Source organism: Oenanthe melanoleuca, chromosome 4 (assembly GCF_029582105.1).
Source record: "Oenanthe melanoleuca isolate GR-GAL-2019-014 chromosome 4, OMel1.0, whole genome shotgun sequence".
Lineage (NCBI taxonomy): Eukaryota > Metazoa > Chordata > Aves > Passeriformes > Muscicapidae > Oenanthe > Oenanthe melanoleuca.
In genome coordinates this window covers 64,880,569-64,952,657 of record NC_079337.1, presented here as the reverse complement: position 1 = coordinate 64,952,657, position 72,089 = coordinate 64,880,569, and the positions used below count along the sequence as shown (strand labels likewise).

Genomic DNA, 72,089 nt, shown 5'->3' with positions numbered 1-72,089 from the left:
TGTAGATTCAGCTGGAATTCAGCCAGGATGGATGCTATTAGAAAAACACTTACATCCATCTTTAAACCACTTGACATCAGCCCTAGTCACAGGACCCTCATCCCTTTGGGTCAGGCAGCTTGGATGAATTCTAGGGAGCATCTTGTGTTCCCCTGAATGAGGGAAACGTGGAAGAAAAACTGACTGTGGTGGGTGTAGAACTGACAAAACAAACAGGCAAAACAAACCAGCAGGAATAAGCCTCCCCACTCAAATTCTTGCTTCAGCCCACAGGTTGGAACCTTTCATGGAAGTAGTTCTCCATCTTAATTATTTTTCCACCATGATAAATTTTAGTCTTCCACTACTTTTCCAGTCTTCAATCTCTTTTTCTTGTGAAACCTTAAGGGATGAGGCTTTGAGCACCGCAGTCTTCCTCCTTAAAAAAAAAAAAATTAAAAAATGAAAAGTATATTGACTTAGTAGCTCTTTTTTCTTTCTTTTCTTTTTCCCACTAGGAATCTTGACAGGACAGATCAATTGAGTCTACTTAAAACCTTTTTATTTCTAACCATATTATTTTCTGTTCAACTTAGCAGAGACAGGTCTCTGGGCTGCAATCTAAAAGCATCAATATGCGTTTCTGACCTACACAGGTGAAAAAAGCACCATTTTTCTTAAATGAGACATATTCTCTGACACAGTGCCTAAAAAACTACATAGTTTTCAAACTGCCTCTTCTAAATTATTGAATAGACACCAAGCAGTAAAGTTGTACAATGTGGAAGAGTTTTCAGCTGTGTTTGTCAAGTAGTTCATTGAATTTTACATAAATGTAACTTCTGAAAAGGATATTGACAGGAAAATATAAAATAATTTTGAACAAAAACTTCCTCCATCTGGATGTATTGTGAAAAAACAGAGGTGGAAGACATTGAGGAAAATGTTTCCATGTGCATCTGATTAGAACTTTGGTTAAAGTTTACTAAATGCTGAATATGGAAAAGATTAATATACTCTAAAGGGAAAATTCATAAACATAAGTTTGTCTTATAAAACAAAAATATATACATAGAAAGCAAATATGTTCATATATTTATATACATATAAAAAAATAAAATGTATTTATTTCTTCTTGTAGACACTGACAAAATCTCTCTGGTTTTTTATTGGTCATAGTGTATGGGTTTTGGGTTTTTTTATGGGTTGGTGTTTTTTTGCTTACACTGGAAATTGCTTCCCATGCTTTCTAGGTGGAATTTGCAACAGCAAACAGAGAGAATAGGTGGCACAGAGTGTAAAGCCTCATGTTCCAGTGTCATTATGGGACAGGGGCCAAAACAGCTGCATTTTCTCATTTTTTATATGCAAAATGTTCTAAATATTTGCTATTTTCAGAATGGAACACAGAGAAGGAAGGTGAACAAAATAGCTGAGACTTGTTTCTAGATGTGTCAGTACACTCATCAAATAAGTCAATATACTTTTGAATAAGCAAAAGTCAAAACTTTTCACAGCTATTCTGAGGAGTTATGCATGTATCTGCATGGTAAAACACAAAATAAGCCTTTTCTTCCTAATTACTGTTACAATATTTGCATATACAATTCAAGTACTTCCACATTCAAATAAGCAGCTAAGCTTGAGCTTCAAGAACACATTTAATGATTCACAGGGCAATCTCCTGTGGGAATATATTTCTTACAAATCAACAAGTTTTTAAAAAACAAAAAAGGATCATTGAATATATTTGTGAAAAATGAGTGACCATTTCAGGCAAGCCTTTTCCATATACATGCAGTACTTCAAGAATTTAAATTAAGTGTACATTTTTTAATTAGGGAAACTATTTTCTTTTCTTCTTAGTGATAACAAAATTATCAAGTTACTAATTACTAGATCTACAATACAATCTTTGATTGACAGTCTAGTCCAATGATTTCCTTGAAAAGTGTTCTATGATGAGACTTTCCATAGGAAACTCTAATATATCCTGCAGCATTTCCCTACCTGCAGCATAAGCAGTAAATACAGTTACACCACTTCTGGAAATAAAATTATCTAGTCTAGTTTGGGAGGTAGTGAAGTTAGAAGAAGGAAATTTAAAATTCTGCTTAGATAAACAGAGAACCAGCAAGAAATACAGTAAATACTAGTGGTGATGGCAATTCCTGAAAAGCCTCAATTAAAAGTATTTTAATCACTTCTTCTTTTAATTTGCAGTTTTGTTTGACTTTTTTGTGTTGTTTTCAAGATGCTAATTGGGAGGCTCCACAAAAGGGGGAAGATTTGGAAGGATACTCTTGAGAAAAGGCCACTTGAATAAAGAGAAAAATAAATGCTTTCAAAATTAATCTGGTATATGAAAGACCAGACAAATGGGTACTGCTTTGTGTTTTTCCCACTCAGCCCTGTGCACTGGCTGGGTGTCTGTCAGCAGCCTTTGATGGACATGACATCCAGGAAAAAACGGCTCCTAATGTTATGAAAATAGGGGACCTTTCGTGTGCCTTAATGGTGACAATCAAAATCAGCAATGCTGGAAACCTTAAAAGCAAAGGATAGCTTGGATTTCTTTATCTAAAGGAAATTTTGGGTTCTCACATCTCTTTGAGACTCTTCTTTCTCACCTTTGGGTCCCAAAGACATCCCATATAATGGGAAAAATAACACACTTATCCCACAACTGCTTTCTGAGGATAATCCTATTGAAACATGAGGGTTGCTTGAAAACTGTGGTGATGGTTTACAGGCAGTGAAGGGTGGTGGGAGCTGATTTCCTTTTATTTTATTTTATTCTGTTTCATTTTATTTTATTTTGTTTTGGGATTGTTTCTCATTGCTATTGAAACCAGCAGCAGATTAAAGACAGAATGAGGACTGGTGCTCCTAAAACACAAAGCTGTACAAGGCACAGAGCATCTGCTTGAGTCCAAACCTGAAGCTGTGTAATTTTTCTCACAAGGCAGTAAGATGCCAAAGCCACTCATATCAAAGCTATATTTTGGTCAAACTGAACAAGCATTCACCATTTATCAGGAGTTGAGAGTAGTAAATTATTTGTCACTCTCTCCAGTGCTCCCTAAGCACTGTCAACTTTCTGTACTTTGCTGTAAAACCTTTCCTTTCTTAAATGACGTTTGAAAGGGTGGTAAAGGCAGCTTTTTCTTTTTGATATATAATTGCATATTTTTAATATTTGGTGCATCATCCCAAGCAGTTAAAAAAGTACAGAATCCCACTTGCTTGCAGGGCCAGTAAGGGGGAAAACAGAGGAAAAAAAAGAGCTGTTAAGTGCTGTTGTGAACAGATAATTTATATTCTACTTCAAGAATAGATGATAGTTGCATAAAGCAGACACACACCTAAGCTGCAAAGAGTGTGAAAGCTAACATACTTACTCAGTTTCACCATGGGAATTGAAGTTACATCATCCATATTCCAGAAAAGTACTTGGATTATTGAGTTATTTTTACATCACTCTATTTGATCTCATCCCAGCTTATGCTAGATCATTTCAGCCCAGTTTTGGTTAAATGAGTGCATTCAAAAACGTTTAGGCTTTTGTGACTGACATTTTCAGAGAAGAAAAAGTCCTTTCATCTAAAACCTCCTCAGCTGGAGAGCAAGAAGAGTGAGAAGAGCTGTTGCTTTCAAGGTTCCAAACTATATGATATAGAAAATCTCCTACTTCAATCAAGTAAAATCTGTACCAACTCCAGCTGCAGCACCTGCTATTAAAAGCCAGCCTCACTGAGGATGGAAATTCGATTTCTGGGGAGAGTACACAAAATACAGGGTTCTCTGAGGCCATTAAGGATGTTTCTCTGATGGCTGTTACTTGCAAGAGTTATAACTTGGGTTTCTTCAAACCATTGCTGCAATAGAGTTAACAGTGGATTTGGGGGAAATCTTCCAGCTATAGAACAATAAAGCATGCATTTAAAAACCAGGAGTGAATGGTCTCCCCTGTGATGGCAGTGAAGGATCATTTTTATTGGAAATCACAGCAGCAATTTAAAATTGATTACATTTCTTTTGAGAAGGGTGAATCACAGCAAATTTCACTGTTCCATCTACAACTCCTTGTGATTCATCCTGCCCAAATTTAAAAAGCTCTATATGTCTGTTTCTGAGGCAGTCAGTCAGCCTTCCTTTGTGATCAAAAGAGCAACATGCATCTTTTCAGAGCAGAGTTTGTCTGACCTATTTCAGATGTTCACTTCTGATTGAGGTGAATCAAACCCCAGCTTCCATTAACCACCCTTGCCTGTAACAGGAAACGAGTGAATTGCTCTGATGTTGATACTCACCTAGAAGATGAAGCTGAATAAATAACCAAAGTTTGGAGAAGAATCTCTGTGAAACCCAAGTGATCTGCAGAGCAGGTCCTAAGGAATGCTAGTCCAAAATGCTGCATCAATCTAACACAATGCCAGGAGTTCTCTCCAAGGATTTTGGGTTCTTGTACACTGAACTGTAAAGAACTACTCGCAAAACTATAATACTCTGATTGAATGAGAAAGGAAATAAGGATTTTTCACTCTCCTCAGTCTTCTTTATCTAATGTCATGAAGATCAGGGGAATTGACAAGACTTTTTGCTTTTCCTTTACTCCTTCTCCCTGCATCACAATTCACAGAGGAAGGAAAAGCCCAAAAGGGAGATGTGCTATGCTTTGATTAAGTTCACCATGCAAATAATTGAGGAATTAAATCTTTGTTTTGCCACTGAGTCATCCAGTGACCTCTTGCAGGGGCAAGTGCTGACCAAAGTTGGTTTGCTGACATCAGAACCTGCCATTTGAAGTTCTGTAAAGAATTGTGCTAATGAGCTTTAGTCAGATGTAACACAAGTTTCAACCACAATATGTTTTTGTCTGTGTTTATACTGAATGAAAAATTAATGCAATAACACAGTTTCTCTACACAAATACAAGCTACAATGTGCCTGGCTAAGTGAGAAAATTTAATCACATCTAAGGGTTAGGTCAATATTATTGAGAAAGTAAAAGATATTTTGTTGTCCATATTTAGAAGACTTCCATGTTGCAAGGTGTATACACACAGCTTGAAGGTGGCAGGAATATTGTCCTAAGAAATAATTAGAGCAGAAATCCAAGCAATCTCTAAGGGCCTGTCAGCAATTAACTAGGTGATCATATCACAGTGGCAACACACCACTAATTTGGGCTACTTGCATCCTAATAGGACAACCAAGGGATTTAAGTGCCAGATAAAAAATCTAACTAGAGAGTATGATCAAGAAGGTTATTAGTTTTTTGGGGTTTTTTTCCAAGACACATAGTACAATTAAAAGTGCTAAAAACATTAGCTCTGCACAGGACCTGCATCTTCAAAGGAAAATTAGAGGAGAATTAAAATGAAATTTCAATGAGGACAACTTCAGATATCAGGGCCCATAAGGGTGAGAAATAATGAGATGTTTATGAGGAGGAGAAAAGTACTAAAAAACACTTTTAGGCTTATGGGTAATCTAAAGACCTAAAGAATGCAAAGTGTGATGCAAAGTGTGAGCCAGAGGCATGACTGTGACTGCAGAAAGCACAAAAAAGACTGAATCAGACTGTAAACATTCTCAGAGCAATAGAAAATCTTTTAGTGAGGGAATCAAATGGATTATTTAGTTAAATACTGAAGTCCCTCATGCAGTGATGCTGTCCAATTTGAACCCATAATAGTCAAGAAATTAGAAAATTGTGGTAAATAAAGAGAAGAGCTGATCTGACTGGAGTGGAGGAGCTGTTTTGACAGCAGTTGGAGCAGTGACTGAGGTTAATACTCACAATGGAGGAGTTGCCTCTCAGCTGTGAATTTCTCCCCCAAAACAAGTTACTGGCTCATAGACAGAAACAAATTTCATGCAGAGTTACCAGTGCTCACTCCTTGAGTAATAAAAATCTCTTGTTCAACCAAAGTAAATGTTTTCAATACCAAAACTTAACCTACACAGGCTCGAGGGTTTGAGCCTACAGGAGGTGGGAATTGAGGCTTGATTTGTTTGTTCTGGACAGTTCTCCTTTCCATGGGAGGTCACAGGCTGCATCTGCAAGCACTGAACTGCTGCTGCTGCTGCAGGCAACATGAGGACACTGCTGGTTACCCCTGAAATCCCATCTCTACCTTGTGGGTATTCATCTTGCTCATCACCAGGCTTCTCTGTGTGGGGGGGTCACCCGAATTTCCCTTTGCAGTCAGGAGACAAAAATACACATCTCCAGGGTGCACTTCCCCTGAGAAAATCCCTGTGTCTGGTACTAGCAGGGTCTGTCTCCTTCTGCTGAGAAACTGTGGGCAAGCCACATGGAGATTCTTATTGTGTAAAAACTGACTTTTCTTGAGGGAGTGACCAGTGTCAGAAGGAACAGAGCAGTCCATGGGGCTCCCTGGAGTATTCCCAGCCACAGGGGCAGGGAGGACTTTCAGGCAGCCCAAACTCAGGGTGAAGAAATACTGCTCACAAAATATGCTGTGGATACCAGTTCTTCATAGGATATTCCATCAGCCCTGGGAGCAGGGGAAGAAAAGAGGTTGTTCTTTAGTAATTCCCAATAAATTTGCATTTCCTTGCTGTACTAAGGAATTGCATAGCCATTCTGAGATTTGTCTGATAAAGCCACTATGTGATGTTCACAAACAAAATTGAGTTCATGATTGGTTTTTTATACCACCTTCTTGTTGGGAATTGGGATCTGCTGTCAATACACATCCTTGATCTTTTGTGTGCTGGTGGCTGGGGGTAAAAAAGGAGCATATTTCTCTTTATCTTTGTCATTTTAGTTCTATCCAGTGAAGTTTTCAGCTTCATCAGATAATGTCCACACGCTCTCTCTGTTGTGCTTCCTTTATTTACCTGAAGTCCAAACATTCTCTTGCAGTAGATCTTGCTTTTTCTCCCATCCATTTTGCTTCTAATAGAAATAATTATGGCTTTTTTTTTTTTTTTTTCCAGCAGTAAAAATAGCTAACAAAAAAAAAATTAAAAGAAGCAGTAGAAGCCAAATGATCACAAAACCCAAGTGTCTCCTGTCTTGCTGAAAGGGAGGGAGGAAGAGTATTCTTTAATCCAAACTTCATGATACTCTGCTACATTCAAGCTGTGAGGTAAATGTTCCCTGATGAGCAATTAGCAAAATATCTGAGACTTGGAACCTTAAATCGTACTTGTCTCTGATCTGCAGGGTTGAGAAGTGTGTCAGGGCATCAGAAGCTGCAGACATCACCTTAATGAGATCTCCTGCTTAACTGTAAAACTTCTTTGAAGGGTTTGATGCCAGGGTGTGCTGGGAGCCTCCTGAGCAAGCTTCATTCCCATCAAGCCAGCACTCCTCAAGGACCTTCAGCCCTCCTCACAACACAGAAAAGTGGCTGATGGAAAGGTCCTTCCTTTACCCACCACAGGAGAAAGTGCAATGATGACATTTTTGTCAGATTTCTGTCCAATGTGTTCTCAAAAAAACGAGTCTCTTGCTCATTCTGGGCAATCCACACTGGTGACCAACTGAATTTATCATCAGCAAAAATTCCCTATTAATTCCATCGTTCCTTTGAGCAAGGAACTTGAGCTGATTATTTTTCATCCAAGGTGCTCCCTGTCCTCTTTGCAATGGTTTTTGTCATGTGTAGATTGCACAACAAATAATACAAAGACTCCTGGGATTATGTTGAGATTCAAATGAATGGAAAAAAGATTTGAAGAATAAAACTACACTGCAGCATCAAAACAACTACAGAACCTTGTTAAAAAATATAAAGAAAATAAGAATTGAGTTGATTGGGTCACTACAGAGTGAAGCCATTAACCCAAGCAAGTATGAGTTAATTGTTTGAAATTAATGGGTTAGTTTCTGTCTAAGCATACCTTTCTGAAAGAAAATAGCCAAGCAATTAGAAGAAAACCCCCAAATGAAATAATCAAGCAAGATATAAAACAAGAAAATTGGAATTAGAATTAAGAGATTCAGAGAAAATTAAAGGATGATTCAAAGCTGACCTAGGTGTATGCACTGTCTTTATGCCAACACTGAAGTGGTTTTAAAGAGCTGTAAACTCAATCATGTATTCAGAAAACAGAGCTTGTTGCTTGTGCAACAGCTGCCTTCCAAAATGTGTTCCAAGGACTTACAGAGCTGGAGCTAAATAAATTCACAGGCTGCACAAATGGATTGAATTTTGAACTCTAATTGATGTCTCATGGCATTTGGATCTCTTAGAGATAGAAAAAACCCAATATATATAGACCAAGTTGCCACAGCAGTGTTTCTACAAACTGCTGTTCAGGATGAGATCTCAAAGCAGCTCAGCCACTAGACAGCACCAGAAATTAGGCACAGAAAAAAGAAGTCAAATTATTCAGCTTCCCTTCTATGTAAACCTCACATCTGTTTTCTTTTTTAGGAAAAAAAAAAAAACAAAAAACAATCCACGAATCAATGTTACCCTGATTTAAAAGTACAACTTGCATTGATTGCAGAATACAAATATCTGTATTGATTATTCTACCTCCCAATCCTCCTTGCATTTCAAACCTTTTCTGGCTCTGTGTACCTTTCAAACCTGAATTCATGTTGACTAATTAGTTGTTCAGAGAAGTAAGTTGCATCTGATGAAAATTTTGTCCTTCTTCTTCCATGCCATTTACCTTTGACCAGACACCTGAATTTTGTCCCACTTTGATGAAGGAGAGATCTGCCAGGTTAGGGGTCAGGAGAATTCTGACATTCTAAATCATCTTCAAGAAACTGCAATGCAGGTATAAATTTAGTATTTCTTTCCTCCAAATTAAGTAGAAATCAGGGTGAAAAAATTACTGCAAATTTAGAGCATAACTCTGAGATGCTATAAAGTGGAATATAATATCTCCACAAACCAGAAATGTGGGAGACTGACATAGTTGTAGGCTGGACAAAAGTCATAGAATCATAGAGTGATTTCAGCTGGATGAGACCTCAAAGGTTGTCTAGTTCCAACTGGATGATGAGAAAAGGTACCTGTGAAAATTTGAACATTGAACAACAGTTTAAAGCCATTATTGCTTGTCCTGTCACTCCCAGACCTTGTCCAGAGTCAGTCTCCAGCCTCCTGGAGCATCTTCAGGTGCTGGAAGGTGTCAATGTCCCCTTGGAGCCTTTTCTTCTCCAGATGAGCACCCACAGCTCTCCCAGCCCGTCTCCACAGCAAAGATTCTCCAGCCCTCTGAGCATTTTCGTGGCCTCCTCTGGACTTGCTCCAGCAGCCCCATGTCCTTCTTATTTTGGGGACCCCAGATGTGGACACAGCTGTGCAGTGAGGTCTCACCTGAAGAGAGCAGAGAGGCAGAATCCCCTCCCTTGACCTGCCAGGGCATGGCTGGTGCACTTTTCTGGGTCATGCTGAGCTCCTTGTCAGCCAATTTCCATCAAATCTCAATCATTCTGATTTAAGTGGTACCTTGCAAGTTATTCATTATGTTGTTTTGCTTATACTCAATAAATTATAGCAGCTAATTAAGTCATCAATTTCAGCATTGCTGCCTGTCCCTTGTTGCCCTGGGGGTCCTTCTGTTATTTGGGGGAAGTGGAGAGTGCAGGGGGGAAGATGTAGAGAAACAGCACGTCCAGGTTTTTGTTGAGCAGCACTTTATGGGTACCATAAAAGAAAACTGAATGCTGCATTCAATCTCTCTTCTATCTTTTCTCTTTAGCAGTTAGTCTCTTCTTTCATTATTTAAACTTAAAGCATTTTAAAAATCACTGGAAATGGAAACTGTGTATAAAACTCTTCTTACAATTTTTTCATGAGAGAAAAATGCCATCCTGTTGTACAGAGTTTTCATGGGCAAACCATTTTTGCAGGAAGCAAATATGACTTTTCAGTTTAAAAAGACCCAGGTGAAGTGATGCTAACTGTATCAGCTCCACTCAGGACATGGGATCAGAATTAATGTCTACCTTAGGTAAAAAAGGGGTTGAATCTGGGCACAAATATTGGGGGATTCCAAGTCCAAAACAGGGACTTTCACACAAGTGCCAACATGATGGAAGGTGGCCAACTGCTTAAAAACAGCAGGTCACACAGGGACCTAAATTCTGATACCAACATCTTCAATGTATCCCCTTCCAGTGCTCCAGCCACCTGAACACCAAGAGGGGAAGGAGGCACAGCCTCTGCCTGGCTGCAATGTGGTTTAGAGCCAAGCACAGCCAAAGGTGTGTTTTCAGTGTTAGAAAGCCCAGAGACTTCTCATCAGTGCAGAATAATTTGTGAGGCTCCAGAATGTTTGGAAAGAAACAACCATGGGAGCTTGTGGGGTTTTTGTCTGGCTGCTCCTGACTCATACAAAGTCAGCTGCCAAATTTTGGGAGAAAGACTAAATGTGAAAGTCAAAGTGTGTGAATAAAATATATACATAGAGTTTATGGCACTTTATTCAGCCAAGCTGCTAAGTACAGGTTTATTCCTCAGTAGATATAATTTCATTTGCTGGACTTGGAGGCAAAGGAAGGCTTTTATTAGAAAATTATATTGTCTGTAATGCAACATTCTTGTACTGAGAGAAGACAACACACCATAAATCTAAATATATGTGTTTAAGTGTTTTAAAGTAGCAAAAAAATTATAGTCATTTTTCTATTTATCACAACCACGAAAATACATCAGCCAACTGACTCCCACCAAACAAGAATGAAATAGATTTTCCATTTTTATGCATAAGAACCCTACACATCCCTTCATCCCCCACCCATGTAATTATCTGTTGCTTTTTTATTCTTTTTTTTTTTTCTCTTCACATAGGCAGATATTCCATGCTTTGAAACGTCTCCTACTACTACTGGGCATATAGACCATTAATTAAATTTTATCTTTATGCTTTTTTTTTTTTTTTTTTTCAAACTCTTGGGCATCTCTCTATACTCAATATGCAACTTATTTCTCCTCAGGAGAATATGTGTCTTATTTGCAATGCAGGAAAATAATACAGTGCATTCCATTCTTCTCACAGCTCTTCTAAGAGTACAAAACCATCTTCCAATTATTTTCCTGGGCTGAACTCAGTTTTATTTACTCTCCCTCTCTCCCAAGAGAGTTGCAGCTGCACTTTTATACTGTTTCCTTCATTTGTCTACCCTGCTGTAAAGATGATTGTCTTTCAAGGCACGGTGAGAAAAGGAGAAAATTCAGATTGAGATAGCCCTGAAAGCTTTATTTGTCTGAAGGAACTTGCTTTTGAATTTTTTTTCTCAGTGACCAACACTCTTCATTCTGAATTGGATCTACCCTTCCCTAATTTCCTCTGTTGTCCTAAGAAACAAGGAACTGAAAAGACTTTGCTCCCATAAGGAAATATTTGTCTTTCCTTGGCGAGCTGTGCAGGAAAAGACACATCCCCAAGAGGGACCCTACATGAGGTGCTCAGTACAGGATGGACACAGCCTTGTGTCCCAGTCCAGCAAAAAAACAGACTGGGACCCATGGAAGTGATGTCAGATAGCTCAGCAACATCACTGGGAAAGGCAGAGAAGGTGTTGGAAAGGGCTTATTTTGAGTATGCTGGGTTTAAAAAAAAAAACATTTGAGATGGTTCAATGCAATATACTGAGCAAATATTTTTCTTAATGAACAATCTGGCAAAAGCAGACATATTTCTACTGAAAAGAAAGCTCAATTTTAAAGAATATTTGCAGTAAAAAGCCAGTAAATGATTGTATAATTCTTTTGCAGAAATGTGACCCTTTAGAAAGTATTTTCATTTCTTTGCTTTGAAATATATAAATTTTTTTTTGCTGTTGGAGATAAGATCAAAAGTTTTCAGCCTAGTGCAGACACAAACAAGAGGATTTTCTGTGTATGAGCTCTGTGAGGATTTCAGATTTCTGCATCCAAATTTGAAATGATGGAGGGTTATCCTTTGGTCATGAGAAGTAAGCAGTGCATTAGTCAGCTCAGTGGAGGAGTTGACTGCCTTTATAACCCCCATTTCCTTCTTGCCATCCCAGAAAAGGTTATTTGTGCAGCCCCCACGGTAATGACTCTGCCTGACATTTCAAGGCACATCTAACAACCACCAGCACAGAGACACAACCCTCTCAGCACAGTTTCAGGCCATTGATTTGTCTCCATCCACAGTAACTAACTTCAATGTCACAAGGATTAATTAATCAATGTTGGTAAACTGGAGGGTGAAATTTGGTTTAGAATGTTTTTTTCGAATTGGTTTGTTTCTACACCCAGGTTTGTTTTGGTTTGGTTTGTTTGTTTGTTTTTTCTTTTTGTTAAAAGTGTGATAGTTTTTGTGTTGTACTTGAAAAGGACAAAAAAACCCAGGGTCTTAATGCAGTCCTAATCCTACAAAATCAGTGAAACATTTGTCTTACCCAAAGGACAAGTCCTTTTGGAAGTCATACTGAAGTAGAAATGTCCAGATCATTTTGGGATGAGAAATGTGTGGAGAAAGAGACTATGAACTATTATGACACAAAATAGAACTATCCAGGCACTGTGCTCTGAAACACTGCTTCTCATAAATGTACAGAGAAAAAAAAAAAAAACAAAACAACCTAAACTGGAAAATTATTCTTCCCATTGTAAATATATTATAACTGACAAAATTCTCACTGTTTTGATATCCCTTAAAGAAAAGCTTAATGTCCCAAATTTACAGTGTACCATTAGATGATTTTTTTTAAGTTAGTTACTATCTCAACAGAATTAGAACCACTGGATCACAGAGAGATTTTCATTTCTCCATTCAGACAAAAGTGTAATGATTTTTCCCTCTCTTGCCTCTGTAATTTCACATATATCTGACAAAGGTATAAAGTGCTATAGAGGGAGAACAGAATTTTCCACCTATTTTGTTTTAGGTTGTAACAGGTCCACTAAGGACAGGACAATCAACTTTGAGTACAGTAGTAAAGAGAAAAGAGAAACGGAGAGAAATCAATGTTTTCAGGCTTTATTGTGAAAAACTGGAAAAAAATAAACACAGGAGATGATAAACCCAGGCTGGACAATCTGGTCTAGTGGAAGATGCTCCTGCCTTAATGTCTTTTCAAACCCAGACCATTATGTGATTCTGTGATAAAATTCCAGTCCGGAGAAGACCAGGGAGAGTTTTTACCATTCACTCCAATGAGGTCAAGTACATACCCAGTGTCCCCTAAAATCATAATTTCAGAGGGATTGTTGTCCCACCTCCCCCATGATCCTCACTTCATTCCTCCAGTTGTTCAAAAAGCCATGTGTGTAGCTCAGAACAAGACACTACTGCAATTTTTCTGTAAATGGATGTTTTAAAGAGTGTGCTACAGACAGTGTGATGAGAGGAAGATGACACCATTCCCAATGAATTTGACTTTATTTAATTGAGGATCAAATTTAGTCAGATACTGTGAGGCAGCTCTTGGACAGCCACTGGCTCTGGTGCAGCCAACATTTGGGCTAAATAAAAGTGAAAGAGTGTCAAGCAATCAATTTAGATGTTTTATTTATGGCAGCAATGATTAAAACCTTATGACAAGTTGAACAGCAGAAAGGCTTTAAACATTTCTGAAGAGCCCGTGGATTAAACTCCAAACAGCCCATGGCAGCAGAGGATTTAACTTCTAACCTCATTACACAGGCTGAAAGGTGATCTAAACTTTTAGGAAGAGGTAGAAAGGAAGAAGAGAAGATAGGAAAATAGAAATAAAGAGAACAGATTTGGGTCAGCACCTTGGGGCCCAACACCATCCCAGGTCTGGTTCCTGTGATGACAGGAGTACTCCTGGCCCCTCAGTTCTGCTATTTTTCCTCACACAAGCACATTTTTATATTCTCAGACTTCTCAGAAGGGATTGAGGGGGTCTGTATCCAGCTTGTTTTTAGAGAAAGTTACCTGAGGTAAGAAGCTGGTCTCAGAAAATCGCTGTCCTGCCTCCCCAGGACCCTCTTTTCAGACCACACCTTGTCTGGTTGGCAAGACAACATTCCTCTTCTTCTGCTGAGTGTTTGAGGCATTGACTCTTTCTGGTTTGCATCAACTCTTCCAGCTTGTCACTCTCCCACAGCCATCATTCTCAACTAATGTTCTTTTCATTAAGGATGGTAAGAAACATTCTACCTGAATTCTGTTCTCCTAATGCTGTTGGATCTTCCCATTAGACTTACACTGCAAGAAAGATTTTTCTTCTTGAAGGAACATATACATAATAATAGTCATATCTTGCTTTTTCAGTTCTGACTTATGTTTTTGGCTGTTTAGACAAGAAAACAGCAGAAATATCCTCATAAAACTTTTGTCATACAGTTTTGCTCCCATGTCAAATTTGTATAAAGACTTCACTGTCTATTTTCTGTGTTCTTCCTTTCTTTCCTCTGGGGGATGTAATCAATATGAATCAATATAATCCCAGAAAGATTAGTTTAACTATCCTGTTCTTCTCAGCAGTAAAAGTTGGTACAGATTATTTAATCATCTGTGACAGCATTTTTGGAGTTCTGAGCAAGCAAAACACAAAAACTATTCAAACAGTGAAATGCTCATCACCTTCCTCTAAGCTGATTGATTGACAACCTGAAATAAGAACTTCCCCAACTTTTCAGGCAGAAGAATCAGGGGTGGAAAAACTACTGGAAAGAACCAAGTCAATGTTCCTACAAACTTCAACAACTCCATAATATGGAGAAAGAAATGCAGGGAGGACTGAGTCATGGCTTTGTGTTCTTTGGCTCTAAAGTGGAAAAGTTCTGTGTAATCCATTTATTTAGTGTGCAGGTTGGGGGAAAGTGTCAAGCATGCTTGTTTGCAGTACTAATATGATAAATTAATTCATTTGCAGCTTTTTAGCAGAAACCCCTGGCTCAGCAGAGAACCTGAGTACATGCTCACTTTTGGTAAATTTACTGTTGTGCAGTTAAAGAGTTAAGCACATGCTTGAGGCTGGGGACAAACAGAAATCATTATGATTATGAAATCAGCACATTACTGCCCTTCCTACTCCCAACTCTGCTGAGCCAGAATGGATCACAGCTTGTTTGGCTGCTGTTATTTTCATGTGGTCACATGTCCTGAGGTTCTCCATCAATTTTAGTCTATTTGTGAATTTCCGTTCAACTCTTCCTTTCAACTTTTGGGGCATTTCCTAACACTCTTAGTACTATCAAAATCTCAGCCAACCCCACTAACATTAATTCAAGGCTTCATAAATTTATTAAAGGGATTTCATGATGATCTGGTACTTACAGAACTTTGAATTGGATGTGCTTTTCATGCCCTTTTATTTTCACATCATTTTTTTCCACTGAGCTGTGGCTACCATTTGTGCATAACCTTCATCTATAAAATGTAGTTCCTGGATCAAGTATTCAGTCTCAGCAGGAGGCACTTCATTAAACTGATTGGTTCTCTTCCCCTTCATCAGACCATGATTGATCCCACTGTAGACCTGGCTTTGTGTGCCCAAGAATGGAAAAATTACATATTTTCTGGGGACTGGTGTGATTCAGATGTTCAGAAAGGAAATTCTGATTGAAATCCACACTCTCAGACTTTCTGTCTGATGTTTGTTCAGACCAGTGGCTTTCTACTACATTATTTGATGACAACACAAAATCCAAGGGATGACACCCAGCATCCTGAATAAGTCATTAAAGAGCCAAAGTCACAAACTTTTTTTGCTTACTTAATTCTGATTATAAAACTTGAATTCTTCCTGTCTTTTTCAGGAAAAGTGGTGAATCTTCCACCATAAAATCAGGTAATCTGGTGGGCAGGGCAGAACAGCTTGAACCTGTTCACACTAATTCAGAAATCAATCCCAGGCCTTGTAATGAGGAATTGTGAAAACCCTGGGTGACAGCCCTGCCTTCATTTTAATAACTGTGAGTCCTCATTAGCTCAGTCCTCTGCTCCATCTGATCCTCTGCAGGCAGAAACTGCAGAGCTGGTCACAGAATCCAAGCTTGAGTGTAAATTAAGTGCACAGAGGTGACAGAGTCTGCATGCCTGGTATGGACTGACATGGAGTTTGCCATAAAATTAAAGCCTAATTGCAAATTTTATTTTTAATTAATTTTTTACTGCTATTATTTTTTTTTTCAGTCCCTAACTCTGATCTCAGTGGCTGGTTTCAGCTCAATTTTCAATAACAGTGAGTGTCTCAGAAGTCACCAAAACCAGAGATACCCAGTAAAGGGAAGGCTTAAGATCAAACACTGGTAAGTTTGCACCCTAAGATAACTTGGTGAACTAGTGGATGAAGGAAAAGACAGAAATCCACAGTAAAGCAGCTTACATTAGTTTTGATGCCCACAGGACTACTGAGTTATTGTGGTGCCTGAGTTAGAGGTCTCTAATCAGCTTCCTCTCTAATTGGATTGCACAACTAATTGGGGAAGCAAGGGCAGGAGCTGAAGCCCAAATCACTCTTTAGGCACAGGGATCTCTCCCTGTGCATTGAGGTCTCAACTTCTGTCCCTTTCTAATGGCATCAGCCAGTGCTGCTGTTAATACTCAGAGGAAAATTAATGAACAGCATCCCAGTCGTGATGCTCTTTTACTGAAGATAGTCTGTGTATTAAGATCACTTAAAATCTTTAGCATCCTTTCATTTTCAATCTGAAGTCCACAGGACTCAATGGAAAATAAAGACAGAAAAAGAAATTAAATCTTTCTCTCTGAAAAATCTTCTACTTTCAATTATTTTTTTATGTCAAACTGTCACCAGAAAAATTCTTTCCCCTGAAAACAGATGTTGAAAAATCCATTTCAGGGTTTTTTTTATATTTCAAGTAAAAATTTAGCTTCCTAGATGCTTTTTTTGAAGAATATTTCTGAGATTTTGGTTTTTTGTTTTATTTTGGGGTTTGTTTGTTTGTTTGGGTTTTTTGTGTTTTTTGTGCATTTTTAATTTGTTTTGGTTTATTTGGGGGTTTTGTTTGTTTGTTTGGGTTTTTTTTTGCCAACAAAATGAAGACAGGAGATCTTTTTGGACAGCTATATATTTTGCTAGCAATGTATTTCCCATCAGAAACCAAATCCCATGCCAAATTCCCAACTGGATCTCAGAGAAATCTTTCTGTGGGAGTTGGAGCAGTGCTAGCAATATATAAAAGGAGGCAGTGATGTTACACAGTTGGGCAAAGCTTTATCACAGGAAAATGAGCCTGTAGGACATGGTTTCTGTCTGGGTGATGTCTGCAGAGTGTCTCTGACTGGAATGAGCACTCAGGAGAGCTCAGAGTAGAGAAGGTCTCGCACAGTTTGTCCCCTTGGCTGTGCCCTGCAAAGTCCTGTCACATGCCCTCATTCTGCACCACTTCCTCCCATCAAAGACATTACATAATCTCTCATTTTTAGTGAAAATGCTAATAATTGTTTCAGCATAGGCATGTTTGAGTGGAGTTGCCAGAGAATGTCACCAAAATATGAGTCCTTTCCAAATTCCCATTTCAGAAGTCTAATATGCTATGGATAATGAAAGCTCTTGGACAATATAAGTGACTTCATACTGTTAATTGTAAAATAGTTTTCATAGTGACATGCAGCAGAAGGCATGGGTAAAAGGCTGCTGAAAATAATATAACTGTAAGTGATGAAATTAAAAGGGTTTTTGCTTGAAATTTAGTCTCTTCTTTGATTTATTTTGTTCAGATACAAAAATCAGCAGGAGAGCATTCAGCACTTTAGAAGTAGAAGCTTTCTTCTGAAAACTCTGCAATTTGGTTCAAAATGCATAGTACATTTAAAATCTCAACTAGCCAAAGTATAAAACACTGACTCAATCTGATCACTGTCCTCTGGGACACATTCCTTTTCAGAAAAATTTCCAGTGTTGGTTTATAAATATTCCATTGCATAGGGACACACAAGAGATGAAAGACCACACACAAATATACAAGACTAAAATGACATGCATAAATGAGACCAAAACTCCATGTACACGTGATTCTGTGCAATTGATGGCAAATAGGGTGGGAGGATGGAATGTCTGATTTTTAACTGGGGGTTGAATGGACCTGCAAGACACCTCAGGGATTTGATAGCAGGTGTGTGATCAGCAAAACACTCAGAAATGTTGGTACAAATCAGTGACAGCAGCATGGGCAGTGCACAGGGGAGACACATTACAAAGACATCAGGTAAATAAAAAATAAAAACCTGTAGCTGCAAGCACTGCTCAGTCTTCTGGGACTGAAACCCCCTGACTAAACATGCACAGGATCATTTTTAGTATCACAGCAGGATTATGGCAGGGACTGTGACAGGCTTAGAGAGATTAGAAAGATAGAGCAGACAAAACTAGGTGCCTTGCTGACCCCTTCAGGTAACAGGTTGAAACCTTGAAATGAAATTTAGCTGAAGCTGTTCTGTTAATGCTGTTGTAGGAGCCATAAATATGCTGAAAGCAATTCAGAGGCTCCCAGTTTCCAAGATCAGAACAGAGTGATGTGTTAAAGAAGCCCAGCTCCTTCTCTTCCTAAAAATGTCTTGCAAAAACAATCCAAAAGAACATATTTGACAATATGATCACACTTGAAGGGATCCCAGCAATTCTGAGTCTAGAATCTCAGTGAGCTTTTCTGGAGTTTATTTTCTTTTGATCCTCTACTGAAAAAAAAGTCCAATTTATATCCCAAACTGCTGTTTTATTGTTATTTAAACTGTAAATCTGAAGAGATTAAATCTGCCCCTATAAAATCTGTTCCCATCCTTACTCATCAGCAGACCCAAACACAAACACATGCCAGCCTTCAAGGATAAAATAATTTCTCAAGATAACTTTTCAGAGAGGTGATCTTTGGATTTATGATCAAAAGCTTCACTGACACACCCCTTCAGCATTTGTGGATCATCTCCTGTGCATTCTGAGGTCTTTATGCAGCATTGCTTCCTGTAGGGTACACCTGATGGAAAGAACACTTCCATATCTGGATTTTGAGACCTTTTTTGTACATCTAAGGACTAGCTTAGCATTTCAGTATTTTTAAAAAATACTTTCAGTTCATACAGAGAGATTTTTCTGCCACAATCCACAGGTCTGTCTCCAAATTAGCATTTTTCATGTAGTTGATGGTAGTTAGTGCATAGTTGTTGTTATGGGGATCATGTGTGTGGTTGTGATCAGGGCAGGACAATCAATGATTTATTTTCCTACACCTGTTCCAGGATCAGTGTTCTGTCAGAACAGAAGACAGGCCTGTGTCTGACTTTGTGGAGTTTATTTAAGTCGTATTTTTCCCTGCATGGATTTTTTTCTCCAAGGACAAAAGGACACTGCTTAGACTTTCTTCTATTACAGCTTGTAAAAATCAAAATAAATAAATCATAGGCTTCTTTCATCTTTAATTTCTATTCTTTGGCCATTTACAGTTCTTGGTGACATGATGGATGCTATCACTGTTGGAAAATGGCAAGGAAAACTTATGCTTGTGTTTAGCTGCTTGGATATCTCATTAAACTCAAGAGAATTGTGACAAAACACTGATTTCTTGACAAGGAAACTTCTTTATGCCCTAGTCTTGTTGAAACTCTCATTTATAAAATATCCATAAATCTGAGTAAAGCCAGGAGGAGTTTCTCCTGAGATGTCACTGACTGAAAACTGTCAGGACACCCAGATTTGCACCTCTCACATCTCTGATGTGTGTCCTGATCACAGCACAGAGGAAAGAGTCTTTTGTGTGAACCCTGGAACCTTTGATTTGAACCTTGGAAGGGGAAAGGTAGAAGGGAACCATTTATATATGTCACATATCAAGAAGTCCTTTTCTCATTTTTATGCAAAGTAAAAAAAAACCCAAACAAAACCAAACCAAAACAAAACAAACCCACCCCCCCCCAAAAAAAAAAAAAAAAAAAAAAAAAAAAAAAATAAAAAAAAAAAACAGAAAAACCCAAACTGCTTGAACTTCCTTACTGTGTTGGAAAACAACTGTGAGTTACCTTGACCTTGACTCCAGAACCAGGGACAATCTCTTGCTGTCTTCAGCCAGTGCTGCCCACATATTGACAGGGCTGCAAAAACTTTATTAAGCCTGTCTTGTGAATTCAGAACTACTCAAGTTAATTCATTTTATTCTAGCAAGATGTGTTCTGCCTGAAGATGATTCTGGATGTACAGGTATATGAAGAAAATATAAAGTAATCATGGCTCCCCGCTTTGTAAACTTTGTAAACAAGTCTTTGTAAACAAGACTCCCAACTTTGTAAATACTGGGGTTTATAAGAAAAAAAAAAAAAAAAATATTTTACCAGTAAGAATAAATATCCATGTGGCAATTTGCAGTCAATGCCTAATTCTCAAAACCCAGCAGAAGGAAAGATTGTTTGAGAAAAGTAATTTTCCAAGTTCACCAATATGAATAAGCAAGTTACTACTGCCTACTATCAGGGTGAATATGAACCTGTCAAAATAACAAAGCCTTATAGCAGTGCAAATAATGAAGGGAAAACAATAAAATGGCTAAAGCTTGATAGCCTTCACCTGCTTCTTTTCCCTGAGAAAGTTAAGGGAATGGAAAAAATGCAAACAAAATGCAGTTCTGCTGTGGGCTAGTGGTGATGGAGACATTAAAATAAGACCTTTATTTGCTGCACCAGAACTTGTGCCTTGATGTCTGTGACACCTCCTAGTCTGATTTCTGTCTCAGAGGCTTCAGGCAAACTGGATATGACATGGCAGATTTTGAATGTGAGACATTCACATTGCAGCAGTAAAAGTGAAGATGTAAATGCCATGGTGGTGCTTTGATGCAGTTTAAAGCAGCTCTGTAAAAATGCAGTGGTTGACAAGGAGCCTCTTTCTGTGCTGCTCCTCAGCTTTGAAAGCTGCACACAGATCTGCCTGTGCTCCTCCATGGCTTGTGTTTGCATGTTATTTATTTCCTTGGCCTTGGAAGTAAGCTGTGCAAGACATAAATTTCACCATGAAAATGAAAAAACCCAGCTATTTTCACACTTTCATCAGCTGTCCCAGCAGCTTGTAAAAGAGATCAGACATGCAGCTTGCTGGTGGTGCTGCATTCTGATAGCACAGAGCTGCCAGGGTCACTCCTGCTTTCTGCAACATGAATGTTCAAATCTATATTTTTTCCCATTTTTGTCAGGGCACTGTTCCCCACAATCCAGGATTTTCAGTGTGAGCACATGCAGGTGTTCGTGTTCATGTGGCTCAGCATGTTTGCACCTGTTACATCAAGGCTTTTGGTTTTTTGTCTATAGGAACAGAAATCCCCAATTATTTGGGAAAACAAAGAAACCAGGGTGCACAGTCCTGCCTTCTGGTTTTACATGCTGCATAAAGTGGGAAGTTATTAAATGAGAAAACAGCATCTCCATTCCTGTTGTCTTATCCCCCAAGGGCTCCAGGCTGAGCTCTGCTTGGCTCCAGCTCCTGCAGCCCCATTCAGCTGCAGGTTTCAGCTCAGCACAGAGCTGGCTCCTCTGTAGTCCTGCTCCCCCCTCGCTCTATTTGGTGGCCTCGTGGTGAACACTGTTCAACAAAATAGACAATGAACGTTTGTATCTCCTCAAGGCAAGAGGAAAATTAAATTATGATGTAAAGCAAAAGATTGATTAAATTATCCTCAGCTTTTCAAGACACAACACCTTTCATCATTGAAAGGTTCTGTGGGAGACCTTCAGGCCAGGTGGGATGTCCTAAAGCATCCCTAATGTACTAGAAACTTTGCATTTACATGCAATTCTCAGAATCTTCTGTTTGTGCCATACCAAAGCATTCAGAATTAAGGTAAAAACATGTACACAATTTAATAAATTTGCATCAGTGGAAGTTGTCTGAACAAGGACAAAACTTCTTTCTTTTTTGACCCTGGAATTTGAAAGCTGATATTTCGACATTGCCACCAACTCCAGCAACATTTTAATTAAATTGGTAAATTAATCCAAAATTGGAGGGATTAAATAATCTAAAAATGAGACACTTGAAATAACATAGATCACTTTGGTGACTGCAAATAGTCCCAGTAATGTTGTTGACATTTTCCCTGGTTGCAGTACCCATTTCCTCCTTCCTACTCTCAGCATTTATTCCAGTTATAGCAAGATCTTTTCCACATCTCTTCTCACTGATGCTCATTCTTCAGCATGGTCAATGAGTGAGAAGCAGATTTTTCACCAGAGAATTAATTATGACCATTGCTACATATGAAAATTAGGGAGCTTCATGTGACATCAGAGACTGCCTGTAAGAAAACCAATGAGAAACAAAAGCATATAAATTAAAAGTTTTCAGGCAAATTAATTAGCATTGTTCCATAAATTATACTAATGTTTGGGCTTTAGCTGTTTAAGGGTATTGTCTTTTACTGCTTTTTTTAGACAAATGGTCAGTAGATAATTATCTTTATTTGTTATAAAAAGCTCTTTTGTGCTGGAGAAATTGTTCTACTCTAGGATGAATGGGCAATTCAGAATCACATTAATATGCTCAGTCTTGTAAAGTTACTGACTGGGTTAAGGAGGGTATTGGGGTGGAGATTCAGAAGTTTTTTTGAGTGAGAGAAACTAGATAAAATTTCAACCTACAGAAGTATGCCACAAAAATATGACTGATTTGCAATCTGATGCCAGAGCAAAGCACATAACTGCAGTTCCCTGAATTGAAAATACAAGCTGCTTCTATTTTACTGGGCATTTATGAGGTAGAAGGAACCATCAAGGATGCTACAAAATAGAGTCTGGAACGTTTAAGCCATATAAGCCATAGACACAACTGCAAGGAAGTGATTTCTGTGGTGTTTTGGAAGATAGATTTTATCTTTCATAACATACTGAAATTATAGTTTGTCCTTCCCTTCCCCTTTGGATGTGTTGCTACATTTTATATTTCCATGGCTGGGACATTTAAAAAAAAAACCAAACAAATCTCTTAAGAAAATAACATCATTTCATTACTGTTAAATACCTTTCAAGTTTTTCTATGTACTTTATTAAACAGAAACTTTTGCAAAATTTTTACAGAACCCTAGTTCTTACAGGTGCATTGTCTTTGTGCAAATTTCATGCAAATTTCTATTCAAAAACTTAATTCTTATATTTCCTGATACCAGCTCACCTTTCAGTAAAGAAAAAAGGAAGTGGGATTGACATTTTTATCTTTGATTACTATCACTAGCAAATAATAGACCCAGTTCAGGCACACAGTTAGAGGCAAATTTTGCCCTAGAGAATCTGCCATCTGTTCAGACAAGTCTGACAAAACATCAGAGGAATGGGGACTGATCTCCTCATTTTGTTAGAAAAAAACATAAAAAGGTAAAAGATGCTCCCAAAGGAAATGAAGGGCAAAGAAAGAAATGCATTTCCTAAACTGTCTTCCAGAACCAAAATATAAAATATTCTTTCTACCTGTCTTAATATGGGAGATGATGATACAGGGAATATTTCTGTTGATCATGATGATGATAATGTTGATGATAACACTTGGTTTTAAAAATACAATTACAAATTTTGACCATTGGGGTTAAAGGTGGAATGGATGAGAAGAGGATGACACTTTGGAGCAGATTTTATCTAAAGATGTAAGTCAGTCTCAGCTAGGGGAGGCTGAGCTGACTAAATTTCAAAATGTGAAAAAATTAACAGAAATGAACATTATATTTTCAAAAATCTAGGACACTGGCTATTGATCAGCAAGCACACTGCTCCTTACAAAATGGAAGAAAATGGAATTCACCAAGTGTAGACCAATTAACCTGACCTCAATAATATGTTAGGGATGAAAAACAGATTTTCAAGTGAAGAATTAGTGAATGACATGAAGGTAAAAGGATTATGGGATAAAATGAAACTTGAATTTCCCAAGTCTAGACCAAGCCAAAAAAACTCAGTCTGTTTTTATTCTTGTAACAGAAATTACATTCTGCAGACAGGCAGTGCTCTGGCTCTCATCTCTTTGGACTTGAGGAAAGCATTTCATGTAATGAGCCACATGGAGAATTTTCACCAGGACAGAGTGAGATGGAATTGCTAAGAAGCTGTCAGGTGCAAAAAATCCCCTTTAAAGGCATTTGGGAATGGATCATATGATAGGAAGACCTTCCTGCCTGGAAGAACTCTTCAGATGCACTTTTTGAGGATCAGCACTGGGACCAATTTTACTTGATATTTTCATCAGTGACCCTGACACAAAAATGTAGGAAATTGATCATTTGGTTTGGCAGTAAGTAAGGAAGTGCTGTCAATAAAGTGAGGAGAAAAATGTCAGACAGGAAGAAACAGACCTGCTCAACTACTGGGATAATGGAAATGAAGAAAGTGCAGTCAGGAAAGTGCCAAGAAATGTACAACTACTGAGAAAAATTATTGCAGATCCTGAGAGGTTATTAATGGGGCATGATAGAAGATGAGAAGAACAGGAAGCTATAAAAACATTGATATATTTTTTTTTTTTAACTGTTGAGATAAGAAATTATTAATTCTGCTATGTGTGACTGTGGCATACAACACACAGTTCTGGTCAGGTTATTTGTGAAAAAAGAGGCAGAATAACTGCAACAGAATAAAGAAGAGGATAATTGGGAAAAGAAGATTTACTGTACCACAGGGATTTGGAGAAATATGTGCTCCAGCAGTGTTTTACCAAAATGAAGATAAAGAGAAGACAGGATTGCCCTTTGTAAGTGACCCTACAAAAGTGATTTTTCCTTAAGGGAGGGCAGATGGGAAGAGACACATGAGAAAAAGTTGAAGTAAACTCTAGAATCGTAGAATGTTAATGGGTTGGAATGGACTTTAAGGATCATTTAGTCCCAATTTCCCCTCCCAAGGGAAGAGACACCTTCCACTTGAGAGGGTTGCCCAAGGCCTTATCCAACCTTGCTTTGACTGGGGCATCCACAACCTCCCTGGACAACCTGTTCCAGTGTGTCACCACCCTCACAGGAAAGACCTTCTTCCTAATATCTAACCTAAATCTCCCCTCTTCCAATCTGTATCCCTTCCTCCTTGTCTTATGGCCTAAATGACTGTAAGAAATTTAGAGTGGAGATTAGGAGAGCACTTCCAAGGGTGTGAAGTGAGATGATGGTGGTTTCTCAAAAGCAGTGGAAGGATTTACACTGTGCCTGTGAGGGAAGGAGGGGGAATCTCTCTCCCTTTGGAAGAGGACAGGATAAAGCATCCTACTCTGTTCCTGGGGTAGGACACTGGCACACCAGCAGGGAGGGACAGGGAAAGAAGGGAGCTGTGGGGAACAACCAAATAGAAAAACCTTATAAATATGAGTGCATGGTGAAAGATTTTGAAGCCATGGGTGAAATGGAAATGATAGCAGTTTTCAACTGTGGGGCTGAGATGAGGGCAACCATGTGAAGGTTTAGTGCCTCTTCCTTTGTTTAGATAATGGCAAATGCCACAAATACCAAAGAACCAACAGACATCCTGTTCCAAGTATGGCAGGAAAGGTTTAGAGATAAGGTTTATAGATAAGAAAGCCATAAAACATGGTAATAGAATGATTCCTACAGGTTGCATGCAAATATTAGGAAATTAGTATTTTGTAGTAGATTGGTTATGGAAATTAGAATATTCAACATAGAAGAATACTTATTTTATTTTAAACTGGAAATCACTCTCTTTACTCTCTGTGCTCTATTCTCTCTACTCTCTTATTCTCTCTTACACTCTCTCCCTCATATACCCACGCCCTAACAATAAACTACAAACTTCAAGACCGGAATATAGAGAGCTCCTGAGTCTGTCCTGATGACAATAACCCTACAATAACCCCCACAGGAGGGCAGGACAAGTCCTATTCCGTGTGTACCAGGGGAGATGTCAGCCTCTACTCCTGCTACAAAAAGGGGCTGGGGAGGGAAAGTTGAAAAATGCAAGTGCAGCCCTGAGAAGCCCTGAGCCATCTCTGCTGGCACTGAACACAGGGAATGCTTACAGCTCTGTGCTCTGTGATCCCAGCATCCCATCAGAGTCCTGTTCATCCAGCCAGCACTTCCCACTGCTTACAGCTATCTAAATCAGGACTTTTTGCACCAAATTCTCAGTTGTTTGGCTGGATTGGGTGCATTTCACTCCAAGTGGATCCAGTGAAGAACAGGTCAGGTCGGGATTAAACCTTAGGTGATTGCTTCTGAAAATACAGGCACTGATTTCCTGAATGAGACATGAAATGGGAACAGGATGTTTAAGTTGAATTCTCTCATAGGAAATCAGCTTATTACTATGGAGAAAATTTTTTTCTCAGCATTATTTTATTGGTTTTTTTAAAAACCAATCACAAGGAAAGAGCAATGCCCCAAAATAAAGAGCTCTGTGAAAATGGCTGTGCCAAATGCTTCTCTGACACATTTAACACCTCTCTAATAATGTTTTTTATAATTGTTTCAGAATGAAAATGTGCGCCATAACAACCTGAAAATGGTTCATGCATATTCATACCTTCCATGTGCTAACTGCTGGGGAATGTTCTCAGATTGCTTGCTTTATAAATTGTTACTTATTTCCCGCCAGTTGGCAACTCTGGGGTGGCATATGTGAAACAAATTTGCAGTTTCTATTACAGCTAGTTGCAATTTTCCAATGAAACACTTTTAAATTAACAGGAAAAACAACAACAATAAAAAAGGAATCACCCCCACCCGTTAATCTGGAGGGCAATGCTTTGTGGAACAGCATTTGTTCAGATCATCCAGCAAAACATGGACAGGGTTTTACAAGAAGCATTTTCCAAATATGCAGCAAGATGACATGGGTGATTTCTGGGTGCTCCAGAACAGCTCCACCATGGGAGTAGATCCCACGTGGCTCTAATCTGGCAAAATCCCTGTTGTGGACCAAGAAACTGAGTTAGGGAATTCCACATCTTGTCAAAAGTCACCTCCTGGCTCCATAGCAGTTCCCTCTTGTTTTACTCTCAAACCTCCCAAAATCTGAGCTGCTGGCTCAGCAACCAAGACCTTGCAGTTCAGGCTTCCAACCCTGCTCACATAAAACACAATATGCAAAAGTGATAATATATATACATATCATTATATATACATATCATTAGAGAAAATAAAGTCTTTCTGGAAAGCCCACAGTAGTTTCCTACCTCTAAAAGCAGATCTGGTTGGGAAAACCTTTCTTCTTTTTCATCCATGAATAAAAATATTTTACCTCAGCTTTACAGCATTTATTTTGTCCTAAAATAATTAAAAATCATTAAAATTTCCCCAAAGTGGGCTCTGAATTTGAAACACAATCATAAAACAAGCTGCTGCAAATGTTAAGAGCCTGAAAATCTGAAATATGACAGAATCAGATTCCTTGATTCCCTCTTTGGCCAGGTGGTATAGAACTGATTTTATAGCAGGAAAGGTAAATTCTTTCAAGGATCCAAACCCCTTTGGAAACAATGGGAAAACTACCACGTTTCTAAAAAGGCCCTCTATTAGCAGAGCTGGGTTTATATGTATGTGTACACAGACACTGACCAAGAGAAAAACTGTGCACAGAATTTAATGGGATGGACTGTGGAGTAGGTGGTGTTTAAAGTGTCTCCTGTGCAGTCTCTTAATGTGCTGTATCTCTTGCTGTGCAGAATATTCAGCACATAAAAATAAACTTTCTTCCCTTTTTTGTTCAGATGTTTGCAGGTCACCTTTCCACTCGCTGGGAGAACTGAAACTTTCTTTTTTTCTCCAGTCATGTCCCATCTATCACACTGTACATCGAGAGAGGAGGGAGCAGATGTGTCAGACACAGAAAATGAGAGACAGAACAAAGAGAAATAGGCCCCTGAAGGAAAGAATGAGAGAGGTTCTGAAAGCAGAAACAGAAGAAGTGAGAGAGATAAGAGACCCTAAAATAGACATAAATCAACAGAAAATCAAGTCCCTTGAAACAGAAGATAAAAAAATCCCCCTAAAGAGAGAAAGGCAGGAAGGGACATCTGTCCATCAGAAGGACATACATGTCTACAAGAATTTTAATATCATTCCAGCCACAATATGAAAATTCATCTGTATTGTTAATGAACATCTCATTAATCAGCCATTTCAAGTGCATAACACAGATTGCAGGATGAACAGACTCTGCTCCAGCTCATCAGCCCTATGGTTCTATGCCCACCTGGGAAAAGAGAAGCAAATAATCAATATGAGATGCATGGAGACCTACTAAAGAGCTGATTAGAAGAACAGGTTTTGGTTGCTAGATAATATTTGATTTACTGTCTGAAAACCATTTTAGCACAGCCCTTCAGACATTCTGCAATCCACTGGAATTTCATCTATGATAGATTGCAAGATTTCCCATAAAATGACAAGGAGCAACTGAATGAATCCAAACTCAGCTGAAAGGGTCATCTAAGGCTGCTGGAAGTGAAAAGAGCAAAGGGACAATGACAGTGCCCTGAAACAGATGCCTTTTTTATTCAGCCAGATATCCAAGTTCATCTGTAGTTTAACCACCTGCAGAGCTGAAACTCAAAAGTGGAGTAAACTTTGGATGACTGCTGTTCCTTTATTCAGAACCCATTCCAGCTGAAGACTGTCACCAAAATGTGACAGGTCCCTGAGATAGCTAAAAGTGCTCCTCCCTCTCCTTTTACCTTGTTTTTTCATTGTCTTAACTTTCTCATAGTTATTTTGGAGTCGATTTTTTTTTTTTTGCACTCACCTACACCATTTGCTTAGAGAGCTGCTCCCAAAACAGAAGTGGAGGATGGTGAAGGGAAATGACCTGGGTATCCTTGATTTTAGGTCATATCTTAAGTCAGCTTGTTAAATGGCAGATGACAGAAGAGACCTGAAGGATAAAGATGTGTCATTGGGCAGTGCTGAGGAACAGCTGAGAGTCATAATAGCAAACAGATATTTAAAAACAGAAGAAAAACTGGACCTTCATCTTTTGACATGTTTGTTTTAACTCAAGCTTCCTTCTTTGGTAGGTATCTTGTTACATTACAAAATATATTCTTGAGAGAGGTTGGGACTTGGAGGCAGAAGCTACAGAGTTGTTGAAATGATTGAAAGAATGGCTCAAGCACTGGTTGGCAACATTGACAGGCAGCTCCAAGCAAATGTATAAATTACCAAATGTCAGTTATCAGCACATTGTAAACCAGGGAAATGATGAAAGAATTAATCTTGAAATTGAAGCCATTCATTTATTTATTTATCAGTACTGGAAAATTCCTGAATGTCCTTAAAAGAATAGAAACTTGGACTTTATATTCTCTCAGATGTTACATGCCAGGCTTTGGTAGAGGAAGGAGGAGGGAGAATAAAGGTCACTTTCAATCTGCTTCTTATTCATAACATTCAGCTTGAAGACCTGGCCGACCTGGCTATGATGGGCTGTTAAATGGATTGGCCTAGGGCAAGAAAATGAAAGGAAGTGTACTCTAAAAGTTTTGGGAACTTGGATCAGGGATTATTCCATCTGTTTAATGGCAGGACAGACACAATGTGGTTGATGAATGGTGGAAGTGCTTTATCACTGTGGTGTTAATGACATAAGGAAGGTCTTTTAAGAGTGCAAATGTGGTGTTCTATAAATCTGCTCCTATACATTTTCCTTCATTTATCAATTATTAAGGGGATTTTCGCCTTCTGTTCTAGAAATTGCTGCAGAGTTACTGCATTGATTTGGGAGGGCTTTTAGCTGCTTTGATGTCTATTATATTTTAGCACATTGGTGAGCAGGGTTTATTTCATCACATATTCTGTTTAAAAGGTTTGAATATTGATAAAATCTGGGCAGAAAGGTATGCAATAAATTTTCCTATTTTAATAGGATTATTTCAGAGAACAAAGTGTGAGAAAAAGACTTGTACTAGACTTACACTTGGTAATCAGTTTAACCCTTTTGAGGGTGTAACTCCTTGCAATCTGTTTAGCAGACAAGAGTGAGAGAAGACCCTTACACCCACATCCTTCAAAAAAGATTTGTGCTTGTTCCATCTTTTGATTGCTAAAAGTAATTTGATAAGAATCTTAATCCTTTGCTATTAATCCTTCCTAAAATAAAAATAAAGTAACAGAGATGGGTTATTTCCTAATCACTGAAGATTTTTTTTTCTTTTTCTTCATCTTGCCTTTTAATTTCCACTTTCATTTATTTAATATTTCATTTTTCCTTGATTCTTTCAGCATTTCCTAGGCAAAACTTAATAACAGATGAAATGTGCTATAAAGGAAAGACTATATTTGGAGGTTAAAAGATGACAGGAAAAATGCTGGTAATCCTTTTTATAGGCAGACCAAAAGAATGTGATGCAGTTGCTGACACAGTTGCCTGTTGCTATTGGGGAGACTCTCAAGAGCCTTTCAGGAGACACTTCTGTCTGTGAAAGGGCTCAGGGGCCCTGGCAGCCCAGTCCTGGTGTTTTGGATAATTTAGGGCATCTCAAACAGAATATTCCTGTGAGAGATGGGAGAGGAAGCTCAATACCTTTCTCACCCTCAGGGACACTCAACACAAATTATTTCCAGGAAGATCCTAATCTTCATGGAAGGAAGGAACTCCCTTGTTCAAAATGTGCCTCCATGTTCAAATGTTCCAGAAAGGACCTGTCTTGTCCAAAATGTGCCTCTGTGCTGAAAAAGATCTAATTTTGTCTGTTCAGATGAAAATCCAAAGACACACAGCTCTGCCCAGAGCACAGGAGGCAAAAATCCAAGCTTATGCACAGAAAGCACATTTAGATGAATAGTTCAGATTTTGTTGAGTGCTCAACAAAAGTCTGCTCCAACTTAATAACACACAATCATTGCTTTAAAACAGTTTTTAAGTCATACCTTTCACAGCCTTTCAGAAGTACCCATTGCTGTGTTCATGCAAAACAAATAGTGCAGAAAAATATGGAAGAAAGCAATCCTCACATAAACCATTCTGTTTTAGTCTAGTTTTCTAACAACTACTTAGTGGAGCAAAGGCTGAGTGCAGTTCCCAGTTCTGACATTTTCTACAATGCCCCTTTTTAAGCCAAAATTCAGCAGCTGTATTTATGATTGAAAAATCAGAGTGTGGGTCAGGCACTGTAATCACACAGCTGAGCTAATGGCTTTGCTGCATAAAAAGGGTTGTGGGTAATCTATTAAAGAGTCACTATGGGTTTGGAATAAGAAGTCAGATGAGATCATTCAAATCAAATCATAGCAAAAAATCCCTTATGAACTAATTCAGAACTTTCCAGGCTTCAAATATTTTCCTGCAGTTCATTTCTTTATTGAGCTCTTGAAGCTTTCACATCTCAATCAGATAGAAGCCATCTGAATTTCTCATTTCAGTCTCTTTGAGACCACTGTCAGGCAATCCCATGGCACACAGGATTCAGGCCCCAAAATGGAGATACCATGGAAAAGTTATTTTTATAATATTACCAATAGACTGGCAGGAAGGCAAACTGCAATTCAGAGAGAAGTTCCAATGTGATTTTCAGTTGACATTTGCAATTGGGTTCATATGCTTTGGGTGAGTTTGATACAAACTATTCCATTTGTAAACGATTATCTGAAATGAGCCTGGAAATCTCTTGTTCCCTGTTGCTAATTGAGATGGCACAAGACCAATCATCCAGTTCTTGTGTCTAGAGCAATTCTGTACACAGGCCTCAGCAGTGTGAGCCTCCATTAAATGTGTCCTGATGTGCTGATTTACCGCACTGAGTTTGGAAACCCAAAAATGGCACCACTGAGACTGAAAGCCTTCAAAGGGAAAGTGAATCAACAAATCTGTTGCCCAGAGACACTTCATTCCTGGCCTGTTTATCACAGGTAAACACATCCTGCAGCAGAAGAGGAGAAAGTCAATAAATCACTTGGAAAATCTCTGAGTGGAGTGTGTCACACAGCTCCCTCTTTAGCAAACCCCAATGGGTCCAACATTCATTTTATCCAATTCCCCAATTTATTAATTGCTTTCTTAGTGAAGACACTGCTGGCAATCCCAGTACAAATGCTGAAGAGTGAAAAAAAGGCAACACACGAGAAGGGCCTAAAGAATCACTTTGCACAGTGAATGATTTATGAAAGGTGTGTCCTCCTGATTCTCAGGTGGGGTGAAAATCCTGGATTACACTTACTGTGCTCCAACACAGATAAATAAAATACCTTGGTAAGGCTCTATCTACAGAAGGATGAGAGGATTTACTGCTCTGGGACAAGCAATTGAACTTAATTTTCTTCCAAGGTTTTCCTGATAAACATTCAGCCTTTATCATAAAGCCATAATTTTCCTTCAAACCCTTTTTCTAGACTTTCTGGATTGAAAAGTCCAAAAACTACTGGATGATTCACCTCCTTAGAATACAGATTGTAATTATAAAAGACTTAGGTGTGAGAGAGTGAACATGGAAATTTTGACTCATAGTATCAAGAAGATACTATGGGTAGGACAGAACATAAAGAGGTGGCTGAGATAACCAAATATCACTGTATAGAGAAAAGTTTTTACAGAAACTTCCTGTAGTTGCTATACTATAAGGTGATTGTGCAGCAAACATTAAAAAAAGTACTCCAGGCAAATAAAAATAAACAAAAAATAAGAACATGTGGTATCTTCTCAGTGAACCCAGATACCTACTGGGAAAAGCCAAGTGGAGTCATTAGAATTATTTGTTCATCATTATTACTTATAAGGAGGTTCATCATTCTGTCTGTATATTTAGGCCCTGTGGTTTTAGTGCTTGAAAACAGCTGCAAAATTCAGCTGAGTTCTGCAGCAGACCCTGAAAATATCAGCCCCTGGCAGTAGAACTAGCTGTTTCTAAGAGAAGTTCAAAGAAGCAGTCATTAAGGAAAATGTCAGTTCTAAATTTATTTTCCCTGCTTCTCTTTGTCATCTGCTATGAATTGGTCCCCAATGGCTTTGCCATTCTAATTTCATCTGGACACAGATGTGATCATCTGTGAACAAGTCTTTCAGAGCACTGCCTTGGCAAGAACTTCTGCCCATTCAGGACTGGGGAAGAAAAACTGTAATTCTAGGATTTATGTGGTTTTCTATCAAGATGAGTGTTTTCTTTATAAAAAGATTTGCAGCACATTCAGTCAAGTATGATGCCTTATAAACATCTGAGTAGGTTGCTGGTATGGGAGAAACACAAATATCACAAAATTTGTGGAATCCACAAATATCAGGAGGAAGAAGTCACGACCTGAGCTTAGATTGGGCTCAAGATACCTCAGTTCATGCTCTTTAATTGCATGGACTTTTAGGTAATGATACCCAAACTACAGCTGGCTAATTCCTTCCTTTCAGTACAACCTAAAGTTCTCCTTTAATTATTAAACACTCTCAGAAATGCAGTTCTTAGCCCCTCTTTGTCTCTAACGAGGCCAGTACATCACTTTTCTGTCTGAAAGGTTTTTTGCACCCCTGCTGGATGACATAAACTTGTGAATCTTTCTTCATTCAGCATGATTTCCTCAGACTGGGTCTGTTTGCTCAGGACTTTATGTAGCTCAGGGCACCAGGAGAAACAGAGAATGGCTGTCAGTGCAATGGCAGCAGTCAAACACTTTCTGTTCTTATCCAGCAGCTGTCTGCAAGTGGGAGCTCCAGAACTTTTAGCATTAACAATGTAAGGCAGAGATCACACTGCCTATTTAAATTTATTCCTCTATTTATTCAGACCTCTGAACAAATACAGACATATATTTACATGTCTTTATATTAATAAGTATTGATCAACACATTTGAATGTTGTATCTAAATTTGTGTTTATCCAAGCACTGCAGAAAATCAGCTCATCAGGGCTCATCTGGCCTGTACTGAGAAATATTTTTTTCAATTCCCAAGGAGCCTTGAACAACAATCCATATCAGCAAAACCTCAAGAGCTCCTTTGTTTTGGGATGTTCCCACCTGAAGGTTCATCCAAATGTTCTGAGTGTTTAAAATTTACTACATTAAAACTGCAGATTAGATCTAAGCATGCCTAAATTTAGATCTCTTCCATTCCTGCTTATAATTTGCATTTTAGAAAAAGGCAACAAATCATAACAAATAACTACATGTCTAATTTTAGGTGACAATAATTTCAGTTTTAGTAGTATACCTTCTGATTTTGCTGTGATTTACATAGTGTCAATCATCAGGCTGGCTATTGATCCATCACATCAATAAAGCAGATGCTGCAGATTCATTTCTTACAGGATGAAGTTCTGAGGGACTCACATCAGATGTGCTTTACCAATTGAACAGACAAAATAAGTAACTGAGCAGAACAGGACTGAGTTAAAACTCAGAAGTTTCAGGTGTTTGTTTCTGGCTACTGTAAGGATTGCTGCTCCCCACCAAGCTGAGCTTCCTGACACAACTAAAGGAGTTTAATACAGGGTTCAGGGCTTGTATCTTAATATTTTGCAGTCCTCCTAGTAAGGCTGAATATCGAAGTTATTGTTGCAGAACAGTAACAGTTTTATGGGAACAGTCTGTTAAGATGCAAAAATGATTTGCAAATGTTGTCCTCTGCTCCTCATGCATTTCTAAAGCAACAAGCTGAAAAGGGCTGATAATCATGAAACCACATTAAATGTTCTATGAGATAAGTCAAATACCTTTCAGAAATTCTAATAAATTCCTTTCATAATTTATTAGCATATTCTACCCTGTGGATCTCATTTTTACCTATTAGAGAACTTGTCTAAGATCAGACAAAAGAACTTTTCTGTCTACTGGCATGCTGAGTGGAATTCATTATTAAACACTGTGCTAGGTTAATCTGATTCAGGAAAAAAATAAAGATGTAAGAGATGCTTTTATAAAGATAACTGAAATTAGATAACTGGAAGAAGAAGCCTACAGAAGAAAACAGAAGCTTATGAATTTTTATTTTTTCCCCAAAACTTTTCCTTTGAGGGCAGCATAGAATTAGTTGATTGAACTGTCCACTCATCAGACTTGAACTATGTAGCATGCAATGACCAATACATTTCTTAATTTCCCTTAAGAAAATCAAAAAGTCGAGTGGAGCTCATTTCAGAAAAGGCCTTTGCATCACAACTCTGGCACTTAAGGTTAAGAACATCATTCTAGATCCTGAATTTCTTCAGGCACACAATTACATCCCCAGAAATCCTTGCTAGAACCACCTGCATCTAGTTCCAGAGGTAAATCCAAATCAGACTTCTGTATGGATCCAACTGCATCTATAGAATCCATTTAAATAGCTGACCTAACTACTGCAAAGGTCAAAGTTTTAAAGATGTGGTCAGAGAGAGATTACATGTGATGTTTCTTTAGGTAGGGAAACCATCAGTGCAAAGCCACATCTCTGTCCATTGGGTTGGGATCATGGACTGTGTGTTTGCCTGGTGCCCAGGGTCAGTCAGTCCATCCCAGGGTCAGTCAGTCCATCCCAGGGTCAGTCAGTCCATCCCAGGGTTTATCAGTCAGTCCATCCCAGGTCAGTCAGTCCATCCCAGGGTCAGTGAGTCCCAGGCTCTGTCAGTGCATCCCAGGCTCTGCATCCCAGGGCCAGTCAGTCAGTCCATCCCAGGGTCTGTCAGTCCATCCCAGGGACAGTCAATCCATCCCAGGGTCTGTCAGTCAGTCCATCCCAAGGTCAGTCAGTCCATCCCAGAGTCTGTCAGTCCATCCCAGAGTCTGTCAGTCCATCCCAGGTCAGTCAGTCCATCCCAGGGTCTGTCAGTCAGTCCATCCCAGGTCAGTCAGTCAGTGCCAGGACCACCCTTGGGGCTGGGACAGAGGGTCTCAGGGCTCCTCGGGGGTGCCAGGTGCCCAGAGAGGTTTGGGGCTGTGCTGGGTGCCCAGGGTTTTATGGCTCACTGTTCATGGCAGCCCTGGAGGCTCTGCTCAGGTGTCTCCTGTCCTTCCATGGAGCACAGCCCAGCCAGGGCATGGCATCAGGGTGCCTTGGGCTGCCCCCTTTGTCAGGAGGGCCCCAGGAACTCTGGCCAGTGGTTCTGCACTGGGGGTGATGATGCTGAGAACTCCCTGAGAGGGGTGGGGTGGGCTCTGGGTTTGTCAGCTGGTGATGAGGCTCTGGTGGCTGTGACCTCACAGAGGATGGGCACAGGGGGCTCTGGGTTTGCCAGCTGGGTGATGAGGCTCTGGTGGCTGTGACACCACAGAGGGCTCTGGGTTTGTCAGCTGGGTGATGAGGCTCTGGTGGCTGTGACACCACAGAGGATGGGCACAGGGGGCTCTGGGTTTGTCAGCTGGTGATGAGGCTCTGGTGGCTGTGACCTCACAGAGGATGGGCACAGGGGGCTCTGGGTTTGTCAGCTGGTGATGAGGCTCTGGTGGCTGTGACCTCACAGAGGATGGGCACAGGGGGGTCTGGGTTTGTCAGCTGGGTGATGAGGCTCTGGTGGCTGTGACCTCACAGAGGATGAGCACAGGGGGCTCTGGGTTTGTCAGGCTGGTGATGAGGCTCTGGTGGCTGTGACCTCACAGAGGATGGGCACAGGGGGCTCTGGGTTTGTCAGCTGGTGATGAGGCTCTGGTGGCTGTGACCTCACAGAGGATGGGCACAGGGGGGTCTGTCCCCAAGGACAGCACCAGGCAGCCCCACTGCAGCTGCACTTGGTGACTGGTGTGCAGGGAAGGCTGGGGTGAGTGGGACACTGGACAGATGTCGGGGGGTTTCTAACCTGAGTGAGGGCTCAGCCCTTCAGAGCAGGGCAAGGTTCTGCCCCTGGGGCTGGGGACAGTGGGAGCTGGGGCTCTGTGCTGGCTCTGGGGCCTGTCCCTGCTTTGCCAAGAGACCCTGGGACCTCCTGCAGTGGGTTTGATTTGTGCAGTGATGCCCAGAACCCTCTGAGCAGGGGGGGAGGGCTGAAGTCTGGGGCTTTGTCAGCTCTGGTGGCCGTGACATTACAGAGAACAGGTGACAGTGGAGCCATCCCAGGGACAGCACCAGGCAACCCCTGCAGCTGGGCTTGGGCAGCTGGCGAGGGCACAGGCACAGGGAAGGCTGGGATGGAGCTGGACAGGTGCCCAGGGGGGTTTCTAACCCTGAGTGAGGGCTGGGCCCCTCAGGGCAGGGCAGGAGCCACTCTGGGCTGGGGGACAGAAGGGCTCAGGGCTCCCAGTGGTGCCAGAGAGGTTTTGGGGATGTGCCAGGTGCCCCTGGCTCCGTGGAATGCTCCAGCATGGCAGGGATGGGGCCTCAGGAGACTGCCCAGGTGTCTCTTGCACTGTCATGGCTCAGCCCAGCCAGGGATGGCACCAGGGTGGCTCAGGCAGGATGGGCCCTGTGCTGTCCGCAGCCAGGGACTGCAGTGCCCTCCCCTGCCCACCCAGAGCTGATACCCCAGAAAGGACAAGCCTTTCTGCCCCTCCTGCAGGCCATGGCTGCAGCAACCACGTTCCTGGTGCTGCTGCTGGCCCTCCTGCTCAAGCAGACGCAGGACCTGCGGGCCGATGTGGCCACGGCCCAGCGGATGTGGCAGCGCCAGAATTTTCTGTACCACGGGGTGAAGAAGCTGCTGCAGGACATCAGGTGGAGCAGGTCCCCACAAGAAGCCCCACTCCTCTCTGGGTCACAGCTCTGTCTCTTCTGGGCTGCTGCAGCAGTCATGGCCCTGGAGATCTGCTGGCTGGCCTGGCAAATGAAGTCCACACTTTGCACCTGCCACGAGCAGGACAGCTCTGGCGGCGAGGAGGAGGAGGGTGAAGAGAAGGAGGAAAAGCTCAAGGAACAAGGCCCCAGAGTCAGGCTGCTCTCTGTGCCCACCCTGCTGCCCGTGCAGGGCCTGTCTGACATGTGCAGGGATGTGAAGAAGATGACTCTGGACGTGCTCCGTGTCTGCCGGGCGCTCTCCAAGAACACTTTCATGCCCGAGCTGCACCCGGCCGCCAGCAGGAACAGCATCCACGAGTCCTGGAGCATCTCTGAGGAGCGAATCGTGTACCAGCTGCTGGTGTCCCTGCAGCCACCCTCCAGGCACTCCTTCAGGCTGGAGCAGCTCTGCGGGACACACCTGCCAGAGAGGAGCTCCAACGTGCGAGTGGTGCTGGAGTGCAGCTGCCCGAGAGCCACGGGGGACGCGCCGTGTTTCGTGCACCCCGCAGAGAACCAGGAGCCAGCCCAGGCCTCGCCCCTGCTGCAGACCCTGTGCACGGGCTCCTACCTGGACGTGGAGGAAATGGCCTGCTGGGTGCAGAACTCGGTGCAGACAGCCTGGGAGCACCTGCCCCAGTGGCAGCACTGGCAGCTGACGGTGCTGCCCAGCTCCCGCTCCTGCCGCCTGCTGCTCAGCGGCCCCTCCGGCCTGCAGCTCTGCGCTGTGCTGGTGTTTGCCGTGGAGCAGGGCAGCCCAGGCACCTTCCTGATCCTGCAGTGACCGTGGCCAGAGCTCCAGGGCTGCTCTGGGCTGGGGCAGTGGGGAGCTGGGAGTAGGCACAGGCAGAGAGCTGACCTCAGCTGCCCAAAGGGATCTGCTGGACAATGGAACAATGAGCTCAGAATATTAAAAGAGAGGAGAAGGAAGAGGCATGGGACATTTATGGCATTTATCTCCCCAAGTCACCACCACAGGTGATGGAGCCCATCTCTCCTGGAGGTGGGTGAACACCTGCCAGCCCATGTGAAGACAAATTCTGTAACTCCGAACATCTCAGAATCACAGAGTCAATCAAGTTGGAAAAGACCTCTGAGGTCCTTGAGTCCATCCTATGATCCAACACCACCATGACACTAAGTGTCATGTCCAGTCTTTCCTTAACACCTCCAGGGAAAGTGTTAAGTAGCTCAGCCTTTTCTTCATCTTTGGTGACTGTATTTCATCCTGGGTCCAGTAAAGAATGGACGTTTTCCTTGGCCCTCCCATTGCCATCAATGTATTCATAAAACAACTTTATATTTCCTTCCTACACGACCTAACAACATCCATGAACACTTCCTGAGCTGCCTGCCCCTTTTTCCTGAGGTGGTTCCCCTGGTGGTGGGCTCACCAGCTGTGAAGTTCTCATCCACACACTCCAGGGCTGATCTTTCCTTGTTCCTTCTTTCCCCCTCTTTATGAATGGATCCTGATATGGTACAGAATATCCCTTGGGGATGTCTCTGGGGTGCCCCAACCCCAACCTTGGGGTCAGTTCTGCTGTCTGTGTCTACTCCCAAGCACCCAAGCACCCTCTTGTATTTCCAGCCCCAGCCAGAAATTAAGCAACATGCAGCCACTTGCTCAACACCCTTCTCCTCCCCACTATCCTGGTGGAGTGGGGAGGAGAATCAAAAGTAAAACTTGCAGGTTTAGAGAATTTTCAAAATTAATCATTTAGAGAAGTATAGTGACTGGAAACCGAGTAAAATACTGTAATAGTGTAAATAATAATAGTATTGATAATACAACTGAAAAGAAAAAAAAAACCCAAATATGTGATGCACAGTACAAGTGATCCAGATCAGGCCCTGTTCCAGATAACTCCCCCAGTTTATACACTGGGCATGCCAGTTTATTTACCTTCTTATTAGTAGAGAACAAGACCAAAGAAAATCCCCCAAAAAACTCAATGCCCCATCAAAATCTCCTGAAACAATCAAACAAATAATCCACAAAAAAACCCACAAAAAAAAGTTCCTGACTTAAGATAAATATGACTAAGCAAAAGCAAAACATCATTATTGCCATTCTGAATCCAAAACACAGCACTGTACCAGCTACTGAGAAGAAATTAACTCTACCCAAGCTAAAACCAGTGCACTGAGCAACAGGTTTTGAATTCTTTTCTATGGTACAAAGAAAAATTCAGGCACCAAAGCCTGCTAGCTAGTTCTAGTAGCAGTACAAAAGGTCATTTTTCCAATGGCAAAACTGCACTCCCAGCCTTTCAGGATTATGTGCTCTGTCATTATTAAGAAAAATCTCATTGCATTAAGAAGCAGCCATTGCTTTTAAAAAGATGAAGACACTGTTTCATTAGAACAAAACAAATCCAAGAATGCCTTATCACAAAGCAGCATGAATAACACTTGAAAATAAAGTTTGTAGCTAAAATTGACATTTCTCTGACTCCTGTTTCCACCAGTAGCTATCTCACTGAAGGTCTGACAGGTGTTTGCATGGTTGCCAAGCCCCTGGGTTAATTCAGTGCATGAGGAACAGTGAGATTAAATTACTTCTGTAAGTGAAATTCTGAAAAATTAATTGGGAAGTTGAATCATGGAATTGTTAAGGAATCTTCCTTGTCCAGGACCTCCCAGGGTCCCTGACCATCCAGGAGCCACCGTGGCAGTCACAGCCACACCACCTACACCAGCAGCAGGCAGAGCAGTGCCTGGCTTGGCTCCCTGCACACACCCCACATTCACAAATCAGCTTTCCTTAGCAGCTCCACCCCAGGCTTCTCACAGCTCAGTCACAAGTACAGATTCTATAAATTGTTTAATCTGAGTGCAAGAACAAAACAATTTGAGCTGGTTGCCTCCAGGGAGGGACCCTGAACTAAGGAAGCCCTGGGCTTTTCTAGCCTCACAGACTTGGCATGGGGAAAGCCTGGAGCCCTCAGGTCCCTTTCCTGGGCCACAGGTCCCTGTGCCCTTGTTATGCCAAGGGCCAGCAGTCCATGAGCTCTTGCTGGGTCTCCTGCCACCCAGAGCTCAGCCTGCAGCTGGAACTGCAGCTGCACCCTGAGCTGCCTGCACTGAATGTGCTCTGCAACAGCATCACAGACTGGTTTGGGTTGGAAGGCCCTTGAAGGTCATCTCATTCCAAATTTCTTGCCATGGGCATGGACACCTTCTACTAGACCAGGTTGCTCAGGGTCCCACCCAGTCTGGCCTTGAACACTTGCACATATGGAGCATCCACAGGTACTCTGGGCAACCTGTGCCAGCCCTCAGTATATAATTTTTTTCTAATATCCAATCTAAACCTGCTCTCTTTCAATTTGAAACCATTCCCCTTTATCCCAGGCTCTAGTAAATACTCTTTCCCCATCTTTCCTGTAGGTGCCCTTCAGAACACACTCCTGGACCAACCAGACACCCTCTTCACATTGTGACTCTCTATTTCCACTTGTCCTGTTCTTCTCTTCCTCATCCCTAACTAACCTCAGCCCTCCCCTACTCCTAGCCACATAATTTTCTCTTTCAACCATTTGTTCTGCCTCTAGCACCTGCCAGACCTTTTACTGAAGTAATGTAACTCACTGAAAAGGCAGAAAAATATCCAGCATTTCACTGAGCTTGTGTGCCTCCCTTTCACTGAAGTATATTACCTCAGAAAAGTCTCTTCAGAACAAACAGGGTGAGCAGTGGGAGAGCAGATGAGGGGGGACAGCAAAGATGAGAGTGTGCAGGAAGAAATTGCCTTCTGGAAAAGAAAGGAGAGGTTATTAATTTGTCTCACCATGTCTAGGGAAGCCATGTCCTTAGACTCAATTTGTTCTTGACAATACAAGGAAGGCAGCAGCAGTGCAGAGCCAGGAACAGGGGAGAGGAGAACAGAGTGACTCTTCATGCTGGTGTTTAATTTGGAAAACACCACTTTCAGAGGCAGAAAAATGGATGAGCAGAGTGAAACATCTCTCAATTGTCATATCAAAGTTTGCTGTACAGTCTTTCTTGTTGCCCAAATTTCACAACAGTCTATGAACATGCTGTCACTCACTCTTTTTTTGGTTGACTTTTTGACTGAACTTTGGCCCAGATACCCCAGGAACTTCTTGCTTATAGCCAAGCAAGACAAATGACAACATTTTCCTGCTTAATTCCACCTACAGATGTAGGCTTCAGTCTATACATTTGATTTTAGCCCTGTCCTAGACAGTGAGCTCATTTACACCCTCCAAGCTTAAATCTCCCCAACAATCAGATGCTCAGCAACTCTGTATGGGTCCCCAGGGGATTTTAATGTGGCATCTTGGCAGCTGGCATATTGTCTCAATCCACATATCAGACTCAAATTTCTCTGGGATCCAGCCTCCAGAGGAACAGAGACCCACAATTAGTGAGCAGAGTTAATCTTTCTGTGACCTATATGTAAATTAGAAGCTGTGCCATAGAATCACAGAACCCAGTGGACATCAAACCTCCCCCAAGGGAGGCAGTTGTTTCAGAGACTCACAGAATCATAGAAAATCATAAAATCTTAGAATCATAGAATGTTTTGGGCTGGAAGGGACATCAAAGATCATCTAGTTCCAGCCCCAGTCCCATGGGTAGGAACACCTTTCCCTAGACCAGGTGGCTCATATTTCTTGTATTTTTTTCCTTCCACAAAAAATATTGTCTACCTTTTCCTGCTCAGTTTTCCTGGCACCCGTTTTTAGTTTTTGTTTTTTGGGGCTGTTTTTTTTTTTTTTTTTTTGGTTGGTTGTTTTGGGTTTTTTTTTAGGATGGGGGATTGTTTTGTTTTTTTTTCTCATGGCACTCTACTATAATTCTGTTCCCCCCTGAAGTGCTTCACAATGGGTTCGTAGAGCTCTTCACTGGAAGAGACATCAGACTGCAGCTTTTGTTTTCTTTAAAACTGACTAAAACCCTGCAGCTCAGTCCAAGGCAGGTAAATATTCTACAGGAGAGTAAGTTTCCCAGTATTTTGACTCACACAGAGATGATATGACAGTCTGTATTTTGAAGCAAGCCTTTTTTCCCCTCCTGCTGTGATATAAGAAGCTGTTTTGTGAATCTCGTTGCTTACACTGGAAAGATCAGGGCAGAGACAAAAGTGAAGCAGCAAGTTCCCTGGCTGCAGTATCAGTCCTCTGGTAAAGAGTTTTCAACTGAAAATATCTGTGGTATTTTGAACTAGAAGGACTCTCTGTGAAGAAAGCTTGAAATTACTATTCTCACCTCTTCAGCTAAGTGTTTGCTGCTCAGCAGAGAGTTTTTCATATGAGATCATCACCATGGTAGTTATAACAACCTGGTCAGCAGAGACTGTGAGGTTAATACTTTAAAAGAGCACATTCTTTCATTGTGGTACCTGCTGTGTAACTGTTTTTAAGTTTGCTCCTCGAAGAATGTGCACTGACAGCCCAGAAAGCCAAATGTGTCCTGATCTGCATCCAAAACAGGGTGAGCAGGTGGAGGGAGGGGATTCTGCCTCTCTGCTCTGCTCAGGTGAGACCCCACCTGCAGAGCTGTGTCCACATCTGGACCTTATACTGGGCCTCCAATATAAGAAAGGTGTGGAGCTGCTGGACTGAGTCCAGAGGAGGCCACAGAGATGCTGAGATGCTCTGGAGTCAGGCAGAAAGCTGGGGGTGCTCAGCTGGAGAGGAGAAGCTCCAGGAGACCTTCCAGTGCCTCCAGGGACTACAAGAGAAATGGAGAGGGACTTTGGACAAGGCATGGAGTGAGAGGACAAGGGGGAATGGCCTGAGAGTGACAGAGGGCAGGGTTAGATTAGAGATTGAGAGTAAACCCTTCACTGTGAGGGTGGTGAGGCACTGGGACACATTTCCAAAGAAGTTGTGGATGTGCCATTGCTGGCAGTGTCCAAGGCAGGCTGGATGGGGTTCTGAGCAGCCTGGGGGAGTGGAAGTGTCCCTGCCCATGGCATGGGATGGGAATGGATGAGCTTTAAAGTCCCTTCAGCACAAACCACTCTGTGATTCTGTGAGGTTATCATCCTCTGTGTTTATGGTTCTCTGTGTTTAGGATTCCATTATTTCATGATTGCATGATTCTCAGATACACTTGCCGGCATTCTTTAGGGAAGTTTGATCTTCCCAGGAATCCCTTCCAGATCTGCAAGTCTCTCATGACAGTAAAAAAATTGGTTATAATGTATTTTTTGTAAAAACTGAATTCTGAGAAAGCTGTGCACTTCTGCCTTCACATAACAAGGAACAACAAAGGGCCTGATATTTTCTGTCTCACTTTGCACCAAAGTTTCTCAAAGTATCCTCTTTGAGTTTGATCTTGGCTTAGTCAGCTGTAAACCCACAAAAAAAAAAAAAAAAAAAAAAAAAAAAAAAAAAAAAAAAACAGGGAGCAGAAGGGGTGAAGGAAAGCAAATCCTGATGCCAAACTAGTCTTCTCAAAATTTGCACAAGCATTAATCAGCACATTGCTGCAAAACAGAACAAATAAGAGCATCATGTTCTTTTGAAAGACCAGTTTAAAGGGTTTTGAACTGACTCAGACAAACACATCCCCCAGGGACATCTTTGATTTCCACATTGTTCTCCTGATCACTCAGTGTGTTCCCAGAATGAGAACTTTCACTGTTTGTCTTCTTTTTCTTACTGGGCACGGTACTTAGGCAGAAAATCTGTCAGAAAGAAATAGCTGCATATAAATGTTATTCTAAGTATGGTTTCTGATACTATAGCTCAGCATGTTTGGAATATTGATCACAGCACTTAAATTTGCAATTAAAATGATAATTTCTTTTTTCCACTGATTCTTTGACTAATGTTATGCAAAGTGCAGCCTAGGATTGACATAAGGGCAATAAAAACTGCACAGAAAAATCTGTACTGAGCTAATTGTTAAACATATGGTCACATGCCATGGAAGGGAGCAGGCAATATGAACAAGGAGTGAACAGGGACATTGAGTATCTTCATAAAAACTCAGCTTTCATCACTGCTGCTACTTGCATTTTCATTCTTTTCTTCTCTCCTTAATTCCCCCAGAAACTTTTTTTCTTTGCCCAAGTTAGAGAGGCATTTACATTCTCTCACAGTGGTGCAGGGAGCTGCTGCCTCCAACACAGAGAAAACTAAAGTAAAAGGAGTTAGAGGTGCAGCCCTTGAGATATGGGAATATAATTTTTATGGTACACCAACAAAAATACAGATGTTAAATTCAAGGAGATCACATGCAATAACAGCAGGGTCAGGTCACCTGGATTTATTCATGATTTCTTCAGCCTAGGAAGTTTAACTGGAAGGTTTTCTTAGTTTGTTTTTTTCTTCATATTCTTTCTCTACAAATTTGGTCATTTCAGTCTCTTGCCAAGAGAAGCTGTGGCTGCCCCATCCCTGGAGGTTCCTGGCCAGGTTGGATGGGGCTTGGAGCACCCTGGGCTGGTGAAGGATGTCCCTGCCCATGGCAGGGGTGAGGAAGAAGATGGTCTTTCAGCTCCCTTCCAATCCCAACTGTTCTATGATTTCTGTGATTCTGTGATCTTGGGTGCACATCCAAAACTCTCTTATTTCTATCTAGCATAAATCAAACTCACAGCTTATTTTTTACTTCTACATTTCCCAGAATGTTCTTAGTCCTTGTTTGCCCTAATGTAAAAAATCTCCACTTTCTGATTTTAGTTCTTATTCAGAGTTGAAATGTATTGGTGATCAATGTGCTCCAGTCTTCTCCAATCAATATCTGAGCTATGGGTCACTCTATCAGAACCTTTCATCATTCTTCACAAAATTAATTTTTCTCAGATTGCCTTCCTCATTATACTCCTCAGTTCCTTATTGCATAATTAACCCAATCTTATTCATTTGCTGCACTGATTTCCCACACAGTGTTTTAGTTCCCCTCACAACTTATTATATCTCTCCCATTATTTGGTCTCTTTAATAAATGATTTCAGGGCATGCATTAATTGTTTCTTTCCATAGCATGTATAAAAGTATTTTTTAAATAGTCTTCACTGAAAAGATAGATAGGATTTTTCATTCTTTGTTTTCCTCCATTTCCTTAAAAAAAAGGAAAACAAACCTTTACAACTAACAAATATGTACAATGATTTCCTTACCTAGCAAAAAACTTCTAAATCACATTTGAAAGCCTGTCAAATTTTGCTAGTGATTAATATAGTACTATAAATACCTGAAAATTAATGGATACTGCTAATTTTTTAGACAATAAGGTATCTATAATGTTTTCCAATATTTTTTAGTAACAGGAGGCTTCATTATGTTATTTAGGTTATTACACCAAACACTGCAAATGCATTTAGTCATTATTGATGTTCCACTCATACCTGTCAAAGGACCAGAATTTCATTACTCCCCTCATTTTTCCTAACTTTAATCTTTTCTTTAGCTCCATTATTTCCCCAGGTGACCTCACTTTGGGAACATCAAGGAACACGAGAACAATCGAGAATTGATCATCTACAATTTTTTGTTGATCCTCTGTTTTGTCAACACCATCTCTTCCCACTGAGAGAAATAATCATCAGCCTTGTGCAGTGGGAGGCCTGGGTGAAGCTGGAAATATGAATGAGGGGTGGAAGGAAGCACCAATAAAATAAATAAGTGGCTAAACTTGAATCATTCCCTATTGAATAAGTTTTTATCTTGGACAAAAACCTACTGATGGAAACCAACTCCCAGCTGCCAGGTCTGTCAGGATGATAACGTGGGATACAGTGCAATAATTTAATGATTTAAATTTAGCTTGCTGAAGCCAAAACCATCTGGTACAAAGGACACTTTGGCAGATTGAGTACAGTGAGAATACTGTTCTTCTTGCTGTTATGGTCTGATAACAAAGGAAAAATACACAACCAAAGCCATTAAAAAATCATTTGCAGTCAATCTCCCAACCAAGTTTGAATAATAAGAGGCAGAGCACTAATTATAATTGTATGGAGTTTCCCAGCAGAGACATTGCAAACCAATTGCCACTTGTCTGCTCTCAAGTATTTTCTGTAAATGCATTCATTTGTGGCATCTTTTCATTTATGTGACAATATTATTACATTTTGTTTTCCCTGGCAATTGTTTTATGGCCATCTGGGAGTCATTAGTGAAACACTTTACAGAAAGTAAGGACATCTCTGAATATGCCCCTGATTTTAGGTCTGGGTTGAAATGGACTCTTAATAAAATAAAATTGTGCATTTTGGGAAGACAGACAATCTTAAGATGCTCATTTCATAGGTAGGACTGGAACAGAAAATGAGACAAGACTGCACACACAATACAAAGATATTAAAACTGGAAGCAATATTCAATTTTTATCCTCAACAGGGATATTTTCAAAGGCAAATTTGTTTATTATATAATTATCTCTTTCTAGAACTGAGGATTTTTCATGGTTGTTTTCGTGGACAGCTGGGGCAGGGCTGCTTGACCATATCCACTCCAAAGCCACTTTTCTGTCTGATTTCCCAAAAATGGTCCCTGACATGGGCAGAATGTTTTTCATCCCTTCTTCTGTAAGATGTGGCTTTGCACTAATATTAAAGCTAATTTTCTTTGGACAGGCTCCTCTTATAAATTGACTGCAGGCTACGTCACTTTGTCATCCACAAAATTCACATTTATTATCAAATCACTGATGAAAATGCTTGAATTCTGTCAGACTAACAACCATTCCTCACAAAAATACCAGATGAACACTCCAAAAATGCCACTTCTTATTTTGTTAATCAGTTGGCAAACATGAGCTCCATCCAGATTTTCAAATGCTAAGGAGGACATGGGAGTGCAGAGCCCAGACCACAGAATCACAGAATTGTTGTGGTTGGGAAGGACCTCTAAGATCAGCAGGGTGAGCCCTTAACCCAGCACCACTAACCCACATCCCCAAGTGTCACATCCACGAGTTTTTGAGCATTCCCAGGGATGGAGGGAAACCCAATTTAACCCCTCTCTGGTGTAACCTGAGGCCATTTTCTTAAATACTTGTTCTGATGCCTTCAGATTACAGTGTCTCAGCTCTTCACTTTGCTGCATTCTTTCTCAACAACACTTCAGAGATGTGGTAGGTCTGGAAGCTGGAAAGCTGCTGCCACCCAACAGCCCCAGAGATAACACAGATGTGAGCAGCAGAGAATATGGAGAGAATGAGACAGAAAAAGGAAAAAAGAGTAGGATATGGTTAAAGGGAGAAATAAGGGGTTAAAAAAAAAAAAAAACAGGAATAGAAAAAGTAAAATATAATTTGTCATGATCAGATGTGGCAATAGGCATGAGATTCCTTCCTGAGGATGATCTTGCTCTTCATCTTGCACTGAGTCTCTCATCCCCTCACTCTCCAGGAAAGAGATTGCCCAGGAATGTTGGGATAATTAGCTGGGGTTCAGAGCTCATTTACCTGTCACCTCCTGCAGCCCAGGTCCTTCTCACCAGCCTAAGGTATGTCCTGCACCTGATAGCTCTGCTCCATGCCAGCCACCCAGCTGAGGCCATTAACCCCAGGGAAAGCAGCTCAGAAGGCTCAGAATATTCATTCACACCATGTTCTGCAGATTGGGCTTTGAAGGGGAGGATTGATCTGATGAATGCACCACCTGCCAGTTCCCTAAGCTGCCCTTTCAAATATTTTACTGTCCCCACAGGAGAATTTAAATCAAAACAATAATGACCATAAGAATGGAAAACAAGAATAAACAATAAGCCAAATCCCTCCTGCTGCAAACTCATTTACATTAACAATTTAATCTTATTTTTGTAATATATCTCAAGAAAGAATGAAAGGACAGAACTGCAAGGTAATGTCAGCCTGGTTAGCATTATGAAATTAATAATAGCATAAAGGAAGTAAAATAAACTGTACAATAATGAAGGTCACCCATACTCCATATCCCACAGAACTTTGTGCATCCCATTAGCAGCACTGCTAAATATCTGTGTATGGATGGGTGAGAGATGAAAGCAAAAAACAAAATGCTATACTGCTTTGTCATTTTTTTAAGAAAAGTAGTTGACTTGAATATTGTCAGACAAAAATAACAATCTGCATAAGGGCATCACTGAGAACATATGGTTTGCAGATAAGATTTTCTTTTAGAATTACAATCAAGCATGTGTTACTTTATGGCACAGTTATACAGGGAGATAAATGAATGTATGTTCTGCATTTCTGTACAGATTTTTGCAATAAGAATTAACTTTCCTGCACTCTTTACCTTTTTCTAAAAAAAGAAATTACTTAATTTCCAGGCATGAATAAACAAACAACTTTTATATATTTGCAGGTAGTTAAAAAAAGGATAAATTAGGCCCTCCAATTATAGTGTTGCAAGCATTTTCTACATTTGATGAATTTACAAGGATACAAAATACCTGTGTGAACAAATAAACATTGCATGTATTCAATTAAACCATTTCTTTCTTCTTGCTTTAATTACATAATTAATGTGATAAATTAAACTGTTTCTCAGTGAACCATCCAGTCTAAGTTTAGAATTTATATTAGTGTACTTTGCTATATGTGCACAAAAAGTAATTTGGTTCATGACATTATCTCTGAATTACTTCCCTGTTTTCATTTCCACTTTAAATGAAAAAGTTTTTAAAAAAATAATAGACACTAAATCATAAGTTTCACATTGCTGTACTTTGAAACAATGGAACATGCAGAAGAGTAGAGATGTTTTTATCATACATGGCCAGTATATTTGCCCCATAAATCTTGGGCTAATGCCCAAAGGAGATCAGAATGAGATGTCCTAACAGTGCAGAATCCCATCTTTTTTCCATTGATGGCTCCATTTAGCAAAACTGAATGAAGTGTCCTTCAGCAAGGGCACCAAAATGATTTCCTGCAGGATTCTTTCCTGTGTACATCAGCACACAATGCGCTCTGGGACTTTTTTATGCTTATTTCCATGTCATTCACTTAGACTGCTCAACTCCCTCCTTCAGGAGGCCATGGAGGATCTAATTAAGAGAGTCAGACAGATTCTTGCAAGAAAGCTCCATTAAGAACCAAGCTGCAGATTGCTGAAAGCTGGGAGGGTGCACAAAGGAAATGCTGCTGTGTGCTCACTTTTCTGCTGTAATCTGCCCAGATTCCTGTGTCTAACACTGTCAGAGAGGTCACTGCTCCCAGGTGGGAGATGGGTACAACACTTCCAGCTCCAGCTGAGAGAGAATTGCAGCCTGTCTCACAGGGCAGATACATTATTTAACACAAGAACAGGCTTTGGGCAACAAAAATCAACCTCAGGCATCTGCAGGATTATCCTTGACTGAAAATCTCCTCAGACAGAGAGCTGGTGTCTCCTTGGGCTTCAGGACTTCAGCAAATGTAAAGCTGCTACTTTATTTAAGGACTTTATTGATGGTACAAACAGAAGCTGTTAGACATCCTTCTGGAAACTTGCTCCCTGTAATTTTCCACTTCCCTGCTCAGCAATAAGATGCTATTTGTAGTATCTGCTAAATGCAGAGAATCATAAAATTGAGTTGAAAGAGTTGGAAGAGACCTTAAAGATCTTTGGCCATATCTGGCTGAAAGCTGAGACCATCCAACCATTCAAGAGAGCTTGGGGTGAGAATGGACTGTGGAGAAGCTCACAGGGTTCCAGAGCTGGAAATCAACACAAATCAGGGTCTCTGTTGATGTCTTTGTTTCTGCAGGATCTCTTAACCTCACACAGCAGGGGGCTTTGCCAATCTGCAGAGGTGATAACTGAGACTAAGCCCAAAGGACCACACACATCTGTACTCTCCTTCTCAGAAATTGGGGATTAGTGGGAAACACTCAAAATAAAATTCTACTAAAAACACCATTAAGATGAAGGATGTGCTCTCCTTGTCACAATTATGCATCCCACTTGTCCACCCCACATTTCCTGACATTTAATAGCACAGAGGAGGATCCTATGGAAGACAAGGCAGAGCTGGGTGGGGTGCAGGTTTGACAGCTGGATGCTGACAGAGAAGGTACAGCAGCAAAAAAGGGGCAAGGAATGAATAAAGCTACACATGAGAAGGCTACAGGACCATTCACACTCCTGGAGCACCATCTGTTCATCCTACCTGCCCAATTAAATTGCCACCTTATGCCTTGTCTCTCAGGCTTTAGATAAAAAGAAGTCACCATTCCTGGACTCTCAGAAGGAAACATCATCCCAGCTGTTCATTAAAACTAACCAAATTATCAGTTATTTTTAATTATATCTGAAAGCAGAATCATTCATTGAAAGGATGAACATTGCACATAATAATTGCAGGAGGTCTCTTTCTTCTCTCTTTGTCCCAGGAAGATGGGACAATACACGTGGTGTTTCTGTTAATAAAACTGAACCCATATGAAATCTGGAATGAGAAACATGTGGTCAGGCTTTACAAGCTTTTGCTGGCTCTTTGGTACATTTGATTAAATTAATTCAATCTGTACTAAAATCAAGAAGTTTTTGCCATACAGAACCGACTAAAACATCAGAGACAATGTTTCAACAACTTGAAATTAATTCTTACCTTTGTACAACAAAACAATAGAAATACAGGGGAAGGAAGAATCAAACAACCTTTACCAAAACCAAAGCTGAAGAATCTTTCAAGACATTGAAGTCTCAATTCCTCTGAAGCTGAGTGCACATTCAGGACAGTTGGTGGGTTACACATTGCACATTTGTGGTTAAGGTAATGTCTCAGGAAAATAATTTCCTTTGGGAAGAAAAGTTAAGTTACAAAGGAGGTGGATAACAGCCTGCCCCTGTTTTCAGGAAATTTAGAAGCTAAAGGGCAGATTATAAATGCCCTCTAGAGAGATAGCATAAGAAGCAGATTATTTAATCTTGGATGTTTTAGGAGCAGAAGTGCTGTTTCAGAGACTGAATGTTTGGCAAGCCAAACTGAAAACCTTTAGTCAAAAAGCCTGTGTTCACACTGAAATGTTTATGGGAATATCACAGGTCTACTGAAAGAAAGAAAATAGACAAAATACATATTCTGTGTGGCTAAAAACCCATTTGAAAGAAATAACACTGCAAGAGTGAAAGAAATGCTTTGCTCTGTATTCAAACTTCAAATTTTCCCCAAAAAATTTAAAACAGTCTGACACTATTTTTCTCTACAGCTCAAGACCATCTTGGCATTTATCTTTTGGGTGCCAGATATTTTCTTTCCTCATAATGTGGTGCACTGATGAGATCAAACTCCTGATAACCTTATGACAGCACACCCTGCTCTCCCTTGATGCCTCAGGTGCCACCAAAGCCTTGTCTAAACAACCCCAAGTTAGGAGTTGCAGCAAAATCATGGTTTTAACTCTGCAGCAGCAGAAAAGTATGAAAATATTTAAATAGTTACTTCAGGATTGTCGAGCCTGGATGAAATAGCTGATTTGGCCCAGTTTAACCTGATTCACATCCTTAGGTTGCTGCAGTGCCTTGGGTGGCAGCTGGGCAGGTAGGGGTAGCCTTGCTGCTTCCAGCTTCTCACCTTGATTAGATTAGCCTGAAGTGGGTGCTGAAAGCTTCACTCGATGTATCCAGGGCTCCTGACTCTGTGGCCAAGGTTGTGTACCTGGAGTCAGTGACAGCAAACCCTCCTGAGATCCCCAGAGAGCCCCAGCTGCTCTCCTGGCACATGGTGTCAGTTCCTTCCTCTGTGTGTGGTTTGCATCCTGCAGCCAAGAGAATTTCTTTCATTTCCTCTCTACTCAGCTGTTACCAGGCAAGAAGAAATACTTGACACAGACTGAAAGCTTTTTATTTGAATTCTTGTGTAACCTTCTCTTTTATCAATTTGTCATTTTGCTGATAAGCCTCTCATGCACCAAGGCATTTATTAGAATCATTATCAGAGAGCTCTCAGATTACTTTGTTGTCATGACAAACCCAGTTGTGCTGTGCCCAGCCTGATGGATGGGCTGGGTATTTTTATACTCTTCTGGAAGACAGAGCCTCGTGTTTTTGACACTCATGGTCCTTCCTTGATCTGCAAAACAAAGGCCAAGCATGAGTGCAGTGCAGGAAACAGTGACTTCATTGGCATCAAAGAAAAGCACCCAGAACTGAAGAACACAAGTCTAAACCTGAGGGGTTTTCAGCATCTCATCCCTTTGTGGCAGGATAAATTGGCTTTAAATTTAGCTGCCCAAGGGCTTGACATTCAGTCCCTGCAAAGCAAGATACATCTCAACACATCCAAGACTGTAGGGAGAACCCAAAAGGCAACTTGAACTTTACACCAAGGCTTAGCTTCATCCTGATAAATGGAAGATCAACACCTGAGCAAGTCCCCTAAACTCCCTTTATGGGAATTTAATAAATGGTTTTTTTAACACACACAATAGAACTGAGCAGGAAATCTATGTCATCCTCAGTCAGAATCTCTCCCAAACTCCACACTGATGGCTCAGCTGTGCAGAGTCTGGTGTGGAGTGATGGAAGAGCCAAGGATTTGTTCACTTCATTCCTTTCTTCATTCTCCTGCCTGTGCCATCAAGGAGCAGCCCTGAGCAGCCAGCTCAGCCTCCTGCTCTGCAGAGAGCAGTCCATGGGGAGTGAGAAGTTATCTTTGTTCCTCCAGTGTCAGGGGAGCATAAAGAACATCTTTTATACACAAAGGGAAATGTTTAATTCCCCTTCTTATTCAAAATTAATTATTTTTTTTAGCTCAAAGGAAAAATTCTCTGAGGGCTTCTGTTTTTTCTTACCTTTGTGAGACTCTGCTAGGAATATCTGGGCATGACCAGTGACTCCATGTTTTTTCACATTATCTTGGTCTTTCTGAGGCTCTTTTTATACCTCTGTAAAGCTGTGCAACAGTGGGTTTGCACTGGATTTATGTTTTTTCCAACATTTCATTGGTTTAGGAGCTATTCTGATCATAAGTCTATGCATTTAAATTACAAAGCATTTGGGCCAAATTCTGTAAAAGACAGGTGATAAAATAAATTTTGTGCTTCAGGGTCATTATTGCTGTGTGTAAAGTTGCAGCCAGCATTGGACAGACAGCAGTGTCTGCTTTCAATTTCCACCCAAGGCCCTCTAATGCTGCTCTGCAGATGCTGTGGAAGCAGTCAGTGAGCACAAGCTGACTAGCAGCTGTCACTGCACCATGTTTCCTTTTTCCAGACATGATTTTGTAATGCTGGACTAAAAAATCCCTTCCTGATATACCCAGGAGTTCATCAGTATTTGTTTTTGCTGGATCCAAATGCAGGATGAGAGTCTGGAAAAGCTAAGCAAGGAATTGTGGGGAACAATGATACAGAAACCTGTCCTAAAGAGTTTGTGTCTGCCAGCTACAGAATAAGCTGGCACAAATAAGAAATAACCCTAAAACTCATCATACCTTACATATCTCCACAAACCCTCCCCATTTCTCACACACCTGTCCCTATTTTAAAAGTAAGGTTCCATAAGAACTCTTTTCCAAGCTGAAGTAGTCTTTAATTCAAAATAAAATATTCAGATGCTGCCACCAAACCTTGGCAAAATGTGCTCATGCTTATGCCAAAATACTGATAGAATAAATGTAGAGTGTCTCATTTCCACTTCCCTTCCTTGTTTCTTCTCTTTAGCTCCCCTGTGCTTTGGGACAAGGTTTTGATATTTAACATGTTCATGTGTGTGATACAGAGCAAATAAACCAAATGAGCACATAATATATTGAATATCTATCACTCAATGACTGCATCTGTTATATTATTTGATATAAATATGGACACTTTCCCTGATGCACTGAAAATTACCCAACTTTCATCTCTTCTGTGTATTTTTATACATTAACTATGCATGTAAGTTTTGTGTCGTTTTTATCCCATGTGATATGCACACTCTAGATTTAAACCTGAAAGTTGCTGTGCTTCTAAAATATAATTTCAAATAACTAAATAAATAAATAAATGTGGACTTCACTGGGGTTTTTGTTGTTGTTTTAGTTTTTTTTCCAGAGTCATTAATATCTGTAAACAAAAAAAATGATATTACAAATGATCAATGAAGAATGCAGCATAGTTTATAATTAAAGATAGACATAGTTTATAATTTTGGAGACAGTATGCCAAAGAAAATAATTCCCCTGGTAGATAACTCCAGGCAATTCAAGTCTCCTTTAAATTGTGGCAAACTAAACAACAGGGTTTTTTACAGATATTATTGAGTGCAAACAATTTGAATAGCACAATGTTTGACAAGCATCAGCCCATATTGATTTATTCTTACAGATAACCTTCAGTGCAGCTAATGGATTAGACATTCCTGAAATATGGAGGAGCTCAGCATTCACTGATGAGCTGAGTCCATTAATCCTAAATAAATTATAGTGTATCAAATGCATAGAGATGATTAATCATGGTATATTTATAGTGTATAAAAAGCTCATGGTGACACTCCGTGGTGACTATTCATAAATACATTTTTAATTTAAGTTAGAGAAGTTATGGGGGTCAAGCCACTATAAAGAAATTACTGCAAACTTTTTTATTATGTATAATTTCCAGATAATGTTATTTGCAATTTGAGCACCAAGGGGCTCTGACATGATTCACAATGCTGGGTTGTAGATGAATATGTAAAATGCAGTCTCAATCCTAAAGAGTTTACCAATGAATATGGTAAAACATGAAAACATTTATTTTCAGTCCTCAATAGGTACAGGAAATCAGATTAACATGTAAAAAATGCTTCAATTAATCTAAATTACAGCCCATTTTCAGGGAGAAAAGGTGGTATTCATCACTAGAGTTGTTTCTCTTGTCAATAATGATAATACATGGCAGATTTGAGCCTCTAAGTGTTTTACCAACATTAGGTAATAAAGCTGCTATCATCATAAAATCACTTTCAGGCAGGTGAATATTCATTTTACTCATTACTTAAGGAAAGAAAAAAAAATATGACTTTGTGGAGGAGGAAATAGTTAGAAGAAATGACAATTAAAAAAAAAGGTGACTATTAACCCTACATTAACTATCATGTCATGCCTGTCAACATCAGGACACAAATCTGATTTAGTGAGATTTAAATATGTGGGCCACCAACTACCCTTTAAAATCAGATTTATGAGAAAGTGTCAGAAGGCTTTTCTGGTTTAGTTTGGTCACGTTTCAGGGCTTCTGCTGTGTGACTTCATCTAACAAATTATAATTCTCCTTGCAAAATTAATGTCATTTCTGTAATGACTCCATCCAGCCCTTTACAAGAGTTTGGTCTTAGCTTGCTCCACTTAGAGAGGTGCCTCAATAGAAAAATAAAATAGCAATATGTGCAGGTTGAGGTAAAGGATTAAAACTGGGAGCAGAATATAAATAATTCCATTCATTCTGTTTTCCAGCATACTGGGGGAAAAAAAAAATAAAGAAACAATAATAATTAAAAGAAGTAAATATAAAAGGGTCAGATCACCAGACAAATTTTCTACTGATTACAAGTATGATTCAGAGAAATACCAATCATTTTTGCTCTTCCTTTTGCAATGACAGCAGCTAACAAACCTTCTGTTCTTTTACATTTTCCAAAGTTGTGTCCATGTGCTTTCTGATTTGTAGCTTGGTATTTTGCAACAAAGATCAGGTTTGCCAAGCAAGTTTTTAAAATCATTGTACTTATCCTAAATTTCAGTTGCCCTGCACTGGACCAGCTCCATTGGTTTAAATCACATTTCAGGCTGAGCTCCATTTATGGGTTAATACATCATTAATACAGGCAGAATTTTCTTAAGCTTTTTATGATGAAATTATTGAAATTAATATGAATGAAACTCAGCATGTCAAGGCCTTGAGGAGGATTCATTTCCCCCTTTTTTTTCCAAGACATTAAAAGCTTACCCATCTATAAATCTAATAAACACCTCCCATGAAATTGTGATCTGTTTGTTCAGATTAAAAGGTTTTGAGGACACCCAGATTGAAGAAAAAATTTATTCCTCTGCCTCTTATTTCAAGCCCAAGTGTTTTCCCTGGCTCCATGCAGTGGAACAAATTCAAGATATTCCTCTCTCTGACTGCAGAAAAGGCTTCTTCTACAAATAGGGACGAGAAATTTAATTTAAAAATATCACCAGAGATCATTTCCCTCTTCTCATCATTGTGTCTGCTCATGTAACTGAACTAAAACTCAGAAACATTTAAAGATTTTTACAGGTCATGAACCAAGTATTTGGCTGAGCCAACAAGTGAAACTAGTTATATTTCTTAAATTTCTACTTTCAAAAACACCTACAGTTTTCATTTTTGGTTTGTTTTTTTTTTTTTTTCCTCTTTCTTCCTTATTCCATAAACATCAAGCAAAAAGGTCATTGTACTTCAGCTGTGAACCTTCTTCTTGATGCCTGTTTTTGGGAAATATTATCAGAGTTCTGGAAAAATCTCAAAATACTCTGTTTTTCATAGTGCCTCAGAGTTAGCAAGGTGCAATTCTCCTTTAAAAAATACTGTATTTTCTCAGTCTGATTTTATAAGAAATTAATCTCTCTACTTCATGAAATTGTTAATGAGAAATGTTAAGTTTGAGTTAGATTTATGAAAATATTGAAATTATTTGAAAATGCAAAGTCAGTTGCTTGAGACATCAATAGGCTACATTGTGCTGGCTAATTTAAGATAATTAATGTAGCTGTTAGGTAAAAATTCCTATAAAAATTCCTATGAAGGTAAATAAGTGCTTTCAACACATTAATTTCCCTGAGTTTTTCTTTTTTTAAGGGCCTTGCAAAATCTAGCAGAGTAGATATAGAAAAGCGATTATGTTTCATTTGGCACAAAAAAAATTAAATTGCTTTGGGTTCTTGAGTCCTTAACTTTCATTTATTCAAGCTGTCTGCCACTGAGGAATGGTTTTGAAAGACCACATTGATCACCTCGAGGTTTGGCCAGGGATCTGTTTGTGAAAAAGCAGGAGAAAGCAAGTAGTTAGCAAAAGCAATTTTTTCTTTTTCTGAGGCTCTATATTTCACAAGGAAAAGGCTTCAAGGCTTTGACATCCTCACTTTGATTGCATCTGAGCAGAGGATGAGTGCAGGAAACCTCTTGAGTGTTCCAAAAGGAAAAAGACATTCCCCTTTCTGTGTGGTGGTACAAGAGAGAGGGCAGGGCTGCAAAGATGTGCAGGTTTAACAAAGATTGCCTGTGCTGGAATGGCACCATGTCCTGGTTTGAAGGACAGGTGTCTGCCAATAAAGGCAGAAGCTTCTTTTGGAAATGAAGAATGTAAACCCCCTCCCTCCAAATTATTATTAGAATTTTGAAATTAAGGGGCTCTCAGGCAAAGATATGGGAATAAGGAATAACAATTATTTACTAGGAAAATTAAAATAGAAATGCAGTATTACAAAGAACAATCCCAAACCCTGCCAGAGTCAGAATCCAAGCTGACACCCGTCAGTCAGTCAGGGTGTTGGCACAGTCCCATTCAATGGTGGCTGCATCCTCCTGCAGTGGCAGATGTGGTTCAGCTGGAGCAGTGCTCCTGTGGAAGGTGCAGTTTCCTCTGAAGGTGCAGGGATGATGTGGAAAGGTCTGGCTTTCCTCTGGAATCCAGTGGGAAAGGCTGCTCTGGTGTTCCAAATGTCAGTTTTGATCTGGGTAGGAAAGGCTTGGCTCCTCCCTGGCTGGAGCATCTCCCAGTGGGATGATGGAATTTTATCAGTCATGCCCTGGGACTCAGTGGCCATGAACAGGAGATATCTCCTGGAGGGAGGATGGGCTGTGGGAAGATAAAGATGATTGCCCAGCTGGTTTAAAGATGGCCCATGAGCAGATAATGTGTGCCAGGAGATCAGGGTCACTGCTCCACCCAGCTGGGGACAGAATTCACATTTCTGGCCACATCAACCCAACACACACCAACACAGCTTTCACTGTGTCAGTTGGGAGAGTTCAGCAGATCCACATCTCCTTTCTGCTCAGGAATTCTGCTGCTGACCCCGCAAGTCAAACCTGATTGCCGCAGGGTCAGCACAGATTAACCAAAAGATGTCTGGATTTAGCACAAACATTGAGGATTTGCATTTTTAAAGGATGTTAAAGTACTTGTTGCCCTTAACAAATTGCCTAGGCTGCCAGGTTTCCATATGCTCCCCATAAAGAGCTGAATATTCTCATTTCCTTCCCTTTCCAGTAATGGACAATCCGTAGCATCATTCCCTGGAAAGCCTCACGCAGCACAGTTACTTGTTTTGGTGCTGGATTTATTTCAATAAATAAATCCCTTCATCTGCTTGTCAGCTCAGGTGCCTTTAACTCTCAGGTCTTACTGCAACCTGGGGATTTTGGATACATTTCGTGTATCTGATGATTTCAGGCTTCACAAGCAAATTGCAAGGAAGAAGGCAGAAGCAGTAATTCAGAAAGCGTAGCTGAGACGATGCTTTTTCTTCTGAGAAAAGCAAAATCACTTTAAAAAATTCAGTCTTATAAACAACAAAATTACACATGGACATGTATTGGATCTGGTAAATTGATTTTACCGGGGAAAAAAGTGTGAAAGCATTGAGGTTTTGAAAGTGGCAGTTAACTTTTTCTGGAATAAAACTCTCCATTTTAGAAATGCTGAAACAAAACCTTTCACATCAGAAGTGTTGAAATGTTTTGCATTGACATTTCCAGAGCAAGCCTTCTGAGTTCCCAGTTTGCCATGGAAGATTTTCATTAAAAATTAATGCCTAATTTTATATATTTAAGTTATAGAGATTCAGGAAAGAGGTTAAAGAAGGATAAATCATGAAAATGTGTAGATGATTGCAAGTTGAACAGCTTAAAAGAAGAAATCCATTAGTTGTTTAATGTAGTCACAGGGCTGTTTTACAGCACCAGACTCATAAAACAAGCTCTGCATCCTATGTGGGATAATAAAGCAACCTTCTCTGAGGTTCTTTTCTGAAAAAAATACAAATTTCCAGATCCATTGCATCCTGGAATTTTCAAACATTGAGAAGAATGGAAATGTCACAAACACAGATAATTTATGTCCCCTCAAGTACCCCACTAGCATGAAAGCATAGGCATGATATTTTTCAGAGAGCAAAATGCTGCTGAGCCCTTTTTTTTTTTTTCCAGCAGAAGTTCCCCTGTTGAGCAGGAGGGCAGGAAGGGAGAGAGGTCACAGCAAATGAGGCAGCACAGCTTTCCTCTGGGGCACTCTGGGCTGCTGAGCTCAGGAGCAGCCTGTGTGTCCTCAGAGGGCAAGGGCAGCATGGAAAACCACTGGCTTTTCTCTGGAAAATGCTTGATAGTGCTCTTGTGGAATTTTCTGTGCCAGGGAAAGGTGGAAAAGCTGCTGGAGGAGTAACAGCAGTAGTAATTTTAATACCAGTACTCAGATTGGTCCAACATTAAGGAATATTATATCATGGAATAGTTTAGTTGGATATTAGGGGTTTTTACAAATGAGAGGAAGAAGTGAGCACTGTAATGCAAAGGATGTTTCAAAAGGGAGGCAAGCACGTTGGTTTTCAAACATTAGTTACTAGATGAACTCACTGTCCTTATTTAGGGTGTACAATATGTTCAGGGCTCTCTCAGAAAACACAGCTGTCAGAAGCATGAAAAAGAAAATATTGCAGAAAAGGAGAAGAAATATTATATTTGCCAAAAGTGTATTTGAAGTTCTGGAGACTGAGCTGAGAAGGGACCTGAGAATGCTGGAGGCCTCTCATGCACTGAGAGGAGAGCCCCACACGCCCCTGCTCAGTGCACAGAGGATAGCAGCAAAAAATGCTAAAATCAGTGCCACCTAGCAAAGCTCATGTTTGGTGAGTCAGATGCTGTTGGAAGATTTGGAGGATTTATCCACATGTTGCTCCTGCTCCTAGTACTGACCATAAAATTAAGCTTCGCTCCTAAAAGATGCTACAATTCATTGTTGAAGCATCACCCTGAGCAGATCCCCCACTGTTTGATGCTGGTTCTGGGGGTTGCCTGGCAGGGGTGCTGGTGCAGGAGCCATTCTCCTGGCTCAGCACCTCCAGGGTTCCTCTTGTGCCTTTCCTGGCCTTGCCTGCTCCTCTGGGGTGACAGCAGCCCCTTAGATGCAGCCCCCATGCCCTGTGAAGGGTCAGATCCCCCACACAGACCTTACAGCAAAGCACTTAGGGCAGGGCAGCTATGGGCAAAAGCAAGATTTGTTCAGCTGCTTTTTGTACTTCAGCTTGTTCTAGAGCACAGTCACCAGTCTGCCCTGATGGGATGGGATGAATTGCTGACCTCAATAATTTCCTCATTCCTGATTTTTGCTTTGAGAACACCCTCTCTTCTTTGTTAATTGTTTTCTAACCTGAATTTTGTATAACAAGTAAATCCTATTAGAATATCTCCTTATTCTCCCCACAATGCAGAATACAGCTATTTAAGTCTGTTCCAATGCCACTGTAATCATTGATCCAGCAAGTTCAAAGTCTGACTTTCCTTTTTTCTTAAGCAGATATGCTCAATGCAATGAAATATCTTGTTCTGTAATAACCAACTGTTATCTTAGTCTTCCTCCCAGTAGAGTTTGTTTCTAATACCAACAAGGGATTTTCCACTAGCTTAATTATTTGATCTCATGATTCTGAAAGTGTTTGGAAGAAAAGCAGAGGGGAAAGTAAGCTGGTGTGTTTATTTTAATGGAAGAAGGAATGTTTTGGAAAACCAAGCTCTGGTGATTTTCTAATTCATTTAATTTTCTGGATGATAGGGTCTCCTTAATTTGACCATCTGTTTATTAGTGTTTGAATATGGATGAAGATGGGAAGGATATGCCTTTTCACACAAGGAAATGGAAGTGTGCAGAACCTCTGATGGAAACTTAAGTCACATCCTGAAAAAAAAAAAAAAAGGAAAACAAACCCAAGAGCAAAAAAAAAAAAAAAAAAAAACCCATGGCACACTTAACTCTATATTCTTTCCTTCAAGCTCTAGACTTTATTCAATCATGCATTTTATTCATGTCCAGCCCCACAAAAAAAAAACCTCAGATTCTCTAAAAATTGTGATTTCTGCTTTAAGTGTTTTGTTCTAGAGAGCTGAGTGGCTTTGCCACCAGACCCCTGAGTTTTGCAGCCCTGATTCAGCACAAAGGCTGCAGGACACCCCAGGGTGAGCTCTGCTTGAGTTTCCTCCTGTGGGACCAGATTAACTCCTCCCTCAGGAAGGAAAATGTGTCCCTTCTCTTAAATCCTATAGTTTTGGATCAAATTAGTTATCAGCAAGTGCCCATATCAATCTGAAAATGGGTTAAAAGAGAGCAGATCAATTTTATCTACACCTGGTACATGACCTTTAAATGCTTCATTCCTCCACTGATTACAGATGGGGCTTAGAAAACCTTCTTACAACAAATATCTCGTTCAAGTCTTGGCTAAATTTAGGAGGAAAACTCAAACACATCTAACACACATCACACCAGTTGCATTGAAAGCTAAATCTGGTTTAGATGTATTAATTATAGCTTACCTTTTTTTTTTTCTTTCTATAATTTCATGTTTTACCTCAACAACCAAACAGTCAATGTGAGTCTGTGAAGCCTCAAGGAAATCAGTCAAGTCCTTCCAGTACATTCTAAAAAATGTCAGACCCAGTGTTTTGAATCAAAGCACCATCAAATTCATAGTTCTTTCAGATAAGAAGAAAAGTGCCTCAGTGCATCCTGTCTCAGTGTCTCCCTCTTTTTTTCTGGTTCAATCAAGAAGGAAAAGCATAATTAAACACATAATTAGTGATGGACATTCCATCTTCAACAGGAGCACAAAAGTTATATTTAAAAATATAGTAAAAAAAGACTTGCTGGAGACCATCCAAGACTATTTTAGACAGACATTTTTATAATTCATTTAAAACTGTTAAGGATTCAAGATATTCTAAGACATCACAAAAAATTTGCAAGCTTTATTTTTTTTTTATTAGGTTGTTTTATATGGAGCTGGTAGGCCTTTTTATAAAAATGAGTTCCCAGGACAAAATAGCTGAGCTATTCTTCCCTCTATGCCTCCTACCTTTTGTGCTTGCATTGTTTATCTACATTGCTTCTCAAACAGCAGTAGCTCACCAACTGCAAATTTTCTGAGATCAGTTTTGAGGGCAATAAATCTTTCCCACCATGAAAACAGGTTTTTCAGTGTTAGCCACCTGCTCCACATAAAAGCAAACCTGTTACTGCGAGGCAGCAGGGCGAGTATCAGCTCCATGAAAACAGAACCATTTGATTTTCTGGTAAGAATACAAACAAGAATGTGATTCTACTGGGTTGTACAGGTTGTGCCTGCTCTGTTATTTGGTGCCCAGCTGCAGCACATGGAGGATCAGCCTGTCACAAAGCTTTACTGAATACAGGAGATGTGGATTTGTCCTCTTTGAGCATCCCCCTGCACAGACATCACCAAAACACAGCAATGAACTGTGCCAAACACAGAAAATGCCCCCAGAAATGCAAGATAGCACAATATCTGAATTACAGTCTGGTTTCTAAAGGAGGCACGTGCTCAAACTGCAGCTCATCTGGTGAGCATCTGGCATGGAAGTTCACAATCTTCTGAGCTCAAAGATGCATCAAACCCCCCAAACATCCTGGAAACAATTAGCTTTTGCATTAAACTGGTTTTCTGATGAGTGAGAGACAAGATAATATCACAGTGCTTTTAAATGAATCCCTTTCTCTAAGTAGCTATGGGCAAAGGTTACAAAATGAGCTGGATAATTAAATTGCAGAAATAGGCAGTTATATTTTTCTCATTTTAATAAAAATAAAATGGTTGATAGAAACTATTCTTTGGAAAATTAAATAAAACAAATGTTAACCTAATAGATAGAACAGATATATTAGATTATTATTTTAGCCATTTTAATGAATTTAGAAATGGTAATCACATAAGAAAATTCTTGCAGTTGGAGAAAAGGTTGAATAAGTAAAACAATTTGGTTTCCATATTTTGTTTAGTTTTACTAATACTTATAAAAGTGCTGTAAAGGGAAGAAAATGAAACACTTCTATAAAGTATTTTTTTCCATATTTTAAACTCTGTTTATTAATTTACTTCAGTTCTCAACATTTTGAATACATGGGTCCCCCATAAAAAGGAAAAAGTGCTTAGTTCTAATCTCACAGATATTGAACTGCTCACAGTTTACTCAAATCTTAATGATTTAAGAGCAAATCTTGTTTGTATTTTCTTAGATCCAGCTAGTCTTAGGGGCTTAAATAAAAATGACAGAGACAGTAAGAAAAAATAAAAGGGGAGGAGGACTTAAAAGCTTTATTTAGGACTTATTTAGCACTGAAAATTCAGAATATGAAGTATTGAAGCAGCTGCAGCCATTTATTATATTTCCAGCCTTTTACTTTTCCAGGAGCTCTTCATTTCCTCTCTACCTTTCTGGAAATTTTGGCAATCCTGAAGAGAATGTTAATTTCCATGTTGTGTATTTGTAACATCTGATTTTCTTTTCAGAGCCTGTGAAAAGATGGTAATTCCTGCACATCAGATATGAAGAGAAACTGTCACCAAATAGATATTTTCTGACATAAGGTCCTGTAAGATTTAATAAAATTGAAAGCACTCAGCAGAAAAGTTCTCTCATGTCCAGATTCCTTCCTGAAATCAGGGAGGGGGACACTGCCCCAGAACAGCACACAAATGTTCATGCAGACAGGTAGAAAACAGAGCATGATAAAAGCTAATATGAAATAAATTAACTTTGCCAGTCAAAACCAGTAGTTATGCAAAGAGAATTTGGAATGGCAATGAAAAATGTGATAATAATGAGAAAATGTTCAGTATCTGTGTTTTGTTGGGTTTTTTGTTTGTTTTGTTTTGTTTTTTGGTTTTTGTTTTTTGGTTTTTGGTTTTTTTGGGGGTTTTTTTGTACATTCTAACTATGATACCCTTATTCTGTCACCTGCAGACCAAGAACAAACATCTGATCTCTCTGGGTAATGGCAGCTCTGGATCTGCTCTCTGAAACCTGAGTGAATGTTTTCAGTAACCAGGCACTAATCTTTCTTGTGTTTGCAATATGCTTATATTTGGATTTTCTTTTTTTAAAAAATCTGAATGAGCATTTAGAGGAGGGAAAGGAGGTGAGCCTGACATTATTGGCTACATGGAATAAAAGCATCCCTGTTCTCTGCTGCCCGATTTCAATTTGCACCCTGGAAGCTGAAGGTGTTCAGATGTTCTCCCTTTCAATCATGTTGATGAATGTAAAGGATGAAGTGCTACACAGAATTATCTCTCCTGCTATTCAGATGATGATTTTGGAGTGTCTGTTCCCCAGGAGACAGTGCTGCCTGGAGGATGGAGCACTCTCCAGGCTATAACTTACTTGGGTTCATATTCCAATTTTTGCACTGGGTCACCTTAGACAAGAACATTGAACCTTTCACTTTTGCAACAACTTTATGTAAAATGTATTTTATGTATCAACCTTTTTCCTACTTCATGGATTTGGACAACTGTCCAAATTCCTGAATAAATTCTATTTCCTGATCACTGAGGAACTGATCAGTTCTGTAGGGTGTTATCCAGGGAAGGCCATTGCCACCTGTCTGGCTCTCAGGTGTATTTATAGCCCTGTTTGCCATCAGAGGGATGAGCTTTCAGGACCACATGAAGGTATGAGTGCTTTCCTTCTCTCACTCAAACACTGGATGATTCATTCTGCTATGTAAATTAACCATTGTGAGAATTCTTTAATCTTGAGCACTTGCCCTAGATTTTCATTTCTAAAACCAGCTCTACACTGACATGAAGAGACTCTTTCATCCAAATTCCTCTTCTGTGGGCAAAGTTTGTGTGCCCAATGTGCAGCAGAAGTAGGGCAATCTGAAATAGCCTCTTTCTCCCAGTAAACCAGTATTTTTAGCAAACCAATATTTTTTTTTAGCACAGCACCATGAGGGGCAGACATTGATCCTTTTGTGTCTTCAAACACTTCCCCCAGCCTCTCCTCCTTCCTGGGCTCAGCTTCACTCCTGGTTTCTCTCCCTCCTCCCCTCCAGCAGCTCAGGGAGGATGGGAATGGGGCTGTGGTCAACCCATCCCTGGTTAGTTTTGCTGCTGCTCCTTCCTCCCCAGGGGAGGATTCCTCCTCTTCCTCTGCTCCCCCTGGGATTCATCCCACAGGACACAGCCCTTGTGCTCTGAAGGCAGGGGAGTCACTCAGCTCCCTGCCTCAGCTCCCATTTTTCTTCCTTTCTTCATCTGATAACACACCTTCCCTTGCTTGCCTTTTTAATCTTGATTTTTTGGTCTCATATTCTTCATTATTTATCTCTGGGGGAGGTTTTTTGACACTTCACTAGAAAATTATACTCAGCTAAATAAGAGAATGGAAATAGGTTTTTTTCCTCTCTGAATGACCATGTAGCTTTCACCACATAGCTGACAAGTGAAACATGACAGCAGATAGATATGATGACCCAATAACACATCATAATTTAGAAAATTTAAATGGATATAAAATTACTCTCCATAGAAGTAACCCCCTATTAGTAATTACAAAAAGTGTCATTCTCTTAAGAAAAATACACACTTCATTTGCAGAGAGTGGCAACAGCTTTTGGGAATGTGGATTATGCATGTATATCCTTAATTTAATCTCTTGGGCATTTCCAATTGGATTTAATTATTATTATTATCATTAGTAGTAGTAGTAGTAGTAGTAGTAGTAGAAGTAGTAGTAGTATTTATTTGGACACATATTTTTTTGGTGTCTTATTTCATATTTTTATTTTTATATCATGCTTAATTTATACTCTAGATTGTCTGTACTGGCATGAGTAAACAATATATTTCCCTGCCTTTGCTTAGTATCCAGTACCCTTGTCAGGTGTGGTGACTAAAACTACAAATTCCTGATGTCTCTCCTAAGTCCTTGTTAATATTTCAAATATGATCCAACTTCCATAGAAAATTTTAATTGGGCTTTATAAGGTGGACCTAAAAGAATTTCAAATAGGGGGACAATGTATTTTGATATACAATAATCATCCTGAATTTTGGCAATTTTGTTTTCTGACTTTTATAACCACTTCATGACACAGGATTCTCATGGACTGAAAAATCTTAATGCTCAGGTTTATCAATAAAAATATTCATATCTCGTATTAGTTTTAATGCTCTCTGCCAAATGTTATATTGTCTGTGGTATATTTTCCATTGAGTTCCATTAGTGACCTGGTAACAAATCTTCTGTTGCTTTTATAACATTGTTGTGTCCACAATTGATTTTGAGGGCTTGCATAGAAATATAAAACTCAAATATATTAACCAGATATACAACCCTCTGCAAAAACAAGGCATTGGGCAGAATGAAAAATTAAATTTCTTTCTGATGCCTGGGCAAGTCTGACTTTGCAAGGGATTCTGCTGGAGACTGGGGACCATCCCCTGGTTCTTCTGTCACTTTTCCAGGAATAAAGCTGGCCTGAACTAAGCAGATCTAAGGGACAACATGCTGGTTATGGAACTACTTTTGGTGCTTTGGGAGAAGTCAGTGCACTCTTAATCCCATTCAAATTACACTAAACCCTTCCATGTCTGATGGTACATGTGGTTATTAATTCCCAGGGGTCCTCATCATCTTTCCTGGGCTACTTCTAGGGAAATTAAATTACTTCCTGATACTCAATGATCCTTTGAGTAAGAGAAATTTACCCAGAGACAGATCAGCAAATTTTGGGGTTACCCAAAACAAACATTTACATGGTAAAGTCTAAAAGAAAAAAGTTTTCTCCCCTTACATTCATGAAAATAAAGGGCAAGAAGAAAAATGGATGGCTGTGACATAATTTTCAATAGAATTGATAATTCTCATTTTAATTTGAAGTGAAATAAGGCATCATTAGAATTACTGGAGCACTAACTCAGTGGTGTAAGCTCAGGATTGCAGTGTTATTTGAGATACCAGACATCCTGTCCATCTGCAGCTGCCTCTCCAGAGAAGCTCCTCTCATTGCTGAGTCCTATATACAAATATATATATATATACACAAATATATATATATTGAGTCCCAATACAAATATATCCCAGGGCTTCTGATATGGCATAAAACTGAGAAAAGCTAATTGTTGCATCTATAACTAGGTTACCTTGTTAAAATTATTTCCATTAACACTTGCTCTTGTTAGGGCAGGGTGTGCTCCCATCTCTCTTTTAGAAGTAAACCTTCTTTTAGAAGGTTTACTGTCAATCCCCAGAAGGAACTCAGGAGATATTCTGAGCTAACCCCAGATTGCCTTGTGTTTATACTGCTCACAGTCTGGAGATGGGATCTCTGTGTAAGAAAAGCACAAACCACACCTGTTCCTCCTGTAATCTCAAGTTTTCCCACAATCTCTGGGTGGTGGGTTTATATTTTGCCTACTGTTTTCATCTCTTTCACAGTGATCTAATATCATTCTTATTAATACTGTATTTACTGAAATCACCAAAGGTAAGCTGATTTATATCATCTGAGGATTTAGCCCATCAGTTCTCCTAAACCATATTTCCAACATACTTTGAAAATTTTAATCCTGCTAATCTGCTGAAAGGAGGATGAAAAAATATTTCAATTTTAAAAAAAAAACCAACCTAAGTTCTTATTAATTCCTCAGTGAAGTTAAGTGATTTCTGGATTATAGCAACACCAATGAGAGGAGTATCTATAAATACTCTTTCAATCAAAAATTATTATCACTGCAATTCTAAGACCACATTTCATAGTTTCTGTGTTCCTGGCTTGTTATTACTCCTCTTTGTAAGCATACATTAAAACCTGAGAAGAAGAAAATTCAATACATACCTTAAAGTAATGATTTCTGAAGACTTTAACATTGTGAGGCCCTGCATGATGCACTGGACCAAAAGTTCTGACGGGAGATGTGCAGCCCACCAGGCTCCATCCCCATCAGTCACACAGAGACTGTGTTTGCCTTCATTCCACAGTGCATTTTGTGGCTGAGTTTGGCCCAGACAGGTTTTTTTCCAGGCTCTCCACATCTGTCTGAGCCCCTTCCAGAGCTGCATTAGGCAGCACAGTTGAGATCCATCAGCTTGGTTCTCTCATCCTTTCCCCAGGGTGAAAACTGTTCAGCAATTAAGAATTTCAGATGGGAATATATCTGTAAAATTGGACTTGCACTTGTCACTTGAAGCACAAAGGAGGGAATGCAATGGTCTGTGATTTCTCCAAGGATTTATTCCATGTTCCTGTCAGACTGCAGAGAGCCCAGTGAAAACAATGGTCCATGATCAAAGGAATTAATAAATACCTCCCTAGGCAGTCTCAACCATCACAGAAGATGCTGCAATAACATCTCTTGCCACCTGAAAACCTTGAGGGTCTTTTGTACAGCACAGTCTGACCACAGCAGCCTCTCAGGATCAGGGAGCAGAGTTAGGCTCAAAAAAAGACATTTTCATCCCCCTGCAGTAGCACAGAGCCCGTGGTGTGCTGCAGCTTCTCACACCAGCCTGTCCACAGGAAACTCCATTTGTACTTCACTCCAGATGAGCCCTTCAAACAGAGCCAGTCTGGAAAGTCACATCAAATTTGCATTTTTATCACTTTATTTTCACATTAATTGTAGGTATTTTTAACAAACCACGGTTGCAAATGTATTAAATTCATCTGAAGAAACAGGCCTTTTCTTTTTTCCTTCTTTTTTTTCCCCTCACTCAGAAAATTGAGTGGCAAGAGTGATTTCATGAACTCATTTTTCAGCATTGTCATGCAATTTGGAAAAACAATTTGGAAAATCAATATGAAAAATTACTATCAAAAGCTCAAACTAAGGATAAGCAGCCATATCTTCATAGAAAGGGGGAAAAAAGGCAATTTAGCATCTTACAAATGCCTTAAAAAAAAAATAAAAGCAAAGAAAACCAGAAGAAGAAAAGCAGTAGGGAAGTTTTTTAGAAATATATTTTTGCTGTTTTGTTTTGTCAGTAAAATAACAAGTTTTCCCTTCACATTCCCTGCAGTCTCTGCCAGTTCCACATCCCTGTATTTCATTCACAGCCAGTGATTATGTTTACATGGTCTTAAAATGTCGTGACTGAAATCAGAGCCAGTCATGCAGTTAATTTAAAAACTGACAGATTGTATAAACTTTATTAAACAAAAATAAGGTTTGCAACAGCAATGCAGAAGACTTTGTTGCTATGAGCAAGTTGTGCTGAAATACATGGGAATTTTATGTTCCATCAATTCAGTGTTTATTGCTTCAGAATTTTCTTCCTTTCCCTCTTTGCCTTTTTTTCTCATAAATGATTAACACTAAAACCCAACCAAAAAAAGAGTAATAGTCACAAAGCAAGAACAAAGAAGCCTGGTTCAATCAAATTTTACTGCAAAATTTCTTTTCCTCCAAATGCTTTTGCACTTGATGTGCAAAATTATTGTTTTGACACGCTGGATTTCAGAATTTGAAGCAGAATTTGATGCTCAGGGCTGTTTAAATTCTCTTGCTGTTCCTCAGTTCCAAGACAGAGGCTTGGAAGTTTTGGAAACCTGGCTTCTAGTAATGACCCAGCCACTAAATTTTGCATCAGTTTGGGCAAGTCACTCTTCATCTGCCTTATGCAATCCATTTGAGCTGGTTTTCTGTTTAGCAGTGCTTTCTTTAGAGCCCAGGAGTGAATACACACATCTGTGCTCTCCACTCCCTTTAACAGAGACTCTCACAGAGCTTTCCTCCAATCTCTTGACTGCACCTTTGCTGTGCCAGTCCCAACACAGCCTGTTCTCTATGCCCATAAACATTTGGGCACTTTCAGGTATGTAAATATACCCACATAAATACAAACCAGCATATGAAACAGCATTTAGCATTTTTCTCACCTTACCCAATATTAATATTCAAAATTAATAATGAGTTTTAACATAAAAAAATATTAATATTAATCTCACTCCAATTTGGAGTGTAATGGGAAGGGGCATAAATGAAAATCAAGTGTAATGATATCCTGGTGGTACTCTACATCATTTGGAGATATGCTAGAGGGATATCACCAGAATTCTTTCATTATGAGCTGAGTTCAGTTTCATTAAGGGCTGAGGCAAAACATCTTGTTCAGGCTGAGAGTGGAGAGCATACAAATGGACATTTACCTTGCAGAAGCAATTGGTTATTATTAAATGACAAAGAACCAGCCCAAATTGAACAGGGAAGGGTTTTGAGACAGGCACTATCTGTATCCAGCTCTACAGAGAGATGCATTCCATGCCCCAGTTTGGAAAACACATCATAAGGAGAAAACAGGAGGAATTAGATGGAAGAAGCTGTTAACAGCAAAGTGGACACAAAGTTGTCTGGACACACATTGGAATGTGGGTGCAGGGTTCTCTGGGCAAACCACAACCTTCCTAAAGTGCTGCTGCAAACACAATCCCCCTCTTATTGTTGCATGTTTTCCAAGCAATATACCACCATAGTGCTCAGCATCATAAACATTTTTATTGCTCCAAGTCCTGGGGAAATCTGTGGTACCAAAGCCCTGTTTATTGCACTTGGACCTTGTGCATTATGGAATTGCTGCCTCTATTGGTCATAAAACAGCGTTCTGGTCACAGGATATATCCCAGCAGCCATCTGATCCTCAGTCTGCTGCACCTTCTTAGGCAGTATTAACACAATTTATCCTTACTCTGCAGAATTCTATTAAAATCAATAATGCAAGCACCTCACTCACCAAGCAGAGTGTGCCTCGTAAAGATTGCCTGCAAAAGCCTTCCATATATTACTCAGTAAGTTGCCTTTATGAAATATACATGTGACCAAATTGCAGACTTAATGTTTTATGTCTCTTTTATCTTCTTTCTGTAAAAAGCAGAGAGAACTGAAGCGTACAAGCAGGCTTCCTGTTTACCTATCAAAAGCTGGAAATACAGGGTATTTATAGGGCTTAAAAGTAAAAAGGTAAATAGAAGTAAAACCTGATAAATCAGGTAAAAAGCCTGTATGGATAGATCCAGCCTTTGCATTGCATTCTGTTATCAAAAAACCCATTTGCAGAACTATGAAAAGCAGCCAATGGAATCTACCTTTGGTGAGCAAACCAGAATTTAGGATGGAGGAGATTTTGAGAACTCATCCAGATCACCTACACATGCATTCACACGTTCTTTAGAACAGAATATACTTTATTTCTGCTAAAATTGGCACCTTTTTTTCCCAGTCTTTGCTTAAAAATCACTGTTGATAGGGATATTCTCTCAGAAAACTAGTCCAGTGCTTCATTACTCTTAAAGTTATAAAGGTTTTTCTTAATGCTCAGACTAAATACCCCCTGCTTTAATTTCAGCCTGTTAACACTTGCAGTCTCTGGAGCAGACTTGGAGAATTTTTGACCTCCTGCTTCTCAGCAACCTCTTCTGCACTGGAAGACAATTACCACGCCTCCCTTTGGACTTCTGCACCTTAGAGTAAGAGAACCCAAATCTTTCAGGCAGGCAATGAGACAATTAAGAATTCATGCAGCCCAGGAAGCTCTTAGTAGAGGTGCCTGGAGATTTGGTTATGGTAATTTTCAAAAAGGAGCATTCCTTTGGAAAAAACGAGCAGCAGGAGGTGTGAACATCATTCCCAGACAATGATCAGTGGAACCAGGGCTTTGGAGGAGCTGGGTGAAGTGTAGACAGCAAAGCCTGAAGAGATTGCTCCTGCTGTCATCCTGCAAATGATGGGAATTTTTAA

General features: G+C 40.0%; 1 protein-coding gene and 1 long non-coding RNA gene across 2 annotated transcripts; one reads left to right on the top strand and one right to left on the bottom strand.

Annotated features, from left to right (window-relative positions):
- Nucleotides 1-27,345: 27,345 nt before the first annotated feature.
- On the bottom strand, nucleotides 27,346-52,041 carry LOC130252409 (uncharacterized). Its single transcript, XR_008840352.1, has 3 exons — nucleotides 51,927-52,041; nucleotides 28,597-28,725; nucleotides 27,346-28,047 (listed from the first exon to the last, which is right to left on the bottom strand). It is a non-coding gene; the product is annotated as an uncharacterized LOC130252409 (long non-coding RNA).
- LOC130252407 (inositol 1,4,5-trisphosphate receptor-interacting protein-like 1) lies at nucleotides 36,276-38,763 on the top strand. The gene is made up of 2 exons (XM_056489920.1): nucleotides 36,276-36,502; nucleotides 37,238-38,763. The coding sequence occupies exon 2, from the start codon at nucleotides 37,241-37,243 to the stop codon at nucleotides 38,234-38,236; it is 996 nt and encodes a 331-aa protein (XP_056345895.1). The 5' UTR covers nucleotides 36,276-36,502; nucleotides 37,238-37,240; the 3' UTR covers nucleotides 38,237-38,763.
- Nucleotides 52,042-72,089: the final 20,048 nt, after the last annotated feature.

Excerpts from the sequence above, each read along its gene's own strand:
- LOC130252407 (XM_056489920.1), top strand. The coding sequence starts at position 37,241 with ATGGCTGCAGCAACCACGTTCCTGGTGCTGCTGCTGGCCCTCCTGCTC.